Consider the following 72089-nt stretch of genomic DNA (forward strand, 5'->3'; position numbering starts at 1 on the left):
TCGCCTCATGAAAAAGATCCCAAAAAGAAAACTCCTAGGAATATTGTTGCCAAATTGCAGAGCTCCCAGATCAAGGAGAAAATACTGCAAGCAACCAGAAAGAAACAATTTGAGTATTGTGGAAACAAAATCAGGATAACACAAGATCTAGCAGCCTCTACATTAAGGGATCAAAGGGCTTGGAATATGATATTCCGGAGGTCAATGGAGCTAGGATTAAAACCAAGAATCACCTACCCAGAGTATCATGCTCCAAGGCAAAATATGGATTTTCAACAAAATAGAGGACTTTCAAGCTTTCTCAGTGAAGAGACCAAAGCTGAATAGAAAATTCGACTTTCAAACACAAGAATCAAGAGAAGCATGAAAAGGTAAACAAGAAAGAGAAGTCATAAGGGACTTACTAAAGTTGAACTGTTTAGTTTACATTCCTACATGGAAAGATGATGTGTATAATTCATGAGACCTCAGTATTAGGGTAGTTGAAGGGAATATACATATATAGAGAGACAGAGGGCACAGGGTGAGTTGAATATGAAGGGATGATATCTAAAAAAATAAAATCAAATTAAGGGATGAGAGAATATATTGAGAGAGGGAGAAAAGGAAAGATAGAATGGGGCAAATTATCTCACATAAAAGTGGCAAGAAAAAGCTGTTCTGCAGGAAGGGAAGATGGGGCAGGTGAGGGGGAATGAGTGAATCTTGTTCTCATCAGAATTGGCCTGAGGAGGGAATAACATACACACTCAATTGGGTATCTTACCCCACAGGAAAGGAGGAGGAAAGAGATAAAAAGGGGTGGGGGGACAACAGAAGGGAGGGCAGATAGGCGGAGGAGGTAATCAAAAGCAAACACTTTCAAAAAGGGACAGGGTCAAGGGAGAAAATTGAATAAAGGGGGATAGGCTAGGAAGAAGCAAAATATAGTCTTTCACAACACGAGTATTGTGGAAGGGTTTTACATAAGGATATGTATGGCCTACGTTGCATTGCTTGCCTTCTTGGGGAGGGTGGGTGGGGAGGGAAGAGGGGAGAGAATTTGGAACTCAAGTTTTAATAGCAGATGTTCAAAAACAAAAAAAAAAGTTTTTGCAAGCAACTAGGAAATAAGATATATAGGCAATGGGGCATAGAAATCTATCTTGCCCTACAAGAAAGTAAGGGAAAAGGGGATGGGGGAGTGGAGTGACAGAAGGGAGGGCTGACTAGGGAATGGGATAATCAGAATATATGCCATCTTGGAGTGGGGGGAAGGGTAGAAATGGGGAAAAAATTTGTAATTCAAACTCTTGTGAAAATCAATGCTGAAAACTAAAAATACTAAATAAATAAATAATGATTTTTAAAAAAAAACCCATCCTCTATAGGTAGTAGAGACTTTTTAAAACTTTAATTCAAAAATGCTAGGCTTTGGAAGATAATACAGAATATGTCATTTGAGAAATTCTAGTAATCAAATGTAAAAAAGTGAATGAAGCAGAATTTTCACATTGGCAGGAAACTTTTACCACTAATGGAGAGATCTCTGCCTAGAGACAAAATGACATACTCCACACACAACATTCAAAGGCAGATAATACTGAAACTATGCCTGTCATTTCAACCGAGGGATAGCATAAAAAAAATCAACAACTATATGTATAACACTCTAAGACTCATTTTCCAAGTGCACGTGTAAATATCCATACATATGCAAAATGATGAATATACTACAGATCTCATTTACCTTTAGAAAGTGGGTAAATATTCTTCATTTGCCATTTTCTACTGCAATTAACTCTGGTCTTAAAAAGCACAAGAGATTACAGTGCAACTAATTTACCAAGAAACTTGTGAAAATAATGTTGACTTTGCTACTTATGTGTGACCTTGGACAAGTCATTTAAAATCTCTGTCTCAGTTTCCACACCTATAAAACCAGAGTTGGATTAGATGACCCTATGCAAGTCCTTCAACCTCTATGTATCTCAGGGTCTCCTTTGGACTAAACTGTCCTACTAACTACTGGAACTTTAATCACAGGTACCCTACGATTGAAAAAAAAATCACAGATCCTTTTTAATGATAAGTCCCCCCCTCAAATCATAGGTCCTTTTGTATTTGTACATGGAATCACAATGTGAAAGCTAAAAGGAACTTTAGCCATTCTTTAGTACAATTTCTTCATACCCTATAGAAGACAAAAGGCCAGAGAAGCAAAAGACTCAGTTGAGACTACAGAGCACAAGGCTAAGTCTAGGATACTCTAACGGTCAATCAGACTTCATCTCTTTTACTGTGGCTAATTATGTACCTTAAAGTACAGACTAGTGAAAGAGAATGTTTATTCTACACAAAGACAGTAATGTGACAATATGACACTTGGAAGTTTGCAATGTGCTTATATTCACATACGCTACCTTATCTAATCCTTACAACAATCCTCTGAGCCTCAGAGAGATGAAATGCTTTGCTAAGGAGCCACACAGAATCGGTATCAGAGTTGGCCAAGTCTTCCGGGGCTTTGTTCCATAATACCTCACTGCCTTAATGCAAATTTTCCGTGCAAACTCTGTAATACAGAAGAATAGATAATAGATCTTTTAGGCAACAAACATATATTCTGGGCTGAACAAATTGTGGTATATTAATGTAATGGAATTCTATTGTGTTATAAGAAATGATGAGCAGGCAGACTTCAGGAAAACCTGGGCAGACTTATATGAACTGATGCTGAGTGAAGTGAACAGAACCAGGAGAACATTTTACAGTGTCAGCCACACTGTGCAAGGACTGATTTTGATAGACTTAGCCCTTCTCAGCAATGCAAGGATATAAAACTTCCAAAGTATTCATGATGGAAAATGCCATCCATATCCAGATACAGAACTATGGAGTTGGAATGCAGAGCGAAGCAGACTCTTTTCTCTTTTGTTTTGTTTTCTTTCTCATGGTTTCTCCCATTCATTAGAATTCTTCTATGCAACATGACTAATGTGAAAATGTGTTTAATAGAAAAGTGTATGTAGAGCACATATCGGATTGCAAGCTGTCTTGGGGAGGGAGGGGGAGAAAACTTAAAACTTATGGAAATGAATATTGAAAACTGAAAATGAATTAAATGTTTTTTTAAAAAAACATACATTCTGCTTAGAAGAGGTGGGGGAGGGGGCAGGGATAACAAGGTGGTTGGAAATCAACCTTTTGACCTCTCTTTGATGACCCTAACTAAAGAGCCAATCGTTACCACAGAGCCTGGCACGTAATAGGCATTATAATAAATGCTCACTGACAAGGAAGAGATCTACCAAAATATCACCAGTTATAGACAGAATTATTAGCAAGTGGAGAAATACCTCATTATATACAGCTCTGATGGAAACACTTAGATTTATCCTATCCACCAAAAAGGAAGGCTGAATTAAGGGCCTAACACTTGTAGTTATTTTCCTGTTTCAAGCACTCCATCCCTTCTCTGGGCCTTAGTTTCCATCTCTGTAAAATAAGAGGGTCAAACTAGATCCTCGGTTCTTAAGCGAGATTCGTTAACTTTTTTAAAAAAATATTTTGATGTGTATTTGAATGATCAGTTTTCTTTGTAATCCTGTTTTGTTCTGAGTTTAAAAACAAGATTCTAAGGTGTCCACAGACTATACCAGATTGCCAAAAGGAGTCTGTGACACAAGGTTTTTAACCATTTTAACCAAATGGTCTCTAAGGTTCCTTATAGCTCAAAAGTTCTAGATGTTGTTGCTGTAGTGCTTTAATGTCATAGATAGTTCTTACTTTACATAGTGGACCGACCTACATATAATGTAATACAAATCTGCCCTCAGACTGGGGGAGGGAGCAAGGCAGTAAGGGGGCTTGCACATGGTTCCTGGACTTGGTGGAGGAAGGGAATAGGTGGGTAGGCAGAACTGGAGCAAGTCACCTGGTAGGGTCTGGCCAAAACCAAGACAAAGAACATGGGCTGACACATGGGACTTGGACATGGACAGACAAGAGGGGACAGGCAAACACTGGGCCCAGGGCCAGACACATGGGTACCTGAGCACAGCACCCTCAGTAAAGAGAGAAGGCAGGACACTTAGGAGGGTGGACAGAGTAGAGCAAAGGTCTCCCCTCTCAGGCTGCAGGTCTTAAGCCAAACCTTCCAGATGCCCATTCTGCTTTCACTTGGAGATTTTCAAAGGATTTTTAAGTTTGTTTGGTTTTTTGGTTTTTTTTTGGGGGGGGGGGGGAGTGTCAAGGGACAGGAACAGACAGTGAGCACAGTACTGCATAATAAAGTTATCTTGGGTATTTTTTTGGAATGTGGATTTCTTTCAGAATTCTTTATGTGAAGTCAAATTTGCATAATGCAACTTTACATAAAGCCAGAACTGTCTGTAGGTAGTTACAATGTGTATTTCTAGCATTCAAATCCTAAAAGATCAATCTCAAGATTGTTTCATACTTGAATGTACTTCAGATGATGTATAGTTAAAATCAACTTTTAAAAAAAAAGAAGGAAATTTTAAAAACCATTAATTTTAATATTTTAAATATAAAAAATCCAAGACTTTATTGGAATAATTGTTACATGACATTCTTTAACATTAAACTCTGAGCAAATTTGAGAGGTGATGCATGTTTTCCATTCAAGTCTAAAATGAAATAGGTATGTGACCATTTAAGATACAGATAAAAGTTAGCATGAAGCAGAGCTTAAATATTAAGCAACTAAAGCAAAGAAAGCAAAAAACAATACAGTACATCTACATTTTAAATATCACGATTTCATTTTTAAAGAAAAAAATGAAAATCCGGTTTGCAGTAAAACAACTTCAGTAACTGATCATTAGAAAAACTTGTGAATGTTTATTATCTAATTTGTCAGTTTCTTTTTACTTTACTATTTGTTCATTTCCCCCACCCAACCCCCTAATAAAGAATCCTCATTCTCCCTTAGATACCATGATTTTGCAGTCTCCATACAAGTCAAACTCCATCAAGTCCATAAGAGTTCTGCCTGTGTAAAGAACTGCAGGTGTCAGACGGAGCCCCAGTAGTAGGTGCTATTGGTTAGTGCTGGTGAGAGAACAAGACCGACTGGAGTTAAGCAGGTAGGAAAGTGCACTGCAGGGTTATTTTCCTAAAATGTTCATGTACTTAGCCAGGGCACTTCAGTTGTAATATGTAACATCTCTGCTGTTCCAGACCCTGAGCTTACCTTCCATTATGTCAAAATGGATACTTTTGTAATATGAGAAAATATCCAGGAGGCCAGGACTATGGCAAAACCTCAAAATTTAACTTTGTTTTATAATCTCTAAGCTTTCCAGAAGCAAAAAGTTGGATATACCTCCCTTGAGATGCAAAAATAAATGCTGAAGAACTCACCCAGAACCTTACAATATTCATCCTGAGCACCTGGGCATTATTAAAGGAGATGCCACGTGGACCGAAAGAACCAATTTCCGAATTTACACTGGATTATGAAAAATTAAGTAATGTGAGCTAACTGCTCAATTATCTGATATGTTGTTTTAAATGAGGTGGGTTTTAAATATATATATATATATTTATATATGTGTATGTGCATATAAGTAGGTGCTACAGATTCTCTTTCTGGTTTTAAAAATAATTTGATATCACCACTAAAAAATTTCACGTTTATTATAAAGTATGGCACCATTAAATATAAAATTGCTTTAGAAATTTAGTACCTCTAATAGGTCCATCTGGTTATTCTCATAGTATAATATGCTTTTCTTGTTCAACAAAAAGGGGGAGGGGAGAAGGAAATGGATTTCCATCTACATACCTACAAAAAAAAAGGCAAATAATTATGGTCACTATTATTAGGGATTCATGCTCCATGCATGAAAGGTTTGAAGCCATCTCTATGGGTCCATTCCTGCAGTCTTCCACCAGGCTTAACTCCTACTGATGTTAAGTAGGAATTTTTCTTGCATTTAGACTGGATAGACATTCCCAAAAGGAGTTCTTTCCAGATGTCTTCTCCAAAACCTAGAAAAAGTAACTTGATTTTCCAAACTAGGTAGAACCATCATCAAGGAAAGAAAATCATCAAATCCCTCCATAGAAACAGAAGTTAATCCTGTACACATTTTCATTCCCAAATACTAATTCTCACCAGTGAGAAAAAGCCACCTCCTTACTCCTATTCCTAGTTTGGAGAAAAAAGGTATTTAATTGTTAAAAGGTGCACAAAATGTTAAATACTGGTGGTAAATAAATAAATTTTAATATTTCTTAACAAGCAAACCTTTCTATTTAGAATGCTACATCCCTGCTTTAGGGGGAAAAAAATTCCCAGGAGATGCAAAGTTGTTCATTATCTCTCTACTAGGAAACCTTGGTCTTGGCTAAACCGACTTACAGCTTCAAGTAGTTTTAGAAGCACCATTTGCTCATATCTGCACTGACTAACATAAGCATTGGAAGAAACACAAAATGTAACAAAATCAAAGAAGGTTGAAAATGAAAAACAAAAGTCTAACAGTTCCTGCCATCATCCCATGTCTTGATCTTCAGGGATTTATGTCTAAATGGATTGATAAGAACTTCACAATCAAAAGAAGTTTTGTCAGTTATTCTTCAGATTTAAAATTCAAGTGAGTTCTTGCGTGTGCACTTCACATCATTTTCCTCCTCATCTCATGCATTATTTATTGCAAAAAGTTTTATCAAATATTTCCCTAATACCATTTCTTCAGTTTAATATAGAAACAATTTACAATTTACATGTAACCCTTCCAGGTACGTTGGATCTGTTTTAGTCACGGCTCTTCACATTACTCCTTGTTGAAGATTTGAAAAAGGAAAAAAGAAATCAGTCTCTCTAGTTTCTTTCAGTCCTGAAGAGCCGGTGTTCTCATGTGGCAGTGTAGTGAGTTCCAGGAAACCAGCCTGCTGCTAATGTCTTTGTGCTGAAATACAGTAAAAAGAAAAAAAAGTTGTTAGGCATAATTATAAACTTACATAAAAACAAAGTGCTATGTCATTCAAGATTTAACTCTATTTTTACTCCAACAACCCATTTTATTGTCATCTGGTTTATAAAATCAGTAAGTGAGTGTGCTCAGTTAAAACTTCAGGTCTTTAGTTTTTACATTAAACTCATAACACAATTGATAAAAAGAACATATATTATTGGTACTGTGAACAAAAGATATCAACAAAGAACAAATATTCAAGCTGAACCATGAAGTATCATTTTGCTAATGTGCATCTAACCAAAAAACTACAATATTTGTTCCTGAAGTAACTTTTTAATGTCAATTTATGTCAACATTTAGTCAACAAATATTCTAGTTTCCTATATTAAAGTATTTGTTACATGAATCTTTACCTATTAAAAGTGACTATTATTAGCTATCATTAAAAACTTGATTTAAAAAAATTTTGTTCAAATACTCTTTAAAATGTTATTTAAAAAGGAATTCATCCTATCTTTATGCATAAAATTACTATAAACAGGACCTGAAAGTCTGAGCATCTATTTCACATAAATATATATGTGTACCTACTTATACATATATATTTTACCAACATTTATCTTTTAAAATGTATTTGTGTACGTGTGTATACACACACATACACACACACACACATACACACACACACACACACACACATACACACACACTCCCCAAGATACAAAAGCTGTTAAATACAGTAGAACTACTCAACTATTTGGTACTTCTGGGAAGCAAAAGCAACACACCAACCCTACATTGCAGCAACAATTGGCACTTAATACACGTTTATTGGATAGTGATATTCATTGAATTTTTTATTTTAAAAAAAGACTAGCCACAAATCTTAAAAGCAGAGCCACAAACAAGTGGCAAAAGCCTTTGAAATGAGCTGTAAATTAAAGGGTCCATGTGCATGTGATGAGGAGAAAGGATGGCTGGTTGCTTTATCAATCTCTTGCAACAGACAGAAACATACACAGAAGCATCACCATCTAATAACATTATCTTCTAATGCCAAGACTGAGAGTACATAGGTATATCTAGAAAGCAAGCTAATTTTCTTTAGCTACTGTATTTGCATCTTCATTAATTTGTAAGCATTTTGTCCAAGCAAAGATATCCTCTAAAATAGAGAACATTTGCCTATAACAAACACAACAGCAGAAAGCATAAGCACATGTATACTTTACACAAAAGATAAATTTGATTTTGATGTGGTGAACCACCCCTTATCAGAAGTAACTTTCTCATAGACCTCACTAGGATGCCTAAAAGTTATCTGTATTCCACCCCATCCCCATGGGAAAAAAAATACAGCATGGGTATTTATATAATCCCAAAAAAACCATTGTGGTCACTGAATGATTCTCATTACGTAATTTAGAAGAATGAAGACTGAAGTCAAGACAGTAACACAAGAAATCAGATATTTAAGGAAATTATTGCTGTATCATTACCCCTTCCAAGATACGATGATCCACACAAAGCTGAACTCCAAAACTGATGGTCCACGAGAAAGAAAGAAATTTTTGTGAGGCATATTTTCTAACAAAATTAAATGACATTTACCATTGCCTAAGAATAAACTAGACATCATGCACAGAATTTAAAAAACAAACACCCCCACGATATTATATATCAAAAATTTCAAAACTGATTTATCATTTCTACTATTTGCCAGATTGCTTGGTGTTACTGCTAACGCGCAACAGAGGCCTTTTGCTTCATCCACTTGCTGGCTCAAGGCCTGTAAAAAATAAAACTAATGTGAGAGAAATATTATATTATAATACCCTGCATCAGTTTTTTGCTCAACCAATGAGACATGTTTCTGCCAGAAATACTTCAAATACTATGAAGATATTTGGGTTCAAGTTTAACCAACACATCAAGTCCACTCAAAAGGACAACTTCTTAGCTAGTTGGAATATTATTTCTGGAAGCTAAATTCAGCCTATTACAAGTCACTGCTCCTGAATGCAGTGAATGTATCAGTTGGACAGTTCAAAAGGTTTTTGTCCTTTGGCACTCATATAAGTCACAACTTTATGAATTTAGATGCTTCATTGTTATAATTATAATTCTAAAGCCTTTTTATTCATATAGACCTTAGGTTCAAATGCCTCAGAGGCTTTGAAAACTATTATTTATTTTTTACAAATGAGAAAAGAGCACAATGAGGTTAAATGTCTCGCCTGAAATCACATTAGCAAGTCAGGATTACATCCAGAAAGCTAGTGATTTCTGGTCCCCCATTCTTAATGGTGCCCCCAATTTTGCTTAAAAATTGCATCCAGTTGTGCATTCGCAGGTTCTTCCCTTGTGAATCTCAGTGTCTGTCTTCTTCCAATATTATGAACCATTTGGTTTCAAATTCAGTTGAAGGAAGCAAGCAAAGATGTAAAAGATTCATGCAGTTAATACTATTTAGGGGCAACTAAACAAACTTGTCCATTCTAGACCACAACAAATCACCTAACAGGTAGCCAGCCACCTTATATGGGTAAAAGTCCAGAATGTCCAAAGCTTTTGATCACACTTGATTTAGAATGTTCCAATTCAATCATCTGCTTACAATTAGAGCCAATATGCTTCTACACTTCCAATGCAACAATGATACTCAAATAGATTCTCAAAAATTCCAGAAAATAAGCAAATGTACAAAACATATCCAAATCTAAAGGCAACAATTAAATCCAAATCCCTTTCCTACCAAAGCAAGAGCCCAAAATCAGTCTAACAGAATAAGAACTACTCCCTTCGCACTAAACCTTCTCAGGATTTTATCAGGTGTCTCATTTAATATAATAAAATTTAAGGAACTAGATTACAACAGCATTTTGGCATTACCCTTTGCCACCCTCAGTTTCTATTCCTTTTATGTAGACTTTCAAAGATAAATTGACCAAGAATGTGTACAATAAGAAATAATCCAAGCAAACAATATCAAATTCAAATAAAAAAGAAAACGGCCATTGAAAATATTTAAAAACCACCACTTGACTAGGACTCCATCGTTACTAGTTATAATTATACAATATATGGCCCTGCATACCAATTGAAAAAGAAATAGGTCCAGATCTTCAAAAGTACACACATGAAGACTCCAGCCTTACTCTCTGAGAAGGGCAGGTATCATCAAGTAAACTTTAATTACAGCCTGAAATCTACATGAGGTACACAGGTACCAACGTCAATGAAAACAAGAAAAATAACTGATGAATTCATCAACTCTAACCTAGACTATTTGGGGAATGATTAAGCGATGACATGATGCCCCCCTTCACTTTGGGGCAGGGCTTAAAACAGACAGACCTGCCCGTTTCACTGTTAACTTCAATGCTCCCAATCTGAATCCACAGTGGTCTGTCAGACACTGTAAGGGAGCAGCAGGACTCGTCACTGTCTGATGTAATATGCTGCCATTTGTTGAGACCTATGGTAGAAAAAATCAAGTTAACAAAAATAAAGTAGTCATTCAAGTTTTTTTTTAACCCATTTTACAAAAAAAAAAAAAAAGTTTTTCTTTTTTTTTTTAAAGTGACCAGATTTCATTTGTCATTATGCATTTATGCTGAATAACTCTTTGGCTTCACAGAATGTATGTATAAATAAAAAGCATGATGGTACATAGAACACCAACAGAAAACAAAAGACTGTAAGGGCCTATGTACGCAGTTACAACTAAACTATAGAATAACACGGACGGATCTGCTTCCATAGCAAGAAAATTGGCATAAGAAGTTGCTCACAAAGCAAACTTAAAAATACAGGGAAAGTGGTGACTGTCATATTTAAAGTATATTTTTTACTTGAGCTTTGCTTTAACCTAAGAATAATTACAGAATATCAACATAGGATAGAAAGTCTTAAATATCCATGAATATGCTCAGAGCTTCTATTGCACAAAAATGCCCTGACTACTTGAGGCCCTTTCCTCTTAATTCCAGTAACCACATAAGCATATTTTTCCATGCCTAAAATTCTTATCATATGAAGTAACAGTTATTACTGGGTTTCCCTGAGTTTTTCTGAATAACAAACCTTTACTAAATGAAAGTAATGAAAATAAGCTATTCATGATTATTAAAATAACACTAAAGGTGTTGATGTTGATGCTTTATTTTGTAAAACATTCCATAAACATAATTCCATGAATTTGCATGTTTCCTTACTAAGCAGATATAAATGAACAACAAAATTTTTATTCCTTAAGAACTCATTTCCTCCTTCAGATTATTCATTTGCCTTTTAGAACCCATTATGGAAAATAACCACTGCCCATAGCTAATGTGATGATTATTTCTAAAAGTACTAAATAAGAATAACAGCAGAAACTCAAGAGAAAAAAAAGGTTCTATCCCCCCATAAGATATTCCTGATAAAGCACCTCAAAAGGAAAAATTTTAAAAACCTCAATTACAAATGGACTTTAGCTAGGAATATAATAATTGCAGATTCTAGGAAGAAGGCCATCTTTTAAAAGTGACCAGAAAAATACCCAGGTTTTATCAAAGTAATTTTGGTTAGATATTTTATCTTCCCTAAACCAACAATAATCACAATGGGGCAGAAAGAATTTGAAGAACTCTATAACTATTACAAAATTTGTTTTTACAGGTCCCTCTTACACTAACAAAGAGTGCTTAGTACAATATTGAACACTTAAGACATTCCATAAATATTCATTAAATTGTTAAACTCAATTGCCATCCCATTGGCTTTATAATTTTATGGAAATATAAAAAAAAAAAGAAGTCTACATACCATGTTGGCAATATACAAAGTGAAATCTAGCTCGGTCACTAGCTATACAGTAGCAGTACAGGTAGAATTTCAGTTAAATATAGCTAGACAACAGGAGAATTATGCTGGCCCAGCCACAAGAAAAAGGAAAACCAAACCATGTGAAATGAGGATAAAGTTAATCTCTTGGCCTCAAATGACTTCTGCTCTCTCTAAGTTATTTCTTTTTCTCATCTCTAAAAATCAAGGTTTAGGTCTAAATGACATCTAAAATCCTTTATAACTCATTTTCTGAGTAAAAGAGTGAAATGCCATAGGCCCAATGAATGGAAGGAATTGAGATTTCTTCCATTAATGTTTGCGACAGGTTTCTCATTATAATGTGAGCCCATAAAGACTTTGCCTAGGAGGTAATCTCCTGTGTAGGCCAGTAAAAGGAAAAAAACCCTTTGGATGGGCAATGACTAGGCAAAATGGTAACCAACACTGTGAAATGACCACCTTTCCTTACAGGGGCTGGGGGAGGAAAAGAGCGATTGTAGTAGAGAAAAATGCAGATTTCATGGATGCTACATACTACAGCCTACAGAGTGAAAAAAAAAAAAAACAAAACCAACAATGCCAGTTATTTCTAGGAAGAAGCAACAGAAAAAAGGGCAGTGGAGAACAACCGAAGACCAAAAATCAATCTCCTTCCAGTGGTGCTGGAAAGGGGAAGAAAACAGAGAAGGCTTTGGTGTAAGCCCATACTTAAAAATAAAAATTTAGAATACATACAAGAATTCATCTTGTTACAACTAAATGCAAAGGGGTAAGTTTTCTCTGCTCACAAGACAAGAGTATAATTGAAAATGGGCAAGGGAATATACAACCCACTTTAGAAGGGTTAGGAAGTTTTCTATTCTGTAGTAACCAGTTATTTCCTCATGGTTTTAAAAACCATTGAATGTAATTCCACCCCACCCCAGGTTCTAATTTGAAATTAAGCACTTAAAAGAGAATCAAATGTTTAATAAGCAGAGCTCCCATTAATACCCAAAATTGGAACAGGCCCTTGCTCACAATTACCACTTCCCAAGAAGGAAAGAAAAATATCCTTCTCCTTCCTATTTGTCAGCCCTTCCCTCCAAAATCCAAGAAGCTAAAGTTCTTGTGATGTGGATGCATCTCAGAAAGGGGAAAATGAATCTCACGCTGAATATATGCCACCAAAAAAAAAAAAAAGAGGGAGGGGAGTTTGCAGGGGTTTACAAAGAATTCCTAAGAATAATTATCTATTGCTTTTCAATCACTTTTGAACCAGTAATGTGGCTTAAAATAATGAAATGCCACATTTCCTGCTGAAATGCATAATCTACTGAAATGAACTGATTCATCCATACTACATGATAGCTCAACATGCAGAAAGGAGCGCCATCATCATACCACATTTTCTCCAATTTTACAATGGACTCTAAAGAAACAGTTTAGTACTAAAGAGCTGAGATGAGACATCTGAAAAAAGACCTAAAAGGCACAGGTAGCCTGTAAATCTATGCAACAGAATTCAATAACCTGTTCCTACCCACTATATTCTTCAGCAGTCTTTACAACTGGCCTTATGGTCATCTTTTTTATTAGAGACCCTGCTTCTACTTTAACTTGCAGGATTTTATCTTCAGCTCTGACAAACTTTCCTAATTTTTTTTTCTCTTCAGGTTTCCAGAGAGTAGATGCTTGATAAAATAAAATACCTCAGATACTAAAAATAATTCATCCAAAAAAGAAAAGGAAAAAAGAAAGTGTGGTACAGAAGAAAGAGTTCTAGATATGGAGTTAGAATCCTAACTTTTCAACTATCTCTATGACCTTGGACAGACAGATCATTTAACTTCTCTGGACTTGTATTCTCATCTGTCCCAGGTCTGTATATATATGATCCCTTTAAAAAGAGTATAAGGAAAATATGAGGCAGCCATGAAGAGAAAGCACAATGGATTTAGACTTGAGAGAAACTGGGCTTAAAAACCATTTTTATCACTTACTATCTGTCACTGTCAATCAATAAATATTTATCAATTGCCTACTACATGTCAAGCACTGTCCTAATCTCTGAGAATATAAAGGCAAAAAACAATACCTGCTCCAAAGTTCAGTTTAATTGGAGAGACACTGAAAAAAATGAACTAGTATTAAAGGGGATGGCAAAAGGCTTTGTAAAAGCTGGGATTTTAGTTGAGACTTGAAGAAAGCCAGGAGGCAAAGATGAGAAAGGAGAATATCCTTGGCTTAGGGGACTAAAACCAGTGAAAATACCTGTTTAACTATGGGCAAGTTACTAAACCTTCCCGGAGTTGTTTTCTCATCTGTAAAATGAGAAGATTGGACAGATGATATTTAAGATCATTTCTAGCGCTAAATCTATCCAATGATCAAATAATACACAATAGGTTTTGCCCCAAAACATCTCAACCTTTCCCCACCCAAAGGTAGATATGTATCTCCAACTCTGAATCAGACAGGTTATGTTCTTCCCCTCTGGATATATGCAACCCATTATCTGATCCAAATTCATAGTTATAAATGAATGTTTTATATAGTGTGGGGGAAAAATAGGTTAACAAGTGGGCTACTAGACTATAAACTCCTTTTGGACAAAGTGTCATAAACATCTTTGCAAACTCACCAGGCTGTGGATATACTTTACGTTCAACAAATATTTTCTGAATGAAAGGAGGCAGAAATGGAAACCTACCATGTCCATTTTTTAAGGCAAGTTTCACCTCACTAAGATTCCAGGCCCTCACCCATTATATATCCAAAACTTTCCTCCAGATTTGTGGTATCTCACATTCCAACAGAATATAGGTTCCTTTGTTAAACGTATGAATAATTGGACTTTTGCAGTTAAAGAATATGGACGTTTATGGGGCAGCTAGGCGGCACAGTGAGTAGAGCACCGGCCCTGGAGTTGGGAGGACCTGAGTTCAAATGTGACCTCAGACACTTGACACACTTACTAGCTGTGTGACCTTGGGCAAGTCACTTAACCCCAATTGCCCTGCCTTTCCCCGTCTAAACCCCCCCCCCCCGAAAAAGTTCTATCTGGAATAAAATCTTTAAAAAAAACATAAAAAAAATGGACATTTTTAAAATATATTTTCCCCATTACACTAACGATAAGCATATACACTACTACACAATATCCAAGTATGTAATGGAGAAAATATTAAAAGTTTTTACATCATTATGTTACTATAACAAAACATAACATTCCATGCCTAACACAAATCAGTAGATAAACTAAAAATTTTACCCTATTTGGGAGAACGAGCCTTAAAGACTCATCTAGAATGGTCTTTTAAAAATTCCAAGGGGGAAATGTGACAAGATAATAATTTTGAGTGAGATATTATAGGTCATTTAGTTCAATCTTCTTACTTTTGAGATAAGGAAACTAAAGTCTCAAAAGGTTAAAATGACTTACCTAAGGTCACATAGGCAATTAACAAAATCGGTGCTCCCAACTAGGTTGCCTAACTATAAATCTCATACTACTCCATACAACTTTCATTTATTCCTCATAGCCCCCAAGCCAAAAATTATAATCTTAAATATTATTTACCCTAATTTATAAATAGTTCAAAATTAATCACTAATGCAGAAGGCTTACAAGTAACTACTGTCTGTCTTTAAAATAAAAGAGTATCCATAACAGCTCATCATGTGATAGGTTCTACAGGTAATAATAACCAATTCACTTCCGACTCATATATATTTAACAGGTTGGGCTTCATTCAGTTATGATTACTTTTCTGCTGCGTGTGTGTGTGTGTGTGTGTGTGTGTGTGTGTGTGTGTGTGTGTGTATTCACCCAGACAAAAAGTTCTAACATATTCCACCTAGGAAAAACAAAATTTCTTCCAGATTCTTTTACAAAGGCTTTAAAATTGAATATTTGCCCAAAAGGTCAGTAAGTTTAGATACTTTTTTACAAAGTTGCTTTAATACACAACTACAAAAATTCTGCTAAAATATGAACTATATTTCTAATTCTAAGGGAAAAGTGTATTAATAGCCGAAAAACTTGAACTGTGCGCTCATTTCTATACAAGTTTGAAAACCAACACAACCAGTTAACTCGGCTAAGCAACGTATATTCCACTGCTTAGATTTGCAGCTAGATCTCTGAAGAATTAAAAGAATGTGACAGATGCACTAAAGTAATGGACACACTCCATTAATAGAGTTAGATGTTCTTTTTCCCCATTCTTAGAATCTTAAAAAGAGTTCGAGGAAAGTTTTTCTTTGGAGCAAGTCTTTCTCACCTTTAAAAACTCAATTTTTAAAAGCACCAAACTGTTTCCTAATATTACCACCAGCATTTTATGGCAGCACACGCTTTTTTCAAAAATAGTTATGTACATTAAATTTAAGGAGAAAAACACAAATATCAAAGAAAAGTGCTGCCTGACAGAGTTTTCTTTTCTAGATATCATAGAAGTTTCTAAGTCTCATCACCATGAGTCTTCTCTACAGCTCTTGTTTAACCCTTGATGGAATCTTCCATACTTTTCAGTATAATTAAAGATGCACTCTCTCTGTAAATTATTTTAAATTCAGTAACTACAGGGCTTTTAAGAAAATATTCAAACTAGACACCAAAAATCAAGACTTTACTTGCCACTATTCAGTCCATCTCTTTAAAAACTAAGAAAAGTACCTGAAATCTTAGAAAAGTGAAATGTTGAAAACTAAAAATAATTTTTTAAAAAAGGAAAATTAAAAGTACCTGGACTTACATATGTAATTTACATGTCAAGCATACATGGTCAAAATGAATTTAATTATGAATTTTTAATTAAATTCTAGAACTTTAAAGCTCTGAAGAGCATGATATAGAACTTGGGGGGGTAGTGGGGGGTAGAAAGAGAAACTCCCTATGTTGATTCACAAATTATGCATGTCACTTTTGCACACGGAAAATAAAAACCATGAACAATCTAATTCTTTTGACCTTTTCAGTCAAATTTCTTAAATGACAACATAGTAAGTTAAAAATTTACACATACGGGGCAGCCAGGTGGCGCAGTGAGTGGAGCACCAGCCCTGGAGTTGGGAGGACCTGAGTTCAAATGCAGCCTCAGACACTTGACACTAGCTGTGTGACCTTGGGCAAGTCACTTAACCCCACTTGCCCTGCCTTCCCCCCTCCAAAAGCAAAAATCAAAAAACAAAAAGAAAATTTACACATAATGTGAAAACCTAAATTTTGCCAAGAATTTTAACTTGTCCTGTACATCCTCTACCAGAGATGATACCCAGTCATTAGTAAGAGTACAAAAGAGTAAAATGGAAAAAAGGCAAGAACTAGAAAGTAGAAAACTGTGGATCTAAGTATCCAGAAACTAATTTGAAATTTAAATGTACCTAATGCACTTGATTTATAATTATCAATGAGTTTCCTTATGCTAACCTTATTTTCCATATTTCTCAAAGTGTATATGTCAAATTAGGATTGTTTATAATCAGTCCTATTAAAAGGTATTGTCAATAACATAGTGATCCCATGTTGGTTAATCATCCCCTTTGGAAATTCAACCCATTTGAGATAAATTATAAGAACATCTGATGTAGTTACAATTAGCATTCGTGGCAGAAGTACCCAAATAGATAAAATCACAAGATACATCAAAATATGCAAAGGGACATATATAAGTATCATGTCTTTCCTTTGATATCAGCAATTTTGTAAAATTAAAGCCCATTTAAACGTTAGCACAGCAACTCATGCATGCACACTATAATTCAGCTTAATCCTCTATGGCACATAGTAAATACTTATTAAATACTCATTGATTGATTTAAACTAATAGTTCCCTCCAGGTCAGATCACCTAATCGAAATTACCCTAGTTTTTCAAAGGTCATAAGGCAACTATAAATTCAACAATATTAATATATACTGAGAAATCACAATTCTCTGATATAAACCTAATAATATGACTCAAAAATGCTAGTCTCCTGAAATGGGACTTTCATTTCCTACTCATCTTTGGTCTATGCGGAAAATAGCAGCAGCCAAAATATCACACTTTAAATACCCTGATACCAAAGTCCTATGTTGCTACCATAATTTTCTCTTTTAGGTTTACATGGTCTGAGACTTCCTTAAACCCAAGTTTTAACATGCTAGGCTTTTAGGACATTCCAAAAGTAACACTTCACATTTCATAAAATTAATTCAAACTCAAGGTATGTTACCTATGACTTACTGGGTAAAATTAAGCCTAGTAGCTAACTGTCAAGCAAATAAAGATATGCCACATAATTCATTGGGATCACTATTTACTGATAATAGATTATAAGATATTGCAGAAAGCACAAGCTTTTTACTGAAGAGTACAACATAATCTCTCCTTATTCTATACTATGACCAAAGATGATAGCTCTGCAATACCATCATGTTTTAATAAAATTATTCAATATTTGTTATAACAATTTATGTATCAGTCAACAAGTATTTATTAAGCACTTACTGTACCTGATATTTTTCTCAGCATAGGAGTTCTAAGAAAAACACAAAAACAGTTACCTGCCCCCAAGAGTAAAATTGGTCAAAACTAATGATCCTGAGGTTAATGGGAAACAGCCTGGTAGGAATACAAACCTAGGAATCAGACAATTTTTTTTCTTTTTTTAGAATATTTAGCTGTCACTTTGGACAAGTCAACCTCTGAGTTATTAAGCTTCATAATCTGTGAAATGAAGGTATTAATAGATTTATATTTATCAGCAACCTCTGAATCCAAAATCAGTTCATTCCTTACCTTCCAACTTCATTGAGAAGGTATATCATTCAGTTCTGAGTCAATTGGGAAAGCAACATTTTCAAAATCAAAACAATGATTCCCTTTCCTGCCTTGACCTGTTTCATTTTTAGGTTTTAGCTCCTCTCTGTAATTCCTTTTTACTTGTCCCTGTCTTTCACTCTCAGCACCTGGCCCATGAAGCAGATTTTTTTCCCCTTCTATGCAGCGGAAAAAAATACCCATGTAACTATGAGTGCATATAGGGAGAGGAAATAAAATTAATTTCTTTTCTATAACATTCCAAAATGAGCTCTAAAAAGAAATAGTAGGATTACCTAATTGGCTCAGTTTCTTTTCTGTGGCAAAGGAAATTCTAGCTGTTGGAACAGAAAACGAACTACACCTCTCAGGACAAAATGCTTTGAGAAAATACACTGCAGCAGAAGAGTACAAGTTTGATATATCATAAGCCACGTCAGTGTAAACTTAACAAAAAACTTTTGAGATGAAAATTACATCCCAAAGGACATAAACTCTGATGCCTTATTTTCTAACAGAGGCAATCACTGAACTTAACAATTAAGACTGCAAATATGTGGTTATGGGTCTTTGTTTACCTCAGAGATGAACATTATATAAAACCAGAATATGTATCATTCAGTTAGGACATTTTTCTTCCCTTTCTCCAATAACGTATTAGCACACCCTATATATAATGCTCATTTGTTTGGCCAAATGTCACTGATACTATTTTAATCCTCCAAAATTTTAAACAAATTTGTTTCACATTAAGCAAATACCTGTCAAAACACCACTACTAAGGTGATAGATATTAGGTAATCACTATATACGCAATGTATCTGGGACACTAAAGGTTTATAAAATCAAGTTAAAGGCCATTATTTTTGCCCTTGTCAAGGAACTTAGGTTCAATCAACAGTCTATTAAATTCAAACCAAAACTCCTCACAGTTTGTGTTGATAGTCCCCACTAACAAATTATTCTAAGGACCACAGGGCAATCAATAACATGAGTTCAGCTTCTAGATTATCAACCTGCTTTAATCATGGGATCATAGATTTAGAGCTGGAAGAGATTCTGAGGCTATCTAGTCCAACCCCCTCATTTTGCAGATAAGGAAACTGGGGCTCAAAAAGATTGTGACTTTCTCAAGGTCACACCGAAAGATAAAAGTAGCAGAGCTAAGATTTGAACCCAGGTTCTAACTCCTGAGATCCAGCACTCTTTCCACTGCACCATAGTCACAACACTAAAGATTTATAAATGCAGCGCAAATAAGAATTCCTGAAATATTGTAGTTGTTTCTGTTTGCAGGAAAGAATACATCTTATAGAAGTGAAACAACATCTCACAATCAAAAATTTTCAACTTGTGTGTTTACTACAATCAAAAAGCATTGAGTTCTCCTGGAAGTTACTTAAATTATCCAGCAGAAAATTTGGTTTTCATAGTTTATGCATAAATAACTGTAAACTTAAGGAAACTGATAACTGATCATATCCAGATGAGTAACTACCAATAGGCAGCACATTCAATGTGTAAGAATACTAAGGTAGGCACTAAAGTCTTTTAAAGTGTCAATTCCTCTATCATTTAAAATTACATAATGCACCTGTTAAAAAAAACCGCTAAAAAACTATTCACATAAAAAAATATTGCCTTTGTATGAAGCAACTTGGGGAAAAAAAGGTACATAACTTGCTTGCTCTGATACATAGGCAAGTGAAATTTCCATAACAGGGCAAACCTGAAAAAAGAGAAAACAATTAACAAAGTCAAATGGGCATGAATGGAGAAATAACAAAAGACAGGGAGCTGAGTCACCAGCATTAAAAAAAAAAAAAGCCCCAAGTGGGCAATAATATTGGGCAAAGGACCAAACAGACCAGGAGACCAAGTTTAAATACCTCCTTGTGAAAACTTAAGCATGTGATGAAAAATTAAGACTTATCGATGAGAATTAAAACTCATACCTTTATAAACTAACAAACCTAGAAATATACTGGACCCTTCTTTGTGCTACACAAGATCCAATTTTTTAAGGGCTATGTATTATTGAATAATGTCTTATCGTGAGCCTATTTAAAAAAATATTCTGTGGCAGGGCAAATGAGAAATTAAATTTTTGATCTGTTACTATCTCAATGCACTATATAGAAAATACTCATTTTCTAATATTCTGAAATTTATTTTCAAAGCTTTTTGAGAAACACACACAAATAATTCAGATTTAGTCAATTTTATTTACATTTTTTGTACATATCAGAGCATTACACAATTACATTTTCTTACTTTCTGACCTGCAAACAGATACCTTAAACGGAAATATTTTTTTCAAAATTATGAAATTAGGTACATCCAAAATGCAACAATTACACATGACAAGTAATTCACAAAGTGTAATTTACTAGGACGTATCCTAAAAATTTAGGAACAGCCAGTCAGGAGAAAATCTGACCAATTTAGCAATCAATTATTTACATTTTTCAAAACAAACCTCTTTTATCTAAACTCCCAAGTCAGAACCTTGGAAGATTTTTTTCAATGGAAGAAAAACAGGAAGTTATGATTCACAACTATGCAGCATTGACAGCCCTTGATCCCAAACTCTTGAGCAATTTTGCAGCCTGCCTCCGAACAGTAAGCATCCATTCCTATTTCAGCTTGTCAAAAACTGAAGTGTCAAACTTATGCCCTTGTGTGCATAGAAAGGCTTATGTGTTCATTAATTTATTAAAAAAAAACAAAATAAAACAAGCGGTCACTAAAATCCCAAACGTTCCTACTGGACCACCCCACTCACAGCTATTACTACCATCCCCCACATCTGTAACCTGTGTCACATAGTAATAGGCTACATATTCGGAAGAAACTGATGCATATTCCCTGCAAAAAAATGCCTTTCAATTGAGGCTATGGCTCCTATGCCTTGGGGTAAGGTTGAGGAATTTTAAAATGCAAGATTTTTACTTGAAAATATTGCTAGACTTCTCAGGTTAAGAAAAAATTTGACTGCATGTTCAATTGGTTTAGTTTGCCTGTCAAGAAAGTTATCAAGAGATCAATTTTAGTATTAAAAAAAAGCAGCCAACAGAGTGCAATTTCTTTTTCTCTTCCCGGTTTTGGCCAAGTCTACTTTGTGTAAGTTATTTCTAACTAGCCTAATAAAATTTTGTGGAGCCTCCAAACTTTTCTTGCCTACCTTACTGTCCATGTTCACGTTTCAAATTGTGTCAACAGGGCCCGCACTTCGGGAGTCAGCTGCTTTGCAGCCTTAGCTGCCTCTGTGATAGCCTTGCGATACAAGCCCTTTCTCTTCTTATTAAAGCGTGACTGGAAGTTTTCTAGAAAGGGGGACAGTTGCGATAGTGCAAGGAAAGATGTTGTTGGAGACCCAAACCATGAAATACGGGCCTCCTGTCGGACTAACAGGCCATTATCTTTCCGGCTTACAGTTATAGTAAGAATACGGGCTGGCCACCATGGGAAGCCATAAATCTTGGCCCAAACAATGTCCCCTACACATATGGTCCTGCCATCTGGTGTGATGCATTTAGAGACGTTTTTGGAAAAGACTTTCATTTTCAAGGAATTACTGAGTTTTTTCTCTTCCTTTGAAGAGGATGAAGTGGAAGAAGTGGAAGGGGCATGCATACTGCCTGGAGGAAAATCAAAGCTTTCAGTAGAACTACACTCTGAATTGGAAGATTTCAAATCATCTGTGCTATCAATGCTACACACTGATGCACTGGAAGAGTCAGATTTCTTTTGATTTAGGGTCATGTAAACAGTGATATTGCTTTTGCTGCCCTTTTTGCCCAATGTCTGCTGTTCATCCTGCTCATCAGGCACATGTACTTCACTTGTGTCCTGAACCTCACTGTTGGCCTCTTCAGGACCTTTGGAGGGATTCTGATTTTCTGAAGGGGCCTCACCTGCTGAGCGGGTAGAGGTGCAGCGAGACTGGGGTTTGGGTGCCATCTTGCCACTCCTCATTTTCTCAAGTCCGGCCTTCATGGAAGAGTCGTTTTCTTCATTCCTGTATCTTTGTGGCTTCAAACGCAACCGGGGTGGAAGGGAACCTGAGCTGGTGTTCTGAAACCGACGGGTGAAGTGAACCTTAGAATGTGCATTTTTGGAAGTGGAAGTTTCACTCTGTTTCTTTTGTGCCTTTTCTTTGGCCATTTTCAACACTTCCCGAGCTTTCGCATGATCCATGTTCTTACTCTGGAGCACTTTTTTAGTACTTAACTGAGCCTTTGAAGTATTTGCCTGAGCAGACACTTTAACTACTCTGCCTCTGCTGTGAGCAATATTTGAAACTTTGACCACAGCATTTCTTTTCTGGCTTTCATTTTGGTTTTTCCCATCCATTTTATGGTCAGTTTTAAGTTTTTTATTCACAGTAGTTACACTTTCATTTCTCCGTTTTTTGTTATCATCATATTTAGAGGAGTCACTTGCATTGCCACCTTTTTTAATTTCCTTTTTTTCTGCAACAACACTGTTTTTACATTTGTCACAAAGGACTTGTCTTGGTCGTAGTTTGATAGCATTCATTATAGAAGTAGGCTCCTCTCTGTACATTTTCCTTTTGGGTCTCTTAATTTTCCGAGGAGGAGGCTGAGGTATTGATTGGTTATACGTGTCCCTGATAAACAAAGGGGGAGGATAAGGTGCTCCTTCATGAAAGAGAGGAGGTGGTTTGGAAGTCCACAGGCTTTTAGCAAGGCTAGGTTCTGGTGGCTGAATGGGAGAATGGTCATCAGGACCAGCACCATTCAAGTCACACTTGATTTCTGTTCCTTCTTGGAATGATCTACTGTGGAGCTGCATGGCTTCAGGTTTATCTTTGTATTCTCTTTTGGGGAAAATTGTCACAGGGATTCCATGGGGCCCAAACCTTTGGGGGGAAAAAAGAAATAATTAAGTTAATACTTAAGGGGAATTCAACTTCTAAAACCTATATTTTACCTTAAGATGGACAGTCCTGGAAGCTATAACAAGATGTTTTAAAAAATACAATTATAAGAAAGAATTTCTTTCTAACACCACCCTCCCTCCACATGTCACCTCATTTTCCTGTGCATGGGTAGCTAAAAAAATATTCAGACTTCCTATGTTACTCCAAAATGTAAAAACCTTTAAGCAGGCCTTTTAAGGTGATTTATATTGTAAATGGTTCCCCTTCCACAGCAATGGTGCCTAACTTTAAGATTTTGTGCTACAATGGAGATTACATTCACTCAAAAAATGGGAAATATGGCTCTAGAAGTATACTTCCAAATTTAAGAAATATCATCTAAAAGCCTTATCATTTCACTATAATATTTCCAAGATGATTGATTATGCCTTTGACTACTCAAATCAGAGAATTCAGTCATATCTTGCAAGTTTTCTAAATTAAGTCCCTTGATCGCATAAATTTAATAATCTACATAAAATATTTAACCCTGTGATTACATGATTATAACAGAAAATCAGAAATAACTACCTCAAAGCAAGGATACAGCCCAAACCTCTGAATATGAATTCAAAGTCCAAAGTGCTAACAACATGCCCTCCCTAATTAAACAAAAATGAAAACTTCAGATACCAGTGGAAGGCAATTTTATATAGAGTATGTTATGATTTTGAGATCCTTGGACATCAAATATTTGACTTCCAGTCCCACCAATTTCATACCCTGTACCCTCCCCCCAACATCTCCTCCATTTAAAAAACTACAAAGCATGGGTGACAACCAAAATCTCTCTATGGGAGAAAACTATGTTCCACTTATTCAAAGCAATATTTGATACAATAATAGCTAATTAGTTTTATGTATCATTTAGAGATTTGCAAAGCACTTTTTATATACATTATCTTGCCTTAGCTTCACAAACCTATGAGCTAGTAAGTATTTCAAGGTTATTATCCCCCACTTTAAAGATGAGGAGGAAACCTGGGTTCCATGGGATTAAATGATTTGCCATGATTACACTGCTGCAAAGCCTAACACTCTATTGTTTTGCCTATCAACCAACCACCATAATAAAAGCATTCTAAAAAGTATTTTGGATACCTTGGAGTTTGTTATATCAGAACTTGATCTTTCTTACTTGCCATCCATACAATTCACATATGGATAAAAATATTCTAATCTTGAAATTTGGCCCTTACCTACACATTTTGGATTTGTCAGTCAATAAAATATTTTATAAGCATCTAATATGTGCCAGGCACTGTGCTAAGTGGGGGAAATACAAATACAAAAAAGGGTCTCTGCCTACAATATAATGGAGAAAGACAACACATAAAAAGTTGAAGCGGGGAGTGGAATAGTATTCTTGTCCATAGCCAAAACTGGAGATTCCCAAATGAAACTGGTAACTAAATCTAACACTTAAAAAGTGAAAAGGTTGTTTATGAGGCCTTGTTTAAGCCTGGTGCACCAAACTCCTTGGTTAAGGTCCTAAGGTCTTCAAATGACAGCACTATAGCAAGCCATTACATATATCATGTCACATGGGAAAATGGAAATTGGGATAGCTGGTCATAGTGTGGGTATCTGTTCCCGAAGATATATTCCCGATTGTAATTTTACCAATTAATCTTTTCTCTTCCACTTTCATTTTTTTTATAAAGAATAAGCAAAATGCTACAGTACATTACTGATAATAGGCATTTAAAAATATAGAATGTAGGTTTTTAATTTTCTGACTACATTAAACAATTAAGATTCACTCATGAAAAATGGACTATAAAATATAAAACCTTGATATTTAAGTTTTTAAAACATTTAAGCCTTAAGTTTACATTTTGGGTTCTAGTACAACCTTGAAATGCAATCCAATAAACTTTCACATTAGCTGTCACTTACTCGTGACTAAGGATGGAAACAAACTAATAAAAATTTGGTTAAGTGTTTTTCCATCTTCATAAAAGCAAAGAAAAAGTATGGGCAGAACTTTGGGGAGCTTTTTTCCCCAAAATGCTGTTATCCTCCCTAAGATCTTTTGAGCTTTCTTCCAATTTTGATATTAAGACCTTTCCCATATCATAGACTTTTACCCTTTTAACCTGAACTTAGCCAATGATTTTTAGCTGTGGAATCCATGAAATGATCTATGCTATCATGGGTTCCTGCAATAACACCATTATGATTTCAAAACAACTTTCCCTAAGCCCCAGTTTTTCCACACCACAGTTTATGTGAAGTTATTGGTTTTGTAGCATTCCATTAAAAAAATAGGTGCTACATAACTAAATATATCATTTGTATTACTAATGTGGAAATGATAACCTGCATTTATCTGTTAAAAAGCACTATCCATATCATCTCAAGTTGATATTTAAAATAAGACTAAGAGGCAGCAGTTCAATTATTATTGCCTTCATTTTACAGACAAATTAAAGGTTCAGAGGTAAATGAGGTCCTTTCAGTATATCATGCTCCCCTATTATTCCTCAAGTATTTTAGAAAACAAAAATGTTGCTCATTTTGTAGTACAAAAACTATACATGTTACCTGTTCTCAGGTTAATTACCACTATATCACATATTCATTATAGGTAAATGGTTCTATGGAGCCATTAACTCAATTTTCAAGATTTCTAGAATCACATAAAAGGGGGAGGAGAGGGCCTTCTAATTTCTCTGAAATAATACAATTCTGAGATTAGTTCAACATTCTAATCCTTTTCATTTAGAATGAAAATATAAGCTTATTATCCATAATTCTAAGGACACAAACATTCAAGTAATGATAATTTCCCCAACATTTTTAAACCTTTTCCCATGTGATCATTAATACCAGAAAATGGGAGCATGACTGGATTTTCCAAATTATCACAATACATACAATGGTTCAAGTACTAGCCTGCTGAGACAAGATCAATCTGAGTAAATGAAGACATGCTCATCAACAGAAGATTGGCTCCCATGTAACAATAAATTTTTCATCTGTGGCAACTGAAGACAAAGAAAAATTCTAATCTGTGTCAGTGGAAGGAGTACACAATACAATTACTATAGCTTCCAAAGTATTAAAACAACTCATTGTATAGCATATTCTGACTTATAAAGTCCTCCTTCTCAATCATTCTGAGATCTAAGTAGACCAAATATCATCATCTCCATTTTACAGACAAAGGAACAGACACAGAGAAATGACTTTCCCTGGATCTTATAGAGCCAGGACTTAAACCTCACTCAGTCTTATGACTCCAAAGACCAGCAATTTCCAGTTTCTCCACAAAGTCACGCTGTTAATATCCTTGAAAAGCATACTGAAAGCTTAATAAGACAAAAAAATGCATTAACTCAATTCAACATAATTATCATTAAGTGCCAACTATGTTCAAGGCACTATTACAAGGTCAAGAAAGCTAGCTTTCTACTGGGAGGCACAATCTTGGTATCAGTAAATAAGCACAAAGCAATTTCAGAAAGAGAAAGTAGGAGGTCTAGAGAACTCATAGGAAGTGGTACTTAAGGTGAGGCTTGAAGGTAGCTAAATGTTCTAAAAGGCAGAAAGAGGGGGAACATTCCAGGTGTTAGGCCTGTACCAAGCCCAAAGTCTGCATAAAGAATGCTCAGGAGAATCCATGTAGGCCATTTTAACCAGAGCATAGAGGAATAACATGAATCTTATAAATCTCAAAAGTCAGGATGTGAATGGCTTTAAATGCTGGGCTGAGCAGTTTATATTTTATCCTAGAGTAAAGGAAACCACTTAAGATTATGTTAATGCAGGAGAAACCAGCAATTTTGTAATATTCATTTTTCAGTAGTGCATAGTACTGTGTATTACATAAAGGCTAGACTTTGAAGCAGGGAACCTAATTAAGAGGCTACAGTACTATTTCAGGTAAAAGTAAAAAGAAAATTGATTCTAGGTTAGTGGATGTCTAAGTAGAAACAGAAAGGAATGCATGGAGGAAGAACATAAAAGTTTTAGCAACTAATGATATATGGGCTTTGAAGAAATTACTCAAAAATAGGAGTTTCAGTAATGCTAAAATTACTCAAAAGAATCAAAAATTAACTATGCTTCAATTTGAAAAAAAATTATTTATCAGGAATTCACCTAGTTATCGTCCCCCCTCAGTATCATTTACAAATCCACTGACCAAACATAAAGTGATTCAATGGTAATCTCCCCAAATAACACAGGACTGGAAAAGACTGACCTATTCTGCCAGCAGCTAAGTTTTGCTTCATCTTTTAAGGCTGAAATTAAGTGTTATATAATATGAACATCACTTGATTATTTAAGTTGTACAGAAAGCTCTAGAAGGAATGCCTTCTAAATCCAATTAGGATCCTTAACAATCATATAAAATATAACTCAAAAGACAAAGTGTTGCCAGGTTGTCTAAGTACTGTGCATCAGATCATTCCAGAGATCTTTATATTAAAGGCAGTCAACAGAGTATTTATAACTATAAAAAGTAGTTTTAAAAAACATTTTATAACCACCTAAAAACTGCAATTCTCCTTTTTTCTAGTGTTCCATTTTAGGACAAATGGTAAAATAATGGAAAGGCAGACATGGTTAAGTGCTTAATATAGGTCAAATTTCCTTCAGCTCTACTTGTAACATAAGATGAAACATACCCTTGGGGTTTCTGTTGTTCCTAAGCTATCTTGTACTTTAAGCAGTATTTGTCTTCTGGTAGAACATACATTCAGAGAGAGAAGACTTAGATGGCTAAGAGACACTTTGTATCAAAGCTAGAGGTGGAGGCCTAGAAGTGACAGGCAAGCTGAAGAAAAAGAATAATGAACCTATGGGGGAAAAAAGTAAACTAAAAATGGTTAAGCAGTATACGCTATGTCAAATTTTTTTTAAAAAAGGTCTGTGTAGTATACTTGTATAACCTTCCAACTAACCCTATTAATTTAAAATTTAATACTCATTCTGGAGCTAGCAGCTTCTTTCCACCTAATTATTAAAAAATAGCTAAGTCTTAGCCTTGGTTAAAAAAAAAAAGAGGTAAGAGGGAGATACTCAACAGATGGGCACATAATTCTTTCCAAAAGTTTCTGTCATTTTGCCCCAAGCTAGAGTTTCTATAAGCAAACCCCTGATAAAGGGCTATAATTCTAACCACCTCACCTCCTCCTCTGTCCCCATTATTAAGATCAATATAACATTGTTACTTTTAGAGACAGTTTGTAACACTTGAAATACACTTACTGATACAATGACAAAAAGAAACAAACCAAAACAGAATCAGCCAATAGGACTATTCTATGCCTTTAAAAACCACAGGTGTGCGCTCCTGACTCAAATTCTTCAGTGGTATTGATGGTAAGGTACTGGTATGTTCAAATTGCTCATTAGCATTAGCCTCAAAGCAACCTCAATCCAATCATACTCTCAGACCTGGATCTAGTTTCCTCCAGTTCCTGTTTAGATCAATTTGTCCATGCTGAACTGATTTGTCTTTATAGGCTTCACCCCAATTAAAACATTTTCTTCTAGTTAGCACGATTTTCTTTTAAAGTACTAAACTTACTATTAAGAAAAGGGCAGAGGTTAGTAGCTCAAGGCTCAAAAATAACATAGTAAGAGAGATTGGTTTTGCAGGCTTCCCAAAGGTAGAAGACCACACCTCTCCCTTCAGCAAATAATAGAAAGATCAACAGAAGACAAAAGGAACATGTTTTCCTCCCAGAATTCACTTCTCTTAAGACAAAGTACAGACAGTAAAGCTAGCTGGGTAGGAAAGCAGTATTTCATATTGAAACCTTGTTTAAAAATTCTCCACGGATTTATTCCCCTTCAAGAAGTTTTCTACAAACTGCCTCATTTAGAAGCATTAAAAACTAATGGTAAACTTTATCAAAAAATTAGTTGAAGTATATAAGGGCAATCTGCCTTTAATATTTACTTTCCTTGAAGGAGGAGGTTCGCATTTATGCTAGGCATATTTAAGCCAAGTATATCTGCATTGGACCAAAGACTTTTATCTCATTTTTTTTACTTAAAACTCAAAATTTCTAGAATTGCAATGACCAAATTTCACAAACTAAACTTGCAAATGGTTTCAAAAGGAGTCATATAAAAGAAAAGAAACATTGTTTTTGTTACTAATGTTATCAATTCAGATGTATTTACCAAGGCAATTAGGTAGACTGAGCATTGTGCCTGGAGTCAGGAAGACCAGAGTTCCAATTTGACCTCAGACACTTTACTTCCTATAACCTCTAGGTAAGTCACTGTCTGTCTCAGTTTCAACTGTAAAATGGGATAATAAAAGGAATCTACTTTCTAGGGTTGTAGGAGGATCAAGTGAGATAATAGAGACAGTAACAAAACACAGAGCCTGGTACATAGTAGGCATTATATAAATGCTAGCTATTACAATTACCATTAATGTTACTATGACCTTAGCACTATGGAAAAAGGCATCTTAGTTAGCAAAAATTTCTATTAATAAACTTTGGTCTTGACTGTTAAAGCCAGAAATGATAATATATATGTAAAGTTCTTTGTAAACCTTAAATATTTATGGGCTATTATTAGTGGACTAAGTTATAAGATCAGCATTCAAACAATGAACGTGTTAATTATAACCAAAGCACAAATCTATGAGAACCTAATAGATAACCAGGCACAGCAAAGGCTTTGAAAGAATACAAAGCATAAAAACAAGTTGCTGCCCTTAGGGAGCTTGTGGTAAAGGGGAATGTGAGACAGACAGATAGTCTTTTTAAGAGATTAACAATTAAATATGTATTAAGTGCCTGGTAAAAGTAACAACTATAACTCAGAGCAGGACATTTTAAACTTTATACAAAAATAGTTAGAATAAGGATTAAGTTTCCCTAATAATGATCTCCCTCTTCCTAATACTAAGCTTTAGGAAAACACAGGGAAAAAATATTAATTTCAATCATTGATGATATACAATCTACTTGCCTAAGAAAATGGGTGCTAGGGTGAGATGGGACCCTTCCAATTTTCACTCCACAAACTCCTAGTTGTACATGCAATGAACCAGTTATTTAATTTCCTAAGAAATATTTTGCATGACTGCTATCATATTGCTTGCCTTCTCAGTAGGTGGAAGGAGGGGCAGAAAGAATTTGGAACTCAAAAAAATTTTAAAATCATTCAGCAAGACCTCTCACAAAACTACTCAGCATTCATTCTGTGTGTGTATGTGTGCGTATATATATATGTATATGTATATTTTATGTGTACATATTGTCTCTGCTATTAGAATGTAAGCTCTTTGAAAGAACTGTTTCCACTCTCTCCCAAGAACTCAGCACAGAAGTTGTAGCCCACACCAAAAAACCACCCTTTAAGACAAGGGTGGGGGGTAGGGAGGGCACAGCAACTAGAGAAGTGTCCATTGATAGATTTCAGGGGTCTATGAACTGGAAAAAAGTTACATCTTCATTTTCATTAACCCCTGATACTTATCATTTCCTTCAACTACGAATTAAAAAAACAATTCTGAGAAGGGGTCCATAGGCTTTGCCACACTGCCACAAGGATGCATGAGACATAGATACATACACACACACACACACACACACACACACACACACACACATATCATTAAGAACCCCTACTTTCAGTGCAAATCTATTTGACCATGGGAAGTTATTTTAAAGCAGAAAGCTTTCTTTCCATTACTCCATCCACAGGAATCACGGGTAGGTGGATGGTTGATGGTGGGCAGATCTCATTTGCAGACAATGAAAGAACATGACTAGTTTAAAGCTCCCAAACATGGTTTCAGAACAACCCTTTAAAGAAAATAGGATAAACTAGGCAATGAGACAAAAACAGCAACAATTTAAAGGTTTTTTTTTAATCAATTAGCATTTATTAAGAACTTACTTTGTGCCAGAATGGTGCAAGAGACACTAAGGCAAAAATAGTCTCTTAAAACAAACTTTATATTAGTATTTCTTAAATTAAATGAGATTATCCATATCACCCCAGAGTGTTTCATTCAGTATTTCCTGCTATTCCCAATTGTGAGTTCTTTTATTAATACGCTTTAGGTTAGTAAAACCTGATTATACCTTTCTATCAAGAAAGAAAACACTAATTCAGAAAGTGGACATAACTGATTATTAACTAGGTGCCTGACATTTCTTTCAAAAAATGAACACTTCTATCAAAGGACCTTCCCATTTAATACTGTAAACATTCACAAGAGTTTTCAAATACTTGGAAAGAATACCATTTTTAAGTTCTAGCTCTGGACTTTTGGTTACCAATGACTAATTTCGTCTTTCATTTTAGTTTCAATCTACTAAAATAATGTAGGTGGGCTCAGTTTAAGAGTTAAGATATGCTTGGATGAGTATACCAACTATTAAAAGGATCAAATATTCCTCATCAACTGATCATAAAATAAACCATCATCATTTTTTCAAACTATTTTATATCATTGCTGTTTTATTTGAAAATTATCTGCTCCTTGGTTTCATCATCAGCAATGAAAATTTGAAGAATTAAAAATCAAATGGGGATTAGAGTTCACCAAACACTGAGGCATTCAAATCTCTCCCTTATACTCAGAAAATGATAGCCACAAAGCCTTTAACTTGGCTACTGGGTGAGAATTATTCTATCCTTGGAATTATTTTACTTGGAAATAAAAGGCCATGAGGGGTGAAAAGAAGGATTATAATTCTTATAGAAATGTCCTGCAACACCAGACTATGAGATTTAAAAAAAGTTACCTTTAAGTAGATCTAACTGCCATTTCTAGAAAGTACTAAATGCTCACAACCAAAAATCTGTAAATAAATGAAGCTGTCTAAACCGAGGTACATGTAAGTTTATTAAAAGGCGAATGTTGAAGTGAAAACTATAAACTATGATAAACCATATTTAAGAAAATCATTCACCAAAGACCTGTTTTGAATGCTCATCTCATTGATATGAACATTCCTACTCACTCCACAGTACAGATTGCAATTCACCTACTCCTAAAATAAGATCTGCCACCCCAAACTTCTATACTTTTTTATACTGCTTTCAAATACCCAAGTACTTTCAAGGCAGTAGGATTTAAAATATTTAGGTTATTCAAGTATTTTGCCAAATGATAACCTGAAATATATTCCCTGAACATCATTCCTACTTGAAGTCCCACTAAGGATTATAAATTTACTCATTTCTTTTACAAATATGCCACTAGAGCAAAACTTTAAGACTTGCAATGTACAGGTCAATGAAAATGAGAAATTTAGTTGACTTTTAAATGTTTTAAAGAAAATAATCCACTTCATAAATACAACTAACCAGACTTCCAAAAACTTTCACATGGTTCACTTTTGTAAATTTACACAAAAAGCCTGCCACATTAACGATACGAGTTTAAATACTATTTTTTAAAAATGAATTGATGTAAATTATCTCAAGAAACAGCATTGTGTACAGGATGGAGAACTGGCCTTGGAGCTAGTAAGACCTACATTCACTGTACAGCCTCAGATACTTAACTAGTTGTGTTATTCTAGACAAGTTCCCTTAACCTTTCAAGTAAGTTAAGACAACTCTCTCAGACAACAAAAATTACATAAGTTGGCCAGGGTAGTCTCCTCATCTCAGTTCTCTACATTCACCACCATAGGTCCAGTTCCTATCACTACTCTTAAATGCTTATTGGAATGAGTAACATTACAATACAAATGATCTTCTGTAAATTGAATAGGAAATCTAGCTGGACTGGATCTGGAAAGATAAACATTGTTTTCTACTGATCCAAAACTACTTGCTAGTGCAAAAATCCATCTCTTTTTTAACATAAACTGTCCCCACTGTGACTCAGTTGTGGAATACCACATCAGACTAATATAAACAATTCAAAAAGCAATGGAAGATCCATTGTGACATACACAAGGGCTCATCAATTTTTTATGACAAATTTGCATGCAATAAACCTTTATAAGACATTATAGGGATATGTATTAATGGAAAAGGAGAAGGGCCAATGCCAACCACTGACAAAACAGATAAATAAGTTAAATGGGATACGTTGGTACTTCTGAGATACTAAAAAAACAAGGTGGTTTCAAATATGTTGAGTTGATACTTTATGGAGGATGTATGAGAAAATTGACAAAAATCAGATGAGATAAGAAATTTCAATTTACTTTGTTAAAAGTAGCATTCAACCTAAATTCTGAAATACTCTGCACTTCAAAATCTCTTTTATGGAATGCATGACAAATATAAATTCCAAAAAGTTTGGTGTTTAGTTTTCCAATGTGATTAAACTAATCATTTTACTTTTATAAAATGCTCAGTGTAATGAGAATGAATGAAAATTATCATCCTAACAGTTTTGTTATAGCATATGCCTCTAAGTCAGGAAGAACTAGGTTCAAAAGTCCCTTCCCTCTGACATACTGGCCATGTGACTCTCTCTCACACTCTCACACACTCTCTCTCTCTCTCTCTCTCTCTCTCTCTCTCTCACACACACACACACACACACACACACACACACACACACACACGATCTTAGATTTAGAGCTGAAAGGGATTTTAAGAGACTATCTAATCCAGATATTCATATTACAGATGAAGAACCTGAGGCCCACAGAAGTAAAGTGACTTCCTCAAAGTCACACAGGCATTAAGGGGCAAAACCTAGATGAGAATTCATGTTTTGATTCTATTGCCAGTACTCATCCCATTGTACTATGCCTGGCACAATAAAATACCATTCTCTTATTTTTAGATTTTTTTTTTAGATTTCTAAAATACTGTTAAAATTTCAAGAATTCATCTACATTGCAAGGACCTTGCAACTTTTGAGTGTTTTGCCTCCAACAAATGGTCACATGTAATAACAAAATAGTAGCATCCATAGCACAAAATCACTACATGTTCAATGGGAAAAGAGCACTGGTTTTCAATTTATCTTAGCAGTGGGTCTTAAAACTATTTTTCAACAAGAAAAGGTTCTGTATGTGCCCATTATATTTTTCTCCAGAATACAACTTAGGAGTTTAAGATCTGTATGCAAAAATAACAGTAATTTTTAAAAGATTTTAAAGGGTTTAAAATAAAACCCAGGAATAAAATTCAAGCAAACTAAGGTCCATGTTCTCAACCTTGGTGTTGCCTTAGTTTACACTATGGATACTACTACTCACTGCTTCACCAGACTGGCTGCATATAATTCCCACCAAAAGTAAGGCTAGTGCACCATGGTCTCTGCAAAAAGAAAAAAATCATTTCTTGATTTATTATTTTGAAATATATGTAATCTAACAACCTTGTTAAAAGTGAGTTTGCTACAAATGATACCTAAAAATATCTACATCATCAATGGTTCTTTAAAAATACAAAACATCCAAATCAAAATTTGAATCTTCCCAAAAGGTAGAAATTTTGGTCTCATTTAAGGAGTATAGAATTAAGACTGTTTAGACAGAACTGTCTTGGTAAACCCTTAATTTATGCTAGGTGGAAAAAAATTTCTTTTTAATTTAAAAAGCTGAAAGAGCACTTGCTAATTATTTAGGTAAAGCCATTTATCATACAGAAAGACTTGAGGTCCATATGTATTAATTATGACTTCTCTAAAAATCAAATGGCTAAATTAGTTACATAAATAAAACTATAATTCAAACTTCCGGATACCAGGCCCTTGCTCTACCACACCTGCGTTACCAAATATACATGGTATTTTTAAAAATAAAGTATTAAGTTACTTGCTCTTACTTCCACAAGGTTAAGCCTGGAGCTCCCTACTAGGAAAGTTATTTCCTCATATAAATAAATTCAAAAAGTTATTACTATAAAAGTAACCTGGCACCACAGGTGGCCTAAGTTTTTAAGTTCTAAAGGATATATAGCAGCATCATTCTTTCACACTCCTTCAAAGTATTCAATATCTGTGTTAGGGAAGATAACATTAAGACACTACCCCATATTTATACATTTCATTTTCAGCTTTTCAATGGCTGACTATACCCCATTGCAGTAAGAGCACTCCAATAGATGGGGAGAGGAAGGGAAAGGCAAAGACTCAAGTGTCCATGAGAAAGGAAACAATATTACAACAAATGCTTTCTCTCCCCTAGCTCCTCCTAAAAAAGAAAAAAACCAAAAATGGCTTACAAGGTGTTGGTCAATTTCGCACACCTATTTGTTCAGATTTACTCATTGAAAAGAACTCAGGGAAAATAAGGCAACCATTGGTTTTGGAAGATTAAAGGGAAAAACAGAAATATTCACACATACAAAATTTGATGCTTTTACTCACTGGATGAACTCAAGAAATTTCTTTTACCAATTAACTTCATTCATATTGCCTTCTATTAAATCTGTCCCCTAGTATTTGGCACTTAGTGCCACGGCAAAATAGAACAGAAAGGCCTGGCTCTGTGGCTCATGCCTAACTGTAACCCATGCTACATGGAAGAAGGGACCAGTGTGGAACACCTGAGTTCTATAGTTCTGAGCTGCAGTAAGGCCAAAACAGAATGGGTCTTAACACTAAGTCCAGTACCAATACGGTGAGCCCTTCTACCCCTACAAGGAGCAAACTAGTGGCTGCCTAAAGGGGTAAGGAAAGATACTTTTAGCCTATGTGAGACAAAAAGATCCAGTCCTCCCCCCTGCCCCGCCCCCAAACAACAAGTAATAGACCACTATTTCACCATTTCCAAACCCTAATAAATTTCCCTTTGCTTTGTTTGCTATTTTGAAGAAGAAACCATCAATTCAAGTTTAAAAAAAGTAAGATAACTTTATGCTCATTACTTCATGGGGTATTTCTACTGGAAGCCTAATTATTGTTTTTAATTTGACTAAAAGTTTGTAGTTTTGGTGGGGACTAGAGAAAAATAACTCACTAACATACAACAGCTATAGCCACCGATGGCTACATATAAAAGTGCTAAAGGATTGAAACATTTTAAAAATCAATTAAGAAAAAACTTTCTTCATATTGATTTTAAATAGGGCAGCTCACCGCTCCAAAATAAAGGGCTGCACTCCTCACTCTGACCTCTTAGCTTCTTTCAAGGCAAAGCTCAAGTCTATCTGCAAAGTTCTAGATCCCCTTGTCACCTATATCTTTATCTTTGTCCTATGTCCTATATCTTTAAATCATCCAGTATATCCTTATCTACATGCTTGATAATGTCTCCCCAATAGCATTTAAGCCGAGATTATTTTGTACATGTAAACTCCTGTCAAACACCACATCCTATAGATTTTTGCTACTAAATTACCCAAATAAGTGTTCTCCACCCCATTTATTTGGTAAATATTTTACATTTTCCCTCCAGTAGAAAATAAGCTCCTGAGGATAAGCTCCTGTTTTGCTAGTCTTCATACCCCTCCAGGGTCTAACACCAAGCCTTGGTAAACAGGCTTTTAATAACTGCCTATTGGATTGGGTCTGCTGGCTAAGTGCTCCCATGAAGACCCATTCAATTTTAATTTATCAGGTATCTACTTTGTCCAAGGTGCTGATTGCTTAGAAAAATTCTTAGTTAGAAGCTAAAATAACTATGTCATTTCCCTACCACTAACCTCCATCCCCAAACCAAGCTTTTGGAAGGCAGTTAACTTGATCCTATAAACTTGGCATCAAGTAGATATTCCAAATATTATTGAATGAATAAATCTGAAAATGTAGTTGATTCAATTCCCCAGTTCATTCACTACAGGATTTTTTAAATCAACATTTCCTGGTAAGATTTATTCATCTCTCTCAAATAGAATAGTCAACAGCAAAAACTGGAAGCGAAAAATGATTCTTCTAAGCACACGCTCAAATGTTTTTTAAACTAAAAAATATATTACTCTAATATTTAAAAAACACTAAACTAAAATAATCACTACCACCTCCGGCTTGAAAACACATGAATCCTATTTACAGGGGCAACTTACCTTTTTGTACCTTCCTTTTGCAGATATTAAGTCCAGAGCCTCACAATCATTGGTGCTCTGTTGTTTTATTCAATAGCATACACACAGCTGAATGATTTCTACTGCAAAAGCTAGTAAATGAATCTGCAACAATTCCAGTCTCTTTTCTACTATGCCTCCTTTCCGACACCAGAAACAAAGTAAAAAGTCACATTTTTAAAAGTTCTAAAATTACTAGAAGACAGTAAATAATTTTAAAGCCTCTTGGTCTTTTCCTAAAAATCTAACATGGGGGGAGGGGTCGGTTCATGCTATTTTCAAGAACACAATTTACGTCTGTTTTTAAAATGCCACATATGTCAGGTTTTTGTGGGAGGAAGAGGATTTTTGGTAGGAGGGCAGGGAGAAATGGGCTTCCTAATGAAAAGGGACAAACTAGTGAGCCATTTAGAAGCAGGTGAGATACCATCAGCAGAATGTATGCTGTTGAAAGAAACAGAATGGAGAGCCATGAATGAGAGGCTCTGTACTTCAGATCTGCAAAAGAAGGGAATAAGAAAGTTAACACTGAACTTGTAAATAGATCACCTATTTCACCTTTACAATGTATACTTAAGTTAGATATACAAACACATGTAAATTAGAAGCTCTGGTTACAGTCAAATTTTGTTGAAGTTTCGGAAGGTCCAAAAATTTTAATCTTCCAGTTTTAAAATATGCACCCTAAAACTACAATCTTCAACAGTTATAGACCATGATTACTCCACTGTCAATTCTTCCTCTTTTCCTCCTTCGATTTCAAACATTTATTAAGCACAACTTTGTGCTTGAACCCTGTGAGATACTGATGGGGGTAACAAGGGTTAAATAATATGAGGTCCCTGCCCTCATGGAGGCTCACAAGCTAGCTTTCTAGAGGGCCCAAAGAAATCTTGTCATATCCGTTTGTCTTCTTTCTTAAATCTTTCCATAAGGAACATCATCATTTTAAATTTTTCTAAAGTGCCAAATAAAAGGAAAAAGTATTTACAGAAATGTTAATCTGTATCGTAAATATACACGTACATAATCCTTTCCTTGCAGTTAGATCTAGCTTAACAGAAAAATCCACCTGAAATCTAAAAGTACCTTGTTCAACTAAAAAGAATCCCCACCCAAGGTTCAGTCAAGCATTAATGGGGCTCCCGACTAACATCTCCAACCTATTAAATGGATTTTACCTTCTGTTCCCTAAATAATTTGAGGCTGATTGAGGGAAGAGATTTGGTTTTGATAGTTGTCTATCGAATCACCTCAACTGCATTATAATCATACCAAGGGTTACCCCACCCAAAGGTCCTCCCAAGACAATCTAAATGAGGGTAACTTCACAACAACTTCACTCCCCCTGGAGATGCACTGTCCCTCTTCCAAGGGCAGATGCCGTACCTGTCCAACTCCAGACGCCTCTAAGAGACGAGAAATTGGAGTGGGGGCGGGGGCATATTATTGAGCGCCTCCCCCCCCCCCCCCGCCACTCCGGAGGGGAGGGAAAAATGGCTTTGTGGAGCCAGCTTCCCCACTAACCAGCCCACTCCCCCTTCAAACCCCCATCCCCGTCCACCCAACCCCTTCCCCAGGAGTGGGGTGAAAACGCCAGAAGGGGGGTCCTATTCGCTCAGCCCCGGGGAGAACGGGGATCCGGGGGTCAGGAGGGCAGCCTGAGCTTGGGGGGCTCCTCCCCGCTTCCCTCCCTCGGAGCATCTCCCTCCCGGGCGAGCTCTCGCAGCCCAGCTTCCCTCCCCGGCGCTCCGAGCACGTTGCCCGAGGGCCGGCCCCGGGAAGCTCCCGCAGCCGCATGGACAGAGAAGGGGGCAGGAGGCGGATCCGCCGCGGGGGTCCCCCACCAGGGAGCGGTACCTTTTGGACAGATCCATGAGGACCCCCGAGAACAGCTTCTCCCCGAGGCGGAAAGACACCACGAGCGCGTCCTCGATGATGTGGTCCAGGGTGACCCGCACCTCCGAGCCCGGAATCAGCTGAGCCACGGCCGAATCCCCGCCCGCCGGCGGGACCAGCGCCGGGGCCGCGGGCTGGGGCTGGGGCTGGGACTGGGGCTGAGGCGGCGGCGGAGGCTCCTCGGGAGCCGGCTCTTTCCCCTCCTCCGGCGGCGGCGTCAGGGGCTCGGGTCCCCGCGGGGCTGTCGTCGCCTCCCCCTCCTCCGTCGCTTCTCTGTCCTCAGGGCGGGCGGGAGGTTTCTCCTCGGGATCGAGCCTCGGAGAGTCGGGCTCCAGCCGCGGCTCGGGCTCGGGCCCCGCCGCCCCGGGACTCCGGGCGGGCTCCCCCGGCGGCGGCAGCGGCGGCTCATCGGCCTGAGGAGCGGGCTTGCCGTCCGCCTCGTCCATCACCAGGGCTTCAGTGGCGGTCACAGGCAGGGGATCGGTGCCGGCCTCGGCGCCCGCCTCGCTGCCGGGGATGGGCTCCATCTCTGGCTCGGCCTCGCCGGCGCCCCCCTCCCCCGGGGACGCTGCAGTTGCTGCCGCCTCCGCAGCCACGGCCGCCATTTTCTTTCTGGCTTCTCCTCCTTCTCCGACTCGGGCAGCGGCGACGGCAGCGACGGCGGCGGCGGCGGCGGCGGCAGCAGCGCTAGGTTCCAGGGCCTTCCCCTCCCTCCTTCAGAGAAACACTTCCCTCCCCCTTTCTTCTCCGTTCATCTATGCCGCTGCACCATTGGCTGCCTCGTACACCCCCCCGCAGGTATGGTGATCAATTGGCCGGATTGGATGCCCATCACGTTATCGAGTCTCCACCCAGAGCGGGAACTTCTCATTGGCCGGTCGAGTTGTCAAACGTCGAGGGTTAAGCGATGGAGTGGGAAGGCGGGCTCAAAACGGGAAAAGAGGAGAGAGGAAAGAAGCAAGGCATGGGGCTGGAGGGGCTGCCAAGTTTTCTATTGGCTGGAGGAGAAATTAGGGGTCTTGTGGTTTGTCGCTGTATCTGTCCATTCCTCTCCTTGTGTCCAAGCGGAGGGGCAAAGGAGGGAATCACATGGCTTGCCAATCATTTCAGAGGCAGCCGAGGGGAGGGGTAAGAGGACGAGGTGGGGTAGGAAAAGAGGGGAGAATGGTTCCCATGATGCACTGCGCCACACCCTTAGAATAAATGTTATTTCTAAGCACGAATCTATCTGGCATCACATTTGGAGCCTGATGCGCTTGTTTGGGGAGTGAGCCAAAGTTTGGTAACCTAGGACCACGAAGAATCCTTTAAAAAGGGATGTCACCACACACATATCTTCATCTTCTTTCTCACCAGAAAAAAAAGTGGTTTTTGTTTTTGTTTTTTTTTTGCCGGAATCTTTGGGCAAAGAGGAGCTACCAGCCAATGAACTGGGTAGGGCTTGATGTTCCTGGGCTTTTCAGAATAAAGGGACTGTCCCCAGGAACCCCAGCTTCAGTCCCCAAGAATACACGGTAGTCTTTGGATTTGGGCATCTTTTTCTCTTTCCAGGTTCACAGCAAATGGAAACATCAGTCTGCTTACTTGAACCCGAGCCTTTCTCCATTAAGTGTGCACAATTTACCTTCTCTTCCTCTTCTCGCGTGTACCCATTGTTTTCTCCTCCCCTTCCCCTTTCTCCTTGCCTATGATCAATATGCCTGGAAAGGTCTCCTTTCTTCCACCAGTCTCCTCATCTTCACTTAAATTCCACCTCAAAACCTACTCCAATTTATGTGTAAGGTGACCCCCCACCAAAAAAAGAAGTTGGTTGGAATCAGAAACTTTGAAGGAATAGAGAAGAGAGAATGAGAATCATCTCCAGGGAAGGAATACGAAATTCTGAATTGAAAATTTACTGGCAACAAGCATCATGGTCTATGTAAGAGAAGAATTTCATGATACTTCTATAAGAACTCAGCCTTTGGCCTGCTGCCCCTGGGAAAATACTGAAAAAGATCACTACTACAATTAGGGTTCTTCTTACAATTAAATTTGATAAAATGTGAGATAATTCTATATCTCACTGTGGATGCTTAATAAATTGTACATAAAATATTGTCTTTTTTTATAAAGCTTTCTGAGCTAAGCTTGTAATGTGCCATTCAGAGTCATGCTATATGATATCCCGTGGTGAGAAAGCAGTCTCCTGGTTACCTCCTTGGTGGCTAAATAGTTTGTGATGAAGCCTTTACTTGTATTGTTTTCCAAGTACACGCAAAGTGGAGAACCAAAACACTGCTATTATTATGTCACTTCCTATTAGAGCTGGAAAAGACCTTTGAGATCATCTAGTCCAATCCTCTCATTTTATAGATGAGGAAACTGCAGCTCAGATGGATTGTTATATGCCCAAAGTCAACAACTAGTAAGTTACAGAGCCAGGATTCAAACCTGCTTTCTCTGACTCCAAATCCAACATCCTTTCCCATCCGTTGTAGTCGGAATCCCAACTCCAGCATTTACTAAATATGTGACCATGGTCAAATCATTTAACCACTCTGAGCCTCATCTGTAAGGAAAGAGCTTTGTAAGTCTTAAAAGTGCTATATAAATCAATTATTATTATAATTATCCAACTGCATTTCCCACTTTATTTCGTGGATTATAGCAAGGATGAGGAATAACATCCCGAATGCCACCTAAATACCACAAAAGCGGGATACCAGAAGGCCTCCAGTACATTGGGTAACCTCTCTATGGAGGTTTTTTGGGAAAACATGGGCAATATTCACACAGGATGGGAAGACATTGATTGATTACCATCTGTACTACATTGGAAGCAGTACCCACTTAGATGAGTTCACAGGTCTGTTGAAGTAAATCCTACTTTTCAACCTACAGACCAGACAAATCCATAAAACCTCTTTACAATCTTCTACACAGGTTATACTTATTCTACCCTCCATGTTTTTGCTCCTGCTGTTCCCCCTTGCCTGGGATTCCTTTCCACTTCTTCCATTATTTTATCCCTAAAGACCTACATGAAGTTTATAAGCTAACTACATGACTACATGAAATCTATCTCGGCTCTTCCAATTTGTATAATTCTCTGAACTTCCGTAGTATTTTAGTCAGTGATACTCAGTAACCCTTCTGTGTTCTCTAATTGTTCTGTTTTGTGGACTAGTTCTGGTTTAATTTTATATTGCAAGCCCCTTTAGAGGAGGGATCACATTTTTGTTTTGATTTTTTTCTATTTTTGTCTTTCTGTACAGTGGTGGGCATGTAGCAAATACTCACTAAATATTCATTAACTTATTATGGAAGGTGCCTTGCATTGCCTCTTGGAAAGACACCTAAGCATGCCAGGGGCTCTAAGCCAAAGTTTCTGAGCAACAAATGGAAGGCTCGGTTAAAGAGATGTGAATAGTGCTGGAGGCAGCCTCATAAACCTGAAGCCAAAGATATAGTGGAAAGCCTTCTACAGACAAGACTCAAAGGACCTGGGTTGTTCTTGATTCTGTTACTTACTGACTTACTGTATAATCAGTGAACCTCTCTGGGAAAAGCACTTAACTTCTCTTAGCTTTAGTTTCCTTATTTGTAAAATAGGGAAATATCTGCTTTACAAGGTGTTGTTTAAAAGTGCTTTGTAAATTCTAAAGCTATATATAAACTTGAGATTTATTTTAACATGGCTATGATGTGTGTCTCAGCACACAAAGGTATTTTGTCTAATGTCTGATATATGGGAATACAGAACTTGCAAACCAAAGCAGGAATTCATCCATTCCAGAAAAATTTGCTGAGCATTTCCTATATTTATTCCCCACCCTATATCTGTGCATTTGCACAGCTAAAAGCGAACACATGAATTGAGTAGAAAATGTTATTTTTATATGAAATATGTATATATATATATAATATTATTAAGTCATTTTTTCTTGTTTCTATATCAAATTTCTGCTTCTTGGTCTGAATTTTTTTCCCTTAGATTCAGTAGGGGCAACTTTGAAACTGTTATGCACCTATGAGTTGAATGTTTCCTGGGATTTGATGTGGCATGTTCTGTCCCCATTCAAAAACTACAAGTCTTTGGAAAGACTGCATTTTCAGCTGTCTTTTGCTTTACAACACATTGCTTTCTGGGTATGTCTGTGTGTGCGTGTGCGTGTGCGTGTGCGTGTGCGTGTGCGTGTGCGTGTGCGTGTGTGTGTGTGTGTGTGTGTGTGTGTGTGCTGGGTGAAGGAAAAAAGCTGCTCCTGTAAGGTTTGTCAAGGACTCTAAATGATTCATAAAGACCTTTCAGATTGGAGGAGGACAGATGCAGGAACTAGGTCTCTCCTTTTTTTTCTTTTTTCTTTTGATGGAATGAGAAAAATTCGAGAAGGTGTACTCTTGCTTAGGAAGTGGCATTTCCACTAAAACCTGGTTCCCAAGCAGCCACAGCCCACTAAACCAGGGTGGTAGATGCTGTGGATGCTGAAAAAGGAAGTGAGAGGGAAAAGATGCCAATACCTACATAGCTTCTTTGTTCCAGTGACCTTGAAGTAGCTCAGCAGTCCTCACAGTATTGCAAGAAAATAAACCTGAAGAGAAGTGAAGGAGTCTTTGGATGGTGTTAGGTGCCAGAGGTTGGTTCTCCCTGGGTTCAATTGCCACAGTGACTTCTCTCTGAAGTCACCAAATCCCATGCTTTTAACATCATGGAATCTCACAACTAGAAGAAACTAGAGGGATAGTTTGACCTTATTTGCCCTTCATAACATCATTACCTAGGGTTTCTTCTCCTTTAAGAAGCTCAGAGCCCTTTGTGATTTCACTCTTATAACACTAAAGGGAATGTAAATATGGGACTTGGGAAGACTGAGACTTGAAGAAATCAAGTGACATATCTAGGTTTAGAACAACACAGAACTACCTAGTTTTATGGTCCAGATTTCCTGACTAAATGGTGCTTTCCTTCCCACTCACCTCCCTTTTTTAAACCAGTAGCTGGGTTGTGTTGATTTACATTGAGCAACAGCCAGAAACAACACTCAAATGTCCACAGTGGAGTAATTAAGGAATACAATTGTTTTTGGAAGCAAAAGTATCAAGGACTGTTTATCAAGGACTTAATTGGCTTTGGTATTTTATACAGAAATTATACTTTATTTGTCCCCAACAAATATATATGTGTATATATATATATATATATAGTTGATAACGGTAATAACTAATTAACTCACAGTACTGGCTTGAACTCACCTAATGAGTAGACATGATAAAAGGTTAAATACTTCAGTAGATCCATGATAGCCTCAATGTGAAAACTCCCTTCACATTGCACTTCATCCTCTTGTATAAACTGAGACAAAGGAGACCTAAGGACCACCCAAGATTCCAGAGAACTTATGCTCTCTCTCTCTCTCTCTCTCTCTCTCTCTCTCTCTCTCTGTGTGTGTATGTGTGTTTCTCTTTTTATATGTGTATATATGTACACATATGTGTATGTATGTATATGTATATATGTACATATATAGAGAGACAGAGAGTTGGACATGTACAATTTGGGGATTTGTTTTGCTTGACAACGCATGCTTGTAACAAGTACCATTTTTCTTTCTTTCTTAATGGCAGGGAGGGAGACAGTTTTTTCAATGATTGAAAAAAATAAAATTTAATTAAAAAACCCGAAACCTTTCATTCTTATCCATATTCTATCCTTATGAACTATTTAAGGCACTTGAGACCTTTCTCTAGGTCTTTTTTTAACATCCTAAGGTTACCAGTACAGTGTCCTGTTATCCTTCACTTACCTATAAATAGTTTCAGGATGATCTACCTTAGTTTCTCATCAGTTATCTCTGGCTCTTATTATTGCTGTTGAGTCATTTCTTGCCAAAGACACCGGAGCGGTTCGCCTTTTCCTTCTCCAGCTCATTTTACATAGGAGGAAACTGAGACAAACAGAGTAAAGTGACTTTCTCAGAGTCACACAGCTAGAAAGTACCTGAGGCCATATTTGAACTCAAGTCCTCCTGACTCTAAGGCCAGTGCTCTATCTACTGTGCCACCTGGGTGCCCCAGGATCCTACTGTATGACTAGACGACCTCTTTTTCTGATTGTGCATTTCCTATCTAGTACCTTTTTGGGGGGATGCATTTTTGCTCTAAAGTCATCTTTGGTTCCAAGTTATGCCTACGATGAGTCTCTCCATCACCCTTTGGGTCACACCCACAATTTTGATTCAGGAGAGGAAGAGATGTTCCATGATTCTTAGCATATGATATCATTGGCAAAATATTGGCATAAAAAATACCGGGGTTTGTATCAGGCTGTAGCTTGGGACTATTGAAAGTGCTATGCTGAAGTATTCTGGCAACCGTGGGTAAATGGAAAGAGTGCTAAATTTGGAGACAGAGGACCTGGATTCAAATCTTGGTTCTGTCACTACTTATGTGATGTTAGGCAAGTCATGTAACTTCTCTAGGCCTTAATTTCCTCATCTTTAAAATTAAGTGGTTGGACTAGATGGCCCCTAAGGTACCTTATAACTTCAGGTCCATGAACCCAAGTATAATCACTAAGTAGCAGAGAAATGGTATCAATCCATATGCTTATCTTTATCTAGCTTATTTTTGATTAGTATATTCAGAGCTACCAAGGTTCTGCATACTCTAGATTGATGTATTTATAAAAGGTAGTGGCTCCTTTTGTTTATAGCTGAGAAGAAAACTATGTAAGCCTCAAAATCATATTAGGAAGCACTCAGATCACTCTCTAAGGTTAGATCTTAGATCTGATTTGGCTTAGTCAGTTTCAGGGTAGTAGGGGTCCAGGAGGTGACTATCTATTAAAGTGGCTTATGATCTTATTGTGACTCCTTTTTTGATGTGAATAAATTATACCTAGGTGAGTTCCCTGTGAATGTATGCTATGTCTCTGTTACTTCAAATCCTCAACTAGACTATAAAATATATAATTTCCCAAATACAATCCAGACTGCTTTTTTCTTCCTAATCCTCATTCTTCCTAATTCTGGGCACAGTTTGATGGCTATCTGTATTGCCTGTCCTCCCCTAAAATTGAGTTAATCCATAAGAACTAATTCAGTGAGTTCCCTATCAGAAAGGATGCTATATTTTGGACAATAATCATTCACATTTTTTTTGGCTTATAGATTATTTGGTCAAACTTTTTGAGTGGCTATGAATCTCACTAAGAGGATCCAATAGTATTCTGGGATTTGATATGCCTAATACAAGGTTACCTGCAAATGAGAACATCTTAAGGACAATTTCATCTATAGTAAATTCATCTTTTACGTGGGCTATACACAGAATATTCTCCATGACAGTGGTAAACTTGGCAAACATACAAAACTCTATATTATACATTCATTCATATTGATAGATGGAGACTCATTGAACAAACTCACTTTGATAAAGGCCTTGCTATGTCTCCTATGTGCAAGGAACTCTGCTGGGTACTGTCTTTTTGTACAAAGGCAAAAAACAAAAGGGTCTACTTTCAAAGAACTTCTATCTATCCTATTAATTATATCAAGCAATCTTGTATGATCTCAACGTATGCATAACAGACATCTTGATGGAAGAAAGTCTTTAAGATGTGTGTTTGTTTTACCAAATCAATTTTTAAAAAATCCACAAACAGTAAACACAGATCTTGTACTTCCTATACTATATCTTAAATCAACTTGTATGACTGAAAATGTGGTCTAGTGAAGAAAATTGTTAGGAAAGCCTGAATATCCCTGTTTTGAAATGACATCAAGGATACCATAGATCTATATACAGCTCATAATCAGAAAGATTTTGTCAAGATAAAAACTATGCATATTGCTCAATGCATTCTTATATCCTCTTATAGCCTTTTCACATCTATTGATTTTTTCCCCTGCAACTGGGCATCTTTTCCTTCTTGTACATATTTTGAAAATAAATCATTCAATGTTTTAAAATTTTTTTCCTTCCAGGATGACTTCCTTCACTGTGTATTCAGTCTGGTTGTTCTTCCTAACTCTGTTTTCTTAAATTACATTTTCTATTCCTTTTATATTGCATTTGGGATCAAAACATTAGAGCTCAAATTCAGTGGTTTCCTTTTCACTGATGGTTAAAGTAATCATTGTAGAAGTATTGACAGATATATTCCATTTTTAATCTATTTCTTGTTCTTCCAATATCATCAATAAATATCTTTAGATAATCTAGCTTAGTTGTGCCTCATGCCAAGATTTCTATAGATTCATTTTGCTATCCACCCCTCTTTCCTGTTTTGTGAGTTGACTGCTTATAATCTATCTTCTTCCTCTGAATCATTTTGCAAAATAACGTTGTGGTTCATAGCTACCATCTCTCCCTTTGCCGAAGAAAGTGAACTCAGAAAACCTAGGTGCAAGTTCCACTTTTGACCGTTCCTTAGCCCTGTGACTATGAACAAGAACAAGTCAGGTCATCTTCTGGGACTGAGCTTGCTTATCTATAAAATGATGATGATAACACTTGTTGAGACATCTGCTTTTTTGCCAACTTTATTCTAGAGATCCCCTTTGTTAAATTTCTGTAGGAAATCAAAATCATAGTTAATGTCTTTTTCTTTATTCATTTCCTGTTTTTCACTACTGCCTATTTGAATAGGTCAGTTTGGAGCTATTGTAATTATACTAAGAGTTTTCTTCCTCTTTTTATCCTTCTAATTTGGTATTAATTTTGATCTTTATTACAAGTAGTCAATGATATGACTGCATATAGACAGCTGATTTAAAGTTTGTCCCACAGAAAATTGTATCAGTTTTCCAAGAACCAGCCTAGTTAAGTAAAGAGAGAGTCATTCTCATTAGTATGTTGGCCACTGAGGAATTCTTTGGCCATGGCAACTCATAAAACACAAAAACAATAAGCAGGCATGTCATTCAGTAAACATTTATAAAGTGTCTACCATATGTCAGGCGCTATTCTAAGTTCTGGGGATACACACAGGCAAGGCAGTCCCTACCCTCAAAGGCTTACAATCTATATTGTATATACAATGTATATAGTTGTGTCAGTACAGCAAAAGTAAATAAGTATGCTGAGAAATAGTGCTGCAAAGTTAGTCAACTTAATAATAAAGTGGTTTTATATACACTGTTTGAATACCATTGATTTAAAATAATAGTGACATAACTTAGAGATTATTCCAACTACTTCAGTTTATTTTAAACTTTTTAAAATTATTTTTTTCAATTAAAGAGCTTCTATTTTTTTCTCTCTCCTGTTTCCCACCCCCACAAGAAGCAAAAGAAACCCTCATATACCAACAAATATGCATAGTTAAGCAAAATAAATACCCATATTGGCTATGTACAAAAATGTATTGTCTCATTCCGTATCTTAAGTCTATCACCTCTATATCAGGAACTTAGTAGCATCCTGCATCACTGGTCCTCTGGAATGTTGGTTTGTTGTTGCCTTGATCACAACTCTAAAATCTTTCAAAGGTATTTTTCTTTATAATGTTGTCAATGTTAGCAGTAATGATCAAACAAGAAAGAGAAATTGGGGGAATAAGCATAAGCAAAGAAGAAACAAAATCATCTCTTTTTACAAATGATATGATGGTTTATTTATAGAACCCTAGAGAGTCAACTAAAAACCAATTGAAATAATAACTTTAGCAAAGTTATAGGATATAAAATAAATCTACACTAATCAGCAGCATATTTATATACTGCCAGGATGAGATAGGGAGAGATAGAAAAAGAAATTACATTTAAAATAACTCATAGAATGTATAAAATACTTGGGTGTCTACCTGCCAAGACACAGAGGAACTATATAAATATAACTATAATGTTGTAATATAAATTGTTCTCCTGGTTTTACTTACTTCATTTTGCATCAGTTCATACAAGTCTTCCCAGTTTTCTGTGAAATTGTCCACTTCATCGTTTCTTATTTCATTACATTCATATACCATTTGTTCAGCCATTCCCCAATAGGTATGCTCCTCCTCTCTCCCCTTACTTTCTAGTTATTGCTGTGGGTTTGGGGTTTTTTTTTGGCTACTATGAAAAGAGCTGCTATAAATGTTTTAGTACATATGGATTCTTTTCCTTTTTCTTTGATTTCTTTGGCCAACCCCTTCAGTTTAAAGATAAAGAAAGTGAGGTTGTGGAAAGCTTTCTTTTTCTTTCTGATGTCCCTATCAAGACCTACACACTATGCTTTCCTTCCTCCCCACCTAACCCAGGAGCTCTCCCTTCTAAGTCATAGTCAGCCATACATTGGCTGTGTGTATATGTGTATGTACATACATACATACATGCATACATATATATGTACATATATGTATACATATCTTCATCTGTAGCATGTTGCTTCTCTGAAAAGACATCAGAAGCATGCTTTATCATGTCTTCTAGAGATTGGACATTGCACTGATAATAGTTCTGTAGTCTTTCAAAGTTTTCCCCCCTTTACATTACTGTGTTCACCACATAAATATTTGCTGATTGGTTGATTAAAAAAGGGAGTGGGGAGGCAAGGAAATGTTATCCAGAAATAACAGTGATACAAAAGCAAAAAGAATTAATAAAAGATGGTTTTAAAAGGAATAATTTTTAAAAATTCAGGAATTGAATTCACAGTTTATGGTATTAAGGTATAGATATTCCTAGGAAGACAGAGATCCTTTCTTGTGTTCAAGTAATAAGAGTTCATAGAAAAAAAAAGACTTGATCTAGGCTTTAAAGGATGGCTAAAATGTCTATAAACTGAGATTAGGGAGAAGGGAACTAGGTGTAAGCAAGGTATTACAGACGGTGTCTTTTGCAGCTACTTCATAGTGTTGGGTTTGCAGATATATCCCATTTTAGTGTAACTCAGAAGATAGCTCCTATAAAATTACTTTTCATTCCAAGATAGCTGCCTAATAAATGTTTATGAAATTGAATCCATTAATGATGGTAGACTCAATCCAATCTAATTCAACAAACATTCACCGAGAGCTTGTTACATCTAAGGCATGGTGCTAAGTTCTGGGGGTACAAAGACAAAAAGGGGAAACAGTGGCGATCTCAAGAAGTATATATTCTACCTGAGGGAAGAATACAGATGAGTAAATACAGGACATATTTACAGTAATGGGTGTGTGGGGAGGGGGGTGAAAGAACTAACTACTGGGAGAATTTGATAGCACAAGTTTATAGGAGGTGACATTTGAGCTGAGCCCTAGCACACATTGACAGAAAAAAAAAAATTCCCTGTCCTGGGAGACAGCAGAGTCAACTGTAAAGAGAACTGACTCTGGAGGTAGAAGACCTGGGTTCAGATCCTGCTGCTGATGTCTGATATTTACTTCCTTTGTGACGTTGAGCAAGTCTCCAGAATTCCCAGAACTTCAGTTTCTTCATTTGTAAAATGAGGGATTTGGATGAGAATCATGGCCTTTTTGATCCCTTCCAGTTCTAAATATATGATCCTATGGGCCTTTGGGGCCCATATTGGTAGAGTGAGTGGTAGAGTTAAGGACACATTCAGCCTAATCATCAACAAGAGATACAAGATGCCCATTGATTGGGAAATGGCTAAACAAACTGTGGTATATGAATGTAACATACTGCTACTGTGCTGTAACAATGAATATGAGGAATACATATAAACATGGAAAAATCGTACATTAATTGAAGCAAGTGAAGTGAATAGAGTCAAAAAGATAAACTACACAGCGACTACAACAATGTAAGTAGAAAGAACAATAATCACAGAACAATTTTTTAAAATGTTGCAAAATTGTAAAGAACAAACAGGATCCCTTCTTTGAGGTATGAGAAGATACCTGTCCTACCCACCTCCTTTGCAGGCTAGGTTCCCAGGTGAGGAACATAAACATTGACTACATTTTCAGATTTTTTTTGATGTATTGATAGGTTTTTCCTCTTCCTTTTTCTCTTAAAAAATTCTTTGTTATCTGGATGGCTCTCTGGAAGAGGATAAGATGAGAAAAATGGGAAGAAATTTAGGTTACATTAAAAACAAAAGATATCAATAAAATTTTATTTTAAAAAATAATGGATATAAGAGGTCTTGTTGATCTTATCAGTCAACACTATTTTTTTTATGTTATTGTGAAAAAACACGAATAGGAGATGGTAATTGCCATAAATTTCATGAGCTAATAAGGAAAATGAGGCATACGTTGGACCAAAAGAAATTAAGAAATAATTTTTAACAATTGAGAACTTGGAGGTGACGCTAGTTTCTTTGAATTTAATTTATTTAACTTAAATTTAAAATTTGAGTTTAACTTGTTACATGTTAACAATTTAATTTGTTATATGGTAACAAATTTAAGGTGAGGTTTAAGTGTGATTCCGGTATAATGCAAAGAACATGAGATTTTCTAGTCTCACTTTACACTGACATTGTGACCTTGGACAAGTCACTCTCTAGGCCCAAATTACCTGGTCAAATTTCTCAACAAATCCTCTGGATGAGACTGGATTAGAAACAATCCAAAATCCCTTCCAGTTCCATAAAGCAATGATTCTAAGCCACCTTCCTGTTTTCTCCTTCCAATCCACAGAAGACAGATAACTGACCCTAGAGGATTGTCTCAGTGAACCTTCCACCAAGTATAAAGGAGCTCAATCTACATTTCTAAAATCTTGAGGCCTATTGGGTTTATTAGTCTAACGCCTTCCGTTGTGTCTCCGGTGAAATCTAAGGCCAAACAAAAGCTAAGTATTCCTAAGGCAATACTTGCAAAGTGAATTTGAAAGGCTTTTTCATGGTTTGATTTTGCTATTTAAAAGTCTCAGTACCCAAGAAAAAAATGGGAAGGAAGAGGAAAACATTTTCTACTGTAGTTGAGGAAGCCAATGTATAAATGTATCCAGTGACCAAAATTAAAAGAAATTCCACTATGATTCCTACCAGAGAGAAGTTTCTAAGGTTAGAAATGGGATTCAATAAAATTATTCCCTAATCAGGAGAAGGGTTATGGTCAATACTAGTAATAAAGACGACACTAGTGTTTGTGTCCACAGCATATCCACCACCCGAATTAAGCTAGCTGAATATTCAACAATATCCTCATCTAGGACTGGGGCTGGATCTGTGATTTCAGTGCTACAGGGAACTCCCAGGTGGGACTCTCTTCCAGTGTGCAGGTCTGTCCCTTTTCTTAAAGAGAGTTGCTCTGCGTACTCAAAACTTAAGTGACTTGCCCAAGGTCACACAGTCTGTTTATGCCAGGCAGACCTTGAGCCCCAGTCTTCTTGGATTCAAGGCAAGATGTCTATCCAACATTCCATGCTACCCACTCAATATCCTTACCATTGCCTCAAATTATTGCTTTTACTGTACTTGAAGTCTAGAAGATAGGCTCAAATCTAGCCATGGACTGTTGGACTCTTTATGCTTAATTTCTCTGAGCTTCAATTTCCTCATCTGTAATGTGGAGATAACACCTTCTGGGTGATTTGATAATGTATCAAAACAAATATATCTACAAATAGGATAATGTGCTGCCAACCTGAAAACTACATAGGTGTGTGTAAATACATATATTTATATATGAACCGCTGTTTCATAAGACAAAGGCAATTCAAATGATAAAAGGAAAGAGGGAGGAAGTGACAATAGTAGTTTTGTGTAGCCAAAAGTAGGTCATTTAAGGAACAATTCAAGGTAAAGATTGAACCTGTCTTGCACATATTATCTAGTGGGGATTCAGAGGTTTCCCAGATGAATGAACCACTCATTAATGACCTTAACTATTATTTCTTTAGAATTTCTTAAAAATGCCAGTAGAATGTAAATTCTTTGAAGGTAAGGACAATTTCTGCTTTTGTATCCTGTCCCAAAACAGTATCTGGAACACAGTAGGTGCTTAATAAGTACTCATTGAAAATATGGTCAGTGATCAGTCATTCATTATTTATTCCCTTAACCCCAAAATAATAAGAAGAAAGCCTTAGTGGAGCAATACTTTGTCCAAGTATCCTAGTTAACAATTTGGAATTACTGAAGAAAAATGTATCATACATTTTGATCCAGTGGTCCCATTACTTAATTTAAAACCTCACAGAATACAATGCTAGAAATAAAGGACCCACATGTACAAAAATAGCACAGTCAAGTTCTTTATGAAAACAAAAAGCTGGAAACAATCTATGTTCCCAGCCGTTGGGGAGTGGCTAAACAAAATGTGGTGTGTATGAATGTTATGGAATATTATAGTAGTGATACAGAACCAAAAAACCAGAGCCAAAAGAATAATATACACACAGCATTAACAGCTGACAGAGGGCAGAGATTGTGTTTACCTTTCTTTGTGTCCTTTGTATTAGCACAGTGCCTGGCACATAGCAAGCACCTAATAAATGGATCTACACAGATTATTAAATACAATACAAATACATAATAAATACAAAGCCATGAGGTAGGGTAGGGGAGAGGATCCAAGAGCTGGGGGAATCCTGAAAAAGACTCTTCGAGGAGATGGCCCATGAGCTGAGCCTTGAAGGGGAGCTAGGATTTCCTAAGAGGGAGAAGTGAGAAAGGAAGACTTACAGGCACTGGGGACAGGATGTACTAGGATACAGAGGCAGAAGATAGAATGTCATGTTTTGGGAATAGCAATTAGGCCAATTTGGCTGGAATGTAGCATGCATGAGGAGGAGTAATAAGAAATCAATCTGGAAAGATAGGTTGGAGCCAAATTGAGAAGTGTTTTATACATCAAGAGGAGTTGTGTTTTATCTTCCATGCAATGGGGAGCCACTCCAGCTTTAGGAGCAGAAGTATAACATGGTCAGACCTGTGCTTTAGGAATATCAGTTTGCAACTGTGTGAAGAATGGATTAGAGACAGGCAATGGAACACCCCATATGGAGAACAGCAAGCAGGCCAGTCTGGTTGGAATGGCAAGTATTCACCCTGTGCTGGAGTCAGCTCCTGTGGGAGCTAGTTGCAGTAGAAAGCAGAAGATTGCTAAATTTTTAGTGTGAGCATTTACACCTTGGAAATTGGCGAACACTACAAATCAGGGCTTGATGACTGTTTTGCTGAGTGGTCGACACTTAAGAAAGTGATGGAGAAAAATGTTAATACATAATGCAATTTTAAGGCTGTGTCCTGGATACAATCCTCCCTGCCCCCCAGTGAGTCTGTTGTTAAACATTTATCAGTATACCCCTGGAAGTAACGTATGATAAGTTTGAAAAGGTAGGCCAGAGCCATATTGTGAAGGATTCGTAATGCCCAATGAAGGAGATTCTATGGGAGCCACAGGAGCTTTTCCTGAGCAGGGGACTAACATGGTCAGATCTGTACTTTGGGAATATCTCTGGAAACTATGGAGGAAGCATTGTAGAGGAGAAAAACTTGCTACAGGAAGCCAATTAGGAGGCTACTGTAATATTGCAGGCAAATGTTGATGAGGACATGAAGTATGATGGTGACCTTATGAGTGGAGAGAATAGGAACAGATACAAGAGATTTGGCAACTAAATGGCTATGGATGGTGAGGGAGTGAGGGGAGTCAAAGAAGGCTTCAGGCTTTTAAAGGATGGTGGTAACCAAGTCATGAATAGGGAAGTTAGGATGAGGGGTGAGTTTAGGGGGAAAGTAAATGAGTTCTGGTTTGGCTAAATTGAGTTTGGAGTACCTACAGGAAGCAAAAATGGAGATGTCCAATAGGCAGTTGATGATATGGGACTGGAGCTCCAGAGAAATAAAAGCTGAATGTGTAGATTTGGGAGTCAGCTGTATAATAAGAATGCAAATATATTTGGCAAAAGTTAATTACACTTGAAATGTCTCATGAACTTAAAAGGAAGTCAGCACCCTGTACCACAATGAGTATTAACAGGGAAAAGTGATTTTGATCTAGGTTGACATTCAAACTAGGTTGACTCAGGTCTAGCACTTGGGAGAGAGTACCAAGATGCTTCTGTGGCAAAATTCTACTGAAGAGAAGGGCAGTGCCCTGAGACTTAGTATTTGAGTCTAAGGACTAAGGTTTTGAGATGTTATCTCCTCTTATATGCAAGGAAAAATTTGCAAATTTGCATTCTTCCAAAAGGTACATGAAACTGCCTAGAGATCTTAAGTGTGTCGGTAGAGGCACAGCTACAAAAGAACCTGGCTTTGATGGAGGCATGGGCAGTTACATTCCAGTTCTTTTTCCTGCTTGACAAGGGATTTAGGAAACCAGTTTCATATGCATGAGCTACAATTGATTTCTGACTTTTATACTTCCCCAGTTTCCTCTGATGCTTAGCCCACAGGGAACTAGCTGTCAAACTTCTAAAGGTGAACCTAAAGTAGTTACCTTTCTCAATCCTAAAGTTGCAAATTTGCAAGATGGAGGATTAGCCAAAGATAGAAATTGAAATGGTCAGGCTGAGCAGAGTAAATTCAGGTTATTATGCTGATCTTCAATTTAATTCATTAAGCACTAGGTATAATGAGACTGAATTATAACATGCCAACCAAGAGAGGCCTTAGGGGTTGACCCAAGGATTAGGACTCACCCAAATCAGCTGAGGCCCTTTAAGACCTAGAATGAATGACACCTTCTAAGGAAGGAATGACTAGGGAAGACCTGTCTGGCCTAAATAAAAGGCAGCAGTGTATTCCAGCTCCTAATGGAGCAATAAGCCAACTGAGAGAATGGTGTACTGATAAGAACACTAGTCTGGAGTCAAAAGACTTGATTTGGAGCCCCAGCACAGACACTTCAGAGCTGTGTAATCTTCAACAAATCATTTAACCTCTCTGAGCTTCACATTGTATACCTACAAAATGAGAAAGCTACTTGCACTTTGACCCTAATAAATGTATTAAGTTGAATTACCTCACAAAGTTATTGTAAATAACAGATAGAATATAAGAGTAGGGACTGTTTCATCCTTTGTATTTGTATCCTCAAGACCTAGCACAGTGACTGGCATATAAGAGGCATTTAATAAAAGCTTGCTGTTTTAAAAAATATTTTGTAAAACTTTTAATGTCTTGCATACATAAGAGATATTGTTGCTGTCCAAACCACGGCCCAAACTGCTTTATTTTTACTTTGGCCCTGACCTTGCTTCATCACCAAATACAAAAAACAGGTTGTTTTGCTAAATATCTTAATCTGTATTTGGGATCACCCCTTAGCCTACCTTCCAATCAATACTGTTGTGAGCCTCCATCTATGACCAAAACTTTAGTTTCAGCTGATAATGATTTCACTTAGTCTCCGACAGGTTGCTAGTCCAGCCATGTATCTCGGGTAAGTCCTGCCAACATTACTTTAAACCCCAGATCACCAGATTGTATTTCCTATTTAATCTCTGATGACCTGGATTGCCTCATCCAGCTCTATCTAGACAAGGGTCTAACCTGGGATGCATGAATTTTATAGAAATATTTTATAACTATTTCAACATAATTGATTTATTTTGCAATACTATGTAGTTTTACTTTGTGCGGTTAAGAAGACATCGTTCTGCAAAAGGATCAACAGGCTTCACCATCCTGACAAAATGCATGACACAAAAAGGTTAAGAACCTCTGATCTAGACCAGGGCTTCTTCAACTTTTCCCACTCATGACCTCTTCAGCCTCAACCCCATATGAGGGTCTCAACCCACAGTTTGAGATCAATGATATCAGACTAAAATAGAAATGGGCCACTAAACTCTAAATAAGGATCTCTGCTGGCTGAATATTGTATTTTTATTTATTTTACTAAATTATATTTTAATATGCTTTGGGTTGGTGTGTGACACTTCTGATTTAATCTTCATCCTCCTTGTTTCCTTGACAAGGAATCTGGACAGCCTACATTTTACCCTAAACTAGAAAATATTTTATATTTTTTTCATTAACTTTTACTTGCCAAGTCGCACCTCATTCTGTAGGATTTCATTTAAGTCATTTCAGAGGTTGAAGGTCAGGACCCAAGTCTTAAGGTGGAAACTGTTTCAAAGAACAGAAGACGCATCTTTCTCTCTCTCTTTTCCCACCCATTTTTGAAAAGGAATATTTATTATGACATACCTACCCATTTGGTCTTTCTTTGAGGACTCCTTTATTTTTGTAAATTTTTTATTCATCTCTTCATATATTTTGGTACTTGTTCCACAGCTACTAAAAGAGGGCGTCTCTACCTAATTGCTCTTGAAACCTGACAGTGAATCTTCTAGATGGCTATCATGCCTTGTCCCTTAGGACACTGACATTTGGGAGGGCAGCCTGATCTACAATTTCTCTTCTTCCCTCCCCCTTCACTATCAGCAACCTGTATTCAGCACCGTTCCTCTGGAAAGTTCTCTTTTAGGAAATGGTTCCTTGTCCTCTATGGAACTTCAGGATGCTTAATACTAGCTATATGTGGATGAAGAAAAGAGTGCCACCCTCCATCCTCATTTGAAGGAGATGACCAAACCACTCTATCTTTTTTCATTGGGTCTCAAAATAAAAATTTTGATCAGTCTACTTTTCCTTAAAGAAGAAAAGCAAGTGGTTGGATAAAAGCAGAGACTTAGTGACTCCATCTAAGTTGTGATGCAGTGAATAGAGAGCTGGGCTTGGAGTAAGGAAAACCTGAGTTCAAATCCAGTACGACCTTGGGAAAGTCATTTAACTTTCATACAGAGGTACACCTCACTTTCCTCAAATATAAAAATAGAAAAATAATAGCACCTAATTCCCAAGGTTGTTGTAAGGGTCAAATGAGATAATATATGTAAAGTTCTTAGTACAGTGCCTGGCACACAGTAGGCACTACATAAATGCTAGCTATTATTACTACTGCCACTGCTGCTACTACAGTCTAAATGCTCAAAAAAGATTTTTTTTGGTTTTTTGGCAGGGCAATTGGGGTTAAGTGACTTGCCCAAGATCATACAGCTAGTAGTACGTGTCAAGTGTCTGAGGCCGGATTTGAACTGAAGTCCTTCTGACTCCAGGGCCGGAGCTGTACTCACTGCAACACCTAGCTGCCCCAGAGCTCAAAAATATTGCCCTACTATCCCAGCTTTACCACATAATGGCTGTGTGACCTTGAACAAGTCAACTTCTCTGAATTTCAGGTTCCCCAATTATAAAATTATCTCAGGTGATCTGTAAGAGCCCTTCCAGATCTTAAATTCTATGACGTATGATGGCTGATTGATACATGCCATACATCCATATAGAAGGTATGAAAGTGTGGGCCATACTCTGACCCTAAGACCTTGAGGGAGCTCCCAATTTTAAGGAAAGTGCAGTTTTTTAGTAGGCTTTCGAAAAGGAATGTCTTTTGTCAGCACGTGTCTCCTGATTTTTGGTGCCTAGATATGGTCACCAGGCTATACCTCCTTATTCCCTGGAGAGATGTTATAGACTTAAATGCACTAACCGGCCTGGGGGTGGGGTTAGGAGGACAGACCTGCTAGGCTCAGAGAATGCCTGGACAGATCCCTAAATACCATAGTGCCCAGCTGGGAACAAAGACATCAATAAAAAGAGAACCTCCCCTCAACCACAGCTTTCCCCTTTCACCCTCCCTTACCCAGAAGCACAGATGCTAAACCTTGCCATTTCCAATTCTGGAGCTCTGCAAACAGAAGCTTATCACAGGGCTGCTACAAACTAAATAACAGGTTACATTTATGTAGCGAGTTCAAGTTTATAAAACCTTACCTCATGGCAATTCCCTCCCTTTCTTGAGCTTTCTATCCTTCCTCCTCCCTTTCCTCTCATTTCTCTCTTTTCTTTCTTCTTTCCTCTTTCCTCATTCTTTACTCCGATGCCCCCCCTTCCTCTTTTCCCATCTCCTCTTCTTCCCTGGGGGGTATGCTCCCTGGGAGCGACTGAGCCTATTCATTTCCCATTGTTCTTTCCAAACATCAATCAAAAACAGTGGTGTGTCTTGGTAGCAGGTTTTTAAAAAAATCATCCTCTCTGCCTCAGCTTCTTGTGAATAAGCAATGAGCCATCTCCTAGAATGGTGTTCAGTGATAGAAGCCAACAGAAAAGAATCTTAAGATAACCAATTTACTACTTTCTTTACTCCTCTTTTTTCTCTCCTTTTCCTGTACTCTTTGTCTTTTGTTTTCTCCTCTCTCTCTCTCTCTCTCTCTCTCTCTCTCTCTCTCTCTCTCTCTCTCTCTGTCTGTCTCTCTCTTCTTCCCTCCCTCCCTCTCTCCCCCTTCTCTTTCTCTCTCCCCTCCCTCCCTAAACCTATCTTGATTTACAGGAGTATTTGAACTTGGCACCCTACATCCAATTAACACTTTCTATTGAAGGTAAAGGGCTGTGTGGGATTCTGCATAGACTCATTTCTCACCTTCCCAGAACACTTCCTCCTGTCTATTTCTAGCTTTTCTTTTGCCCAGGTCCTTTCCCTTTCCTGAGGTAGCTAGGATACAGATTTGTTAGCTGGTCACTGAATTCCCTGGACATCCCAGCCATGGTGAGGTAAAGCCAAGTCTATGGTGGGAAAATGTAGAGCCTGAGAGTATAGGCTAAGACTGGGCCCCAGAGAGCTCCAGTAGGCCTGAAAAACAAAACAAAACAAAAACCCACAAACCTCAAACCCTTCCCTGGTAACAGCTTAGAGACTAGCAAAACCTGGATAAGAATGCTGTACCTTAAAGCCCAGAGATAGCCAAGGTAAAGAACAGCATGAAGTTAGTGGTCTTTCCAATTCCCTGAGGGATTAAACAGAAAACAGTTTTGGGTAGGAGGAGGTGTTTAAGAGGAGATATCCACCGGGGACTCCAGGTACTGCGGTGATGGTAACCCTTGGTCTGCTGGTCACAGAGGTATTAGGGCACTGACTGTCACTATGTTCTAAAGGAGGAACATGACTATACTTCCCCCAGGGGAGTGTGAGATTTCCCATTTGGCAATTCCATTACCTGATTGGGGCACGGGCCATTTTTTGTGACCAGTCTTTTTTCATAAGGTCAGGCTTTCAGGTGAAAGGAAGACTGGAAGTATGTACAAGAAGCCATAACAAGCCTGAAAGCCCTCTCTCCTTCTCCCTCTGTCACAATTGTTTCCAGGGATTTTGGAAGAAGTGTTCCAAATGAGATCTGAAAGAGACTTTGGTGATTCTATAATCCCAATTCCCTCCTTTTACAGATGAGGAAATGGGGGGACCCATAGAGATGAGGACACCTAGGTGTCAGTGGATGGAATGCTGGGCCCAGAGTGAGGAAGACATGAGTTCAAGTTTGACCTCAGACACTAGCTGTGTGACCCAGACAAGTCACTAAACTCTGTTTGCCTCAGTTTCCTCATCTGTAAAATGAACTGGAGAAGGAAATGGCAAACCACTCCAGTATCTTTGCCAAGAAAACCCCAAATGGGGTCCTGAAGAGTTGGACATGACTGAAACCACTGAACAAGAACAGAAACATTGAGATTAAGTGATTTGGTCAAGGTCGCATAGCTAGTTAGTGGGAAGTGAATATTCCCAATATTCCCTCTGTGCTAGGTGTACTACTTTGCTAGCTCTTGTGGAGAATACAGAGGCTGGTAAAAGTCCTATTCCTTACTCTTTTTCTCTCTCTTTTTTCCTCAGCAGATGTTTATTAAACACCTATAGGTATAGATGACTGTGCTAGAAGCATTTCTTTTTTTAAATTTTTTTTTAAAAATTCAGAACTTAAACATCAAAAAGAGCATTTCCAGATACAGAGCAGAAGAGGATTCTATATGAAACTGTGAATCTCCATTTCCTACCACTTGCTTTTGAGAATACATAATGTATAAAATAAATTCTACATGCTACTTTCACAACTGTCTTGCTTGTCTCTTTCTTCTGAACTCCTGTTCTCTTATATTTGTTTTTTTTTTTATGTTGGGTGTTTTTAGAATTCTGTTTCTTACTTTCATTCCCTTGTTATCTCTCCCCATTCCATTGAAAACTTATAGAAAGAGAAAAAAAAAACTAATAGAGCAAAAATGATTTTACATGGTGACCTTGTCCAAAATTTATGTCTCTATACCTTGTGTCTATCACTTGTCCATTAGGAGATGGGTAACATGCTTCCTCATAGGTCTTCTGACATATGGTGGGTCAGAGTTCTTGTCTTTCAAAGCTGTTTTTCTCTATGATATTGCTCTCCTTGTATAAATTGTTCTTCTGGATTTTCTCACTTCACTCTGCAGCTGTTCATCCTATCCAGGATACTCTAAAATCATCTTTTTACAGTATAATTATATTTCGTTATATTTATTAACCACAATTTATTCAGCCATCCTAGTTGTCTAAGAGGCAATCTAAGGCACCCCCTTAGATTTTCTTTCTTTTCTTAACACAGACACTGTGCGTATTCAATTTCAGGGAGGATTTAGGTTTATCTGAAGCCCATTCCCTCCATCATTCCTCCATGTTTTCATATTCTTCTTTTTACACACTCCTATTATAAGAAACAGCAAATAATACTCCCTTCTTCCTTCCTTCTACACTAATACATTACTCCTTTTACCTTCCCTTCTCTTTCCCATCTTAAAACTCTCAAAACAGAACAAATCTAGCCTCAAGATCTTTGTTTTTCTTAACTTCCTCAATAACCTTTGAAGATAATAAGTTTCTGAAGAGACACTTGCTTCTTCTCCCCCAATTAGAATGTTTGAACTATGTCATCATACAGCTCAGTCCAATTACTCAAATACATTTACCTTTTTATGTTTGTCTGGACCTATGTTTGTATTTAAAGTTCCTACTCAACTCTGATATTTTCCTCAAAATACTTGAAAACTCTCTGTTCCAATAAATGTGCATTTTTCCCCCATAGGGGAAAATAAATTATTCTTGGTTGTCAGTCTATCTCTTTTGTCTTTTGGAATATTGTGTTCTCTCTTTTATAGAATCTGCCAACTTTTGCATGATGCCTATTATAGTTCCCTGATACTTGAACTGCTTGACTAACTGATAGACTGCCTAGTTGGAGGCTTGCAATATTTTTTCTTGTATGTGGAAACTCTGGATTTTGGCTATGGAATTCCTGGGAATTTCCTTTTGAGGTTCCTACTGGGGTGATTGGTAGATTCAATCTTTACTTTGCTCTCTGAACCTGAATCCATTTATGATGTATTGAAATATGCTATCTGGGTATTTTTTAAAATTATGGTTTTCAGGGAGTCCAATGATTGTTAAATGATCTCTCCTTTATCTGTTTTACGATTCAGTTAGTTCAGGTAGTTTTTTCTTCTATTTTTTTTCAAGCTTTTAATTTTGTTCTAGTATTTCTTGCCATTTCTTGAAGTCATTCTTTTCTGTTTGATCTGTTCTGGTTATCAAGGAGTCCATTTCTTTTTTTTTCAGGGGGGAAGGCAGGGCAATCGGGGTTAAGTGACTTGCCCAAGGTCACACAACTAGGAAGTGTGTCCAGTGTCTGAGGCCGCATTTGAACTCAGGTCTTCCTGACTCCAGGGCTGGTGCTCTACTCACTGTACCACCTAGCTGCCCCCCAGGAGTCCATTTCTTAGGTAAGGTTTACCACTTCTTGTAAGCTACTTATTCTTCTTCCAATTCTTTCCTTTAGAGATTTTCTTGCTTTCTTTTTAATCTCTTCCTTTATTTATTCTAGGTAAGTCTTTCTGGTAAATCCATTTTTTCCTTTGAGTATCTTTTTAATTTGTTAGAGTTTCTCATTCCTTTAGATTTACAATAATTTTGATACCCATTGAAATTTCTTTGATTTATTCCTTGTTATAGTCTTAGTTTCTGAATTGGATTTTATGCCAAGGCCAGGCTTTGCTTTCTGTTGAGCTTTTGGGTGCAGTGGTCAGTCCTGCTTTGTCTTGCCTTGGGTCTCCTAGGTTTCTGTCTCTTGGGTTAGCCCCTACCCTGATATTTGAAGTTCAGAGAACCATATTTTCAATGCCCTCTCTGACCTGAAATGTTAGGACAGAATTTTAAAACCCTCAGAGCCCCTAGGTCTGGGCTATCAGTCCAAGCACTATGGCGCCATACCTGTTAGTGGGCATTGTCTCAAACTGTATATTGGGGCTTCCAAGGCCCCCTAGGGCTTTCTCAGAGGACTGTTCCCCTCTTGCTGCCTCTGGACACATTACTTTGCAGTTTATTTGTCTCTGGAAATACTGGGGGGCTACTATTCACTGACTTGTCTGCCTTGCTGAAAGGATACCCTTTCTTATTTCCTCTGGGCTTCTGACTGACTTTTTGTGCAGCTCTGAGGTAAAAGGAGTCACTATAATTTCTCGTTGGATTTCCTGGTCAGTATTTGGTCTGGTGCAAACCTCAAGGTTTTACTTGGAGTATATATGTGGGACCTGGGCTATTTGCCTCCAGCCATCTTGGCTGGTACTACCCAGTGCCCATTCTTAAGGAACTAACAATCTACTTGGTTAGAAAAGCAAGAAAATACATTTCCTCACACTGATACACTTTGTACCTCTCTCCTTCCCCAGATCTTCTCCTCTTTAAGCTAATTACCTTCAGCTGACCCTCATATGGCATTATCTCCCATTCCCCTTCCTGGTTGTTCTCCTTTGGACATAGTCTAGCTTTTCAATGTTGGCTCAACATCAGAAAATCATTTTTAAAAATTGAAGTGAATTAAATTTGACTTTGTTTTTAGCATAATATCAAAGAAAGAGTGCTAGGTTGGGAGCCAGAGGATTCAAATCCTGGCTTTGCCCTGTGAGGCACTGGATAAGTCCCTCTAGGCCTCAGTTTCTGGTGTATAAAATGAGAGAATAAGATTAAATGACTTCTAAGGCCTTTTCCAGCTCTATAGGCTCTGAATTTAAGGTCCTACGAACCTCGAGAGGACATCTCGATAGAGTATAGTGGATAGAGTGCAGGGCCTGGAGTCAGGAAGTCTCATCTTCCTGAGTTCAAATCAGGCCTCAGACACTTACTAGCTGTGTGACTTAACCCTGTTTGCCTCAGTTTCCTCATCTGTCAAATGATCTGTAAAAGGAAATGACAAAGCACTCCAGTATCTTTGCCAAGAAAAACCCTAGATGAGGTCACAAAGAGTCACATCTGACTCAAAAATGTCTAAACAACCACAAAACAATCTGACTGTCTGTAACAGGGGCATAGAGATCAATACAAGAGGAAATCTGAATGATATAAAAAACAAAAGATATCAACTAAAAATCTATTTTGAAAAAGAAATTGTTTATTTTGTGCTGTAGTGCCATTGTGTTAATAAAAACACAAAGTACAAAAGGATTTTTGCTTCACCCTACATGATGTTATAACTTATTCCCTTTTATATCTTGCCCTAATCCTAGTTTGGAGATACTCTTTAAAATAATGTCACGGTTCGTGGTGTTGTTGAATGTTTTCAGTCTTGTCTGATTCTCCACAACCACTTTTGGAGCTGTGTGGTCTCAGTAAGTGTCTGAGGCCGGATTTGAATTCAGGAAGATGAGTCTTCCTGACTCCAGGCCTGGTACGCTATCCCCTGGGCCACAGAGAGTCATCCCTTGCAACAAAGAATTTTTTTAAAAGAAAAAGAGTAGAAATAAGCCAGCAAAATTGATAAATATGTTTTTTAAATGTTGTATTATGTGCAATGCTCCTCACCTGTGGAACCCCTCACTTCTGCAGAGGAAGGTGGGGAGGAATGGGAGGTGACTTTTTATACCTCCTCTTTGGAGCCAAGATCATTCAAACCATTCATATTTGATTGGATTGTGATGATTGTTCTTTTCCATGTCACTGTGTATATTGTTTTCCTGGCTCTTTTTAACTTAGTGTTACATCAGTTCCTCTAAGTTTTCTCATGCTTATATGTATTCATTGTTTCTTACAATGCAATAATATTCCACTATACTCAGGAACCACAATTTTTTAGCCACTCCCTAGTCTGTGGATACTGTATCTTTGTTGTTTCCAGTTTTTGCTATCACAGAAAAGAAGCAATTTCTTTTAACTTCAAATATGAACCAAATATTTTTTCAGGCACAAGCTTTAGTGGAAAGCAAACTCAGAAAACCTAGGTGCAAGTCCCACTTTCGACCCTTCCCTAGCCCTGTGACTATGAACAAGAACAAGTCGGGTCATCCTCTGGGACTGAGCTTGCTTATCTATGAAGCGATGATGATAACACTTGTATTACCTGCCTCAAAGGGTAATGAAAAGCCTTTTGGAAACCAAGACGTTCATCCTAAATGAAAGTTATTATTTGTGTCCTTCAACTCTGGGAATCCTTGGAGGTGGTGTGAGACTACACAGAAAGTCATTAATCCTCATCATTTGTTTCCAGCCTAGGGTATAAGTATCAGTCAAGTCAACTCAAGTCAAGAAGCATTTATCAAGGGCCTTTTATGTGCCAGGCACTGTGCTAAGCTCAGACAGTAGCATCACTAGAAATACAGGTAAAGTCAAGTGTCTAATTGAGAGCTATGCAGTAGAATGGAAATGGCACTACCTTAGAGTCAGGATAGCAGGTTCAAATCCTGGCTGGGATGCTTATTGGCTATGTAAACATGAACAAGTTGCTGTACTCCTCAAAGCCCTAGTTCATTCATCTGTAAAATGGGATGACAATTTCTATCATCTACTTCATCGGCTTGTTGTAAGGAAAGTGATTTACAAATATTAAAGTATATATACCTAGTCAAACCTCCATGGGCTTTTAGACTGGCTTCTCCACTTGCCTAAAATACACTCTCACCTCACCTCTAAAGATCCCCTGATTCCTTCAGATCTCTACTCAATGACATCATCTACAGAAAGTCGTTTCTGAACCTCTCCAGTTGCTAGTATCCCCTCATGTACCAATATTTATTTTCTATTTATGTTCATTTTCTTCTCCTCCCTTCCTTGAGGCCTGGACTATTTCATTTTTGTCTTTTTATCTCCATGCCTAATACATGGCAAATGCTTAACAAATGCTTGTGATCTGATGGTGTGACTTTCAGTAAATCACTTATCTTCCCTAGGTCACAGTTCCCACATATGTAAAATAAAGGAGATTGGGCGAGGTCATTTTTAGGGTCCTTTCCAGCTGATCCTGCCTCTCAAACTACTCAAGAGTTAGTTCCATAGCTGCTTCCCATCCTTAGGCTAGAGCAGTTTCCCCCACCCATGCGCTAGAGCAGCATTCCATTTGGCCTCCAGTAAGCAAAAATTTCTTGGATAGAACCAAATTCCACATGCAGATGAGGAACAGTTCACAAGAAGCAGGTAGATAAATCCACCCCACTGTAAGAACTCAAGTGTTGTCAAGTTGAGTTGACACACATTTATTAAGTGATTGCTATGTCATCCTCAGGTCTGGCCCCTGACCCAACCAGCCCAGAACTTGGTCTCTTACAAGGGCACCAAAGGACAGGTAGTGAAGGGGTAGCATTGTCCCGTGTGCAGTGACTTCCAAAGCCTCTTTCCACTGCCATCCCATAGTAAGTGAAAAGAGATGGAGGAACAGCTAGTGAGTACAATTTTACTTGAATAAGTCCCATTAAAGGGAGTATTGAGAAATAAGACTGGAAAAGGTTAGGGACATTCCCCAAGCATCTAACTTTCTCATACTAACCATTCTGAAGATCAGGGACTCTCTGTTCCCTTGCCAGGACTGTGGAAGCTGGGGGTGGGGATGGGGAGGGAACCTGGCCAGGCCATGCCACAGGAGCATAACAAGTTCCTGGCTTCCTACAGCTGACATTCTCAGGACCAGAAATACAGAAGGAGAAGGCCTCAGAGACCATTCAGCCCAAACAGGGACCCCAGAGCTTGAGCAGGTCACAGTTTCCTGGGAGAAACCTACAACTCAAAAAGACCCAAGTAATAGGTCCAGGGTCCCAGCAGACCACAGATTTCAGTGATCTGGGTCGGCTGCCTCCAAAAGGGAGATAAGCCTGGTTTCAGTTATCTTGTCTGAGTGGCTATTGTATGAACCACCTAAAACTAGAAACTCACCTGGGTGAGTCAGCCTCTTGATAAGCCCCTGGGTTCCTTGACTAGTTGGTAGTCATTGTCCTTTGTTCTCAGCGAGGCTTTTTACGACCCAGGAATTTCCGGGCCTAAGGCATTTGTTTCTGATGTCTTCACTAGCAATTCTACACAAAGGAGCTATGCCTCAGAGCTATCTTCTCTGCAAATCCAAGGGGCACCCCCATTCACTAAAGAAAAAAAAAAAGAAATCATCTAAAAATGTAAAGCCTTTCTCAACCTGGGAAAAGCAGGAATCTGTTTTAATAATGACTGACATTTTACATGTGCATAGAAGCAACTTCAGACTACTCCCAGAGGTCATAGGGGAATAGTTAATGTTGGTACCTCAATGCTAATGCCTTCCCTCTAAAATTCCCTCCTGCTTATCTCGTCCATGTCTATTAGAATATGAGCACCAAGAGGGTGGAGATTTGAAGGACGCAAGGGATCCTTAGCAGTGAGGCGGGAGTGTATTTTAGGCAAATGGAGAAGCCAGTCTAAAGGCCCATGGAGGTAGGAGATGGAGTTTCATGTGTGAGGAACTGCAAGCCAGATCAATTTGACCAGCCATGTATACTTGACTTGATTTTGCCTACAAAGAACTTACATTCTGCCCCACGTAGCTTTTCGCTGAATGGAGTCACTTACCAGTTAACTTCATTTTCTATGTTTATGATTTTTTTAACCTTCTTTTTCTTTTCTTTGGTTTTCTCTTCCAAGGAGAATGATCTTAAGGATGGAACAAAAGTGGTTAATAGTGAATTGAAAAGATAAGTGAGGAGATAGTAAGAGAGACTGAGCTGCAAACATTTACAGTGGCGTGCAAGGAGGACCTGAGTTGAGTCTTTCCTCAGGTGTTTATTACCTATATGACTTTGCACAAGTCACTTAATTTCCCTAGGATTGTTTCCTCATCTGCAATATAAGGGAGTTGGGCCAAATGAACTCTGAAGTTATGGTTCCATCTATGATCCTATTTTATTCTTACTACATGCAAGGCAGAGTGTTTAGGTGCTAGTAATACAAATAGGAAACAACTACCTGGTCCCTACCTTCAAGAAGCCTGAAGTCTAGTGGAAGGAGGAAAACTAGAAACATGACACAGACACAAAAAAATTGTGATGTTAGACGGACTGAAAGGGGAAAGGAGAAATTCAGGTAAAATGCTCTAGGAAAAGGAAGGAAAGATAATTTTTAGCAGGGCAATCAGGGAAGACTTTGTGGAGGCTGTAGCACTTAAGATGGGTTTTGAAGACTTACCTTCCTGAGTTCATATCCACTAGCTACGTGAGCCTGGACAAGTCACTTTAACCCTATTTGCCTCAGTTTCCTCATTTGTAAAATGAGCTGAAGAAGGAAATGGCAAACCATTCCAGTATCTCTGCCAAGAAACCTTACAGTGAAGTCAGGGAGAGTCAGACATGACTGGAATGACTGTACAGCAACAAGAATTTCAGAGTAGAGAAATTAAAGGGCCTATATTTTGGGCAAGGGACATGGCTTTCACAAATGTATGAAGGTGGGTCATTGTAAGTTTGTGATTACAGGATCACCGACTCAGAATTGCCAGCCAGGGAGCTTCACTTCGAATCCTAACAGAATTATAGAACATATTATTTAAAAGGATGGCTTGTGTGCACTTAGAAAGGGAAATGGTGACCACAAAGAGCCGGCAAGAGATTATCAATAATGAATCATAGAAGACTAGCCTCATTTCCTTTTTTGATGGTTACTTGATTAATAACAATAATAAAAGCTAACATTTACATAGAGCTTTAAGGTTTATAATGGGCTTTACAAAAATATTATCTCATTTAATCCTTGCAACAACTCTGGGAGGTAGGTGCAATTATAATCCCCATTTTATAATTGAGGAAATTGAAGCAGAGGTTAAGTGACTTGTCCACAGTCACCTAGCTAGCAAATATCTGAAGTCAGATTTGAATCAGGTCTTCCTGACTCCAGGTCTGGCACCTTATCCACTGTGTCACATAGTTGCCTACTCTCTACATTGGAAGAACCATAGACAATATATCTGAATTTCCACCTGCATTTTGAAAAAAGTTTCTCACGAGACTGATATGTCAAAAATGGAGAGATACAGGCTAAATGATAGGAGAGTTATATGGAATCAGAACTGGCTGAATGATTAAACCCAAGAGTAGTGATTAATGGATTGATGCAAGGAAATCTGTCCGGGAGTGCTACAAGGCTCTGTCCTTGGCCCTATTCTAGTCAATACTTTTATGAATGACTTAGTTGGAGGAATAAATCTATATGCCTAGTCCTAATACCTCCTCTGAATTCCATTCCCACCTAACCAAGTGCCTACTGAATATCTTTACCTGGACATCTTGTTGGCATCTCAAATTTCCCATGTCTAAAATGGAGCTTGTCATCTTCCCCCGGGACTGGTGCCTCCACTAAACTTTGGTATTTCTGTTTGATATATATATATATTTACACATATATATACATACACATACGTACATATGTGTATGTATATATCGTATATGTGTGTATGTATATGTACATAAATATATACACATATACACTTTAAAAAAGCTGATAGGCACTAGATCAAGGATGGGGAACCTGTGGCCTCAAGGCCACATGTGGCCCTCTATGTTCTCTAGTTTGGCCCTTTGACCAAATCCCTTAAGGGCCAGTCAAAGGGCAGCACTTGAGGAACTAGGGGGCCACATGTGGCCTCAAGGCCACAGGTTTCCCATCCCTGTGCTAGATACTACTGCCTTGTAGAATTAAACAAAAAAGAATCCACTTATAGAACTGCTATAGTCACCAGTACTGCATATCTAAGGACATAAGGAAGAAAAGCAGTTATGTCATTTGCTAGAGATCCATTTTTCCAAACGAGTGTTAGTAATTATGAGAGGTAGGGCTCCTCTATCGAGGTTTATGAACTTCTTCCTCTCCTCTGATTCTTAGAATCCTTTAACTTCCTCAACAGTAGCTAGCACTTGTAGAGTGCTTTAAGATTTGCAAAGTCCTTTATATATGTTATCTCATTTGATTCTCATTACAACCCTGGGAGATAGGTTCTATTATAACCATCACCATTTTACAGTTGAAGAAACTGAGGCAGACCAAGGTTAAATGACTTGCCCAGAGTCACACAGCTAATAGGTGTCTAAGGAAGGATTTGAATTCAGGTCTTCCTCAGCTCAGTAGCAGCCTCCTTCAGGAAAAGTTTTTCTGATGCCACCAGTTAGTGTTCTTTCCTTTCTCAAATATCTCACACTTATGTATCTTTATTAGTGTTGTATCTCTCTAGTAGAATATAAGTGAAACAGGGACTGGCTTTTTTTCTGAGCACCTCTGTCAGTGTCCCCACACCTGGAGAAGTCGAGGCTTCTGCTTCTGGGAGTGTTCCATTTACCTGTAATGGAGTCTCACCTAGAGTGAGCAGCCAAAGGGCAAAATGACCAAGGCTCTGGTTGCTGATGCCTGAGAAGACATCCCCTACTCAGCCAATCAAAGAGGCTTCTCCTAATCCCCTGGACAGCAGACTGGAACCAGTTATATGCTCCATAGTTCATCCAAGGCAGATTTCTAACTCTGACATTCCCTGACTGAAGTGTGAATTAGTTTGTTAGACCCTTTCCAAATACTATCACAGATTTTGATAGGAATTGAAGTGATAGATACAGGAATGAGCCAGGATGAGCAGGTTTATATGGAGTCCATGGGCAGCCAAGTTAGCAATATGAAGTCTCAGGATATTGTAATCGGAGAACTAAATTCAGATGAATTCAATGGGTACTTATTCAGTGCCTATGTGCCAGCTATTATCCTAAGTGCTGAGAATGCAAAGACAACAAAACAACCCCTGCCCTCGAGGAACTTCCTGAATCTTTATGCCCTAAGGACAAAAAAAATTACTCTGTAAAATTAAAGATAATAATAACCAATAATGGATGACTTTAGGCAGTTGCTTATAGTAAGCTATTCTAATTCTAAGAGATGGATTGGGAAGCATTTATATATAATTTAATAAATTAACAATATTTATATATTTAATTTATTCATATATTTATTATAAATATTTATATAATATTATATTTAATAATAGTTTACATATAGCCAGCCCTCTATGGTTTGCCAAATGTTTTACATACATTATCTGATTTGATCCCTACAACAACCCTCAGAGGTAGATGCTATAATTATCCCCATTTTATAGATGAAGATACTGAGGTTGAATGAGGTTTTAGTGACTTGCTCCACGCTTGCAAAGCTAGTAGGTGTCTGAGGTAGAATTTGAACTCAGATCTTCTTAACTTCAAGTCCAGCCCTCTGTGTGATGTGCCAGGTATGATCTACGCAACTGTATTGTAATCTCTGGAGCAAGTTGTAAGTTTTAAGTGGCTCCTCAGTTGTATTATTACAAGATAATATTTTAAAAAGGGGTGCTGATGGGGTGTGGATAAGGGGAAAGAGAGGGGGGATGTGACCTTCTTATAGTCTAGAAAAAGGAGAGCGGAATAGGAAGAATTTTTCAGGATTGTTCAGTTGGAAGTCAGAGGACCTACGTATGAATCTCAGCTCTTCTGCTAGATACTTCTGTGATGCTGGTGGGGCAAGTCACTTAAACTCTCTAGGCTTGTTTCCTCATCTATAAAATGACAGAGTTGGACTAAATGACCCCTAAGATCCATTCTAGTTCTAAATCTATGATTCATGTCTCTTGTTGTTGTTCAGTCGTTTCAGTTCTGTTTGACTCTTCATGACCCCGTTTGGGGGTTTTCTTGGCAAAGATAGTGAAGTGGTTTGCCACTTCCTCCTCCGGCTCATTTGACAGATGAGAAAACTGAGGTAAACAAGGTTAAGTGACTTGCCCAGGGTCATACAACCAGTAAGTGTTTGAGG

The 72089-nt window shown here is 37.6% G+C and overlaps 1 protein-coding gene across 6 annotated transcripts; it reads right to left on the minus strand.

The window, feature by feature from the left end:
- Positions 1–4523: 4523 nt before the first annotated feature.
- Positions 4524–39972, minus strand: PWWP2A (PWWP domain containing 2A). Of its 6 annotated transcripts, XM_036750919.1 has the most exons (5): positions 39284–39972; positions 22464–23431; positions 10287–10407; positions 8429–8471; positions 4524–6920 (listed from the first exon to the last, which is right to left on the minus strand). In XM_036750919.1, the coding sequence occupies exons 1-5, from the start codon at positions 39925–39927 to the stop codon at positions 6843–6845; spliced, it is 1854 nt and encodes a 617-aa protein (XP_036606814.1). In that variant the 5' UTR covers positions 39928–39972; the 3' UTR covers positions 4524–6842. The 6 variants fall into 6 exon arrangements, with proteins under 6 accessions (XP_036606814.1, XP_036606816.1, XP_036606815.1 ...); XM_036750921.1 differs by lacking the exon at positions 8429–8471; XM_036750920.1 differs by lacking the exon at positions 8429–8471 and having other exon boundaries at positions 10283–10407.
- Positions 39973–72089: the final 32117 nt, after the last annotated feature.

Source organism: Trichosurus vulpecula, chromosome 3 (assembly GCF_011100635.1).
Source record: "Trichosurus vulpecula isolate mTriVul1 chromosome 3, mTriVul1.pri, whole genome shotgun sequence".
Classification (NCBI taxonomy): Eukaryota; Metazoa; Chordata; class Mammalia; order Diprotodontia; family Phalangeridae; genus Trichosurus; species Trichosurus vulpecula.

Bases quoted from the DNA above. Each gene is read 5' to 3' on its own strand.
- PWWP2A (XM_036750918.1), bottom strand. From the start codon at position 39,927: ATGGCGGCCGTGGCTGCGGAGGCGGCAGCAACTGCAGCGTCCCCGGGG. The intron at 23,432-39,283 runs GTACCGCTCCCT...TTCCCCCCAAAG, and splicing joins CTCATGGATCTGTCCAAAAG to GTTTGGGCCCCATGGAATCC.